Source organism: Callospermophilus lateralis, chromosome 8 (assembly GCF_048772815.1).
Source record: "Callospermophilus lateralis isolate mCalLat2 chromosome 8, mCalLat2.hap1, whole genome shotgun sequence".
In the NCBI taxonomy this organism is placed as follows: domain Eukaryota; kingdom Metazoa; phylum Chordata; class Mammalia; order Rodentia; family Sciuridae; genus Callospermophilus; species Callospermophilus lateralis.
Window position 1 is genome coordinate 102,536,492 of NC_135312.1, and position 72,089 is coordinate 102,608,580.

General features: G+C 37.5%; 1 protein-coding gene across 1 annotated transcript; it reads left to right on the forward strand.

The window, feature by feature from the left end:
• Window positions 1-38,738: 38,738 nt before the first annotated feature.
• On the forward strand, window positions 38,739-41,072 carry Gprin3 (GPRIN family member 3). Its single transcript, XM_076865144.2, has one exon. The coding sequence runs from the start codon at window positions 38,772-38,774 to the stop codon at window positions 41,070-41,072; it is 2,301 nt and encodes a 766-aa protein (XP_076721259.2). The 5' UTR covers window positions 38,739-38,771.
• The last annotated feature ends 31,017 nt before the right edge of the window (window positions 41,073-72,089 follow it).

Consider the following 72,089-nt stretch of genomic DNA (forward strand, 5'->3'; position numbering starts at 1 on the left):
TTAAAATTCACTTACCATATGACCCGGCAATTCTATTCCTGTTTAACTAGGTGAAATAAAGAATTATACTAACACAAAAATCCTATTTATAGTGGCTCTTTTCGTAATCACCAAAAATTGGGAAAAAAAATATATCCTCAACTAGAAAATAAATAGTCACATGAATTCAAGGAAGCATTGTTTTGCAAATAAGAAGACTGAACTATCAATGCACACAGTTTCAAATATACTATGCTAACTAAAGAAGCCCAACTCAAGCAGCTGTGTGCCTTTATACTTGTATGATATTCTGGAGAAAACAAACCTGAAGGTGGCAAACAGATCAACAGTAAGAGTGACGGAGGGTTTGACGACAAAGGCTTAGTCGAGAAGAATTTCTTTAGGAGGTAACCAGGCTGCAGGTGCTCCTGGATTTACGATGGGGATATCTCCTGATAGATCTATTATAACCTGAAAATATGGTTCATTTGAAATGCAATTAGTGCACTTTGCCTTACTGAGCACCAGAGCTTAGCAACACAGCACACTGTAGAGCACTGGTTGTCCATACTGGTAATGGCAAGGCTGACTGGGAGCTGTGGTTCTCTGCTGCTGCCCAACATCTCCAAGACAGTGTAATATCACATAAATCGTTAGCCTGGGAAAAAAATCAAAATCCAAAATTTGAAGTACGGTTTGTACTGAACATGTATTGCTTTAACACCAATGGCAGAGTCAAAAAATTATACATTGAGGACCATCTGTGTTCTGTATCTTGATTGTGGTGTTGGTTATGCCCTATGCATTTGTCAGAACACATAGACCTATATGACAAAAAGAGAGTAAATACAACCAAATGTTTTAATACTTTAAAAAAATATTCAGCCTAGAATTACATTCTAGAATATAGCATCCATCTGGTTCTGAGGTCAGGAAACAAGCCCTATGGAGAAGATGCTTGCCTTGTGCCCTATTTAAATGGGTGAAGGAAAGTGCCACAGGACTTTGGGTGTCAACTGACAGTTCTGTTGCCTAAAATAATGTCATGCTAACCACCTGATGCAAGTGTATGTGAATAGTGTGTGTATGGTGTGTCCTCTACTGCCTATGCAAGTGGGGCATGCCACTTATCTACTCACTCTCAGGATCACAGACTCCAAAAGAAGTTAGTTGTTCCAGTGTTACTCATTGAGGTCTTATTATATAAGAAGTGCTGCATGACACATTCTGAGGGTGAAATACTGAGCTACTTAGAGTCCCCAACAAAAAGTGGAGCTCATAACCCAGCATGAGAGATGAGAAATGTGCCTCCATAACTGTAATTCAATCAGATTATGGTAAATCCTATAATCGAGGTTCCCTCGCTGACCTATGGCTGTGGAGAGGAGGAAGTCATCACTTCCTGACAGGGGTATCAGTAAAGGATTATTTTGTGGAGACTGGCATTGATTCAGAAGTTTGTAGATTCTCTGTTCTTTGAGAAACAAATTCCTTCTGCCTCATTTACTTGCTTTCCCCCTCATACACAGCCAGTGGCTGAAAAACTGTCCATTAGAATGAGTTTAGTTTAGAATTAATGAATTAATTTAGAATTAACAAATGACAGAAAGAAACAAAGAAAGGACAAGACAGCATGTTCAAAGGCAGAGAACACATTCCAGAGGGCCATGCCCATGCTGAAGAGTATAGGCAACAGCTTCAAGTACAATTCTGGGAGTAACTCATTTTGGCTGGAGTATAAGGGGAGTACAGGAAGTAATGTTCTAAAGTTATATTGGACACAAATGGGAAAGTACCAGATTAAGCAACTTGAACTTTTTTTTCAGTAGAAGTCATCTCTGAAGGATTTTGAAATGAACAATGTGACCAAATCTGTTTTGAGAAGATATCATTTGATGTAATCCCAGCAACTCCAGAGGGTGAGGCAAGAGGATAGCAAGTTCCAGATCAGCTTGGGCAAAGTAGTAAGACACTGTCTCAAAATAAAAATAAAAATGGCTGGGGGTGTGGTTCAGTAGTACAGCACTCCTGGGTTAAATCCCCAGCACCACCCACCCACACACACACACACACACACACACACACAGAAGATGTCATTTGGCAGTGATTATTAGACAGTGACTATTAGTTGTTACGTAAGCTATGTTGGAGCAAAGCAGAGAGAATGTGTCTGAGATAACTGCACATCAAGCATGACTTGGTGATTGCAGCTGTCGGGATATTGCACTTAGAGGGCATGGGTCAAAAGAGCACTCATGAAGCCCTAACCTGGTTTCTAAACAGTCAGACAGATCACCTAGGTTTCTGGTTTGTAGAAGGTTAATGTGGAAATTTTAAGAAATGGTGTCTTTGGAAGCTTTGTATATTTGGGGGTTTCTTTAATTTGAAAAATAAAATATTTAATCATTTTTTAAGCTTTGTGTATTTTAAAAAGCTATATAAAGATAGCAGGTATTGTTATTTGAGTGTCAACTATTGGAAAGAAAGTTGCAAGTATTTCTAGCAGAGATGAGACAGGAATTGATGATTCTGTGGCTCTAGGGGTGAAAGGGGTCAAAACTGTCAAAACGACACAAAATTTGACTAGGAGAACACAGAAATAGAGATCTCAAGAAGGAAAGTTTACTTTGGCAGAATGATGTCAACTCCAGTGTTGAACATTGCATTTGGGTCACCAGCACAAGAGGCAGGTTAGATATCTGGCCCACTCTTTAGAGGATGGAGGAAGACCAGGAGGAGAGGAAAAGAAAGAGGCCTGGAATTGAAACCTTTGAGTCAACACCATCAGATAGCCTAAAAGATATATAGACAGGAATGAAGAGTTCCAAAACAAGAAAGTTCCTAATGAAACCCGTATTTAGCCATCAGAGAAGGAATGTCTGAGCTAAGTCCACAAAGGATCATGTGAAAACGGGAAGGAAATCTGCAAAGGAAAACATCAGGGAGAGGTGACCAGCGGTAAAAATAATGCCAGGAGATCAATGGAGATGAGGAATAAAATTCCATGTCCTCATCTTAAAATTGAAAAAATAATACCTTTTTGTGGGTTCGTGGAGAAAAAGTAAATGGTGGTGCTAAGTGCCATCTCTTATGTGGTAGGCTTAAAAGTAGGGGTTATTATTAGTATTGTTATTGAAAATTCATTCTCATTTTCAACATCCTTGAGGGATTTTAAAAATGTAACCCAGACCTTGGTGAGGGTTATATGTAGTGTTGCTTTTTTTTTTTTTTGGATAAATCATAGGCTAAATTTGCTGCATAATATCATCTCCTGACCTTTAAAGGGTAAAAAGCAGTTCATCCCCAGTTTTAGAAGAGCTGTATCCTGTTCTGACAAGAGCATATTGTTTTTCAGTAGCTCTCATGCAAGTGTCCATGGAAAACTAATTTCCTTCATCCAGGCTAAAGTTGAATACTATCAAGGTACAAAGGACAACAGCAACGTGTTCATCAGCCTTCCTCTGCCCTAATGTGGCACAGATGACAGCTGAATTCCAGCCCTGAAGGTGGCAGCAATGTGCATTTATGAAAACATAATTGTGAACAGGAAAAAATTAAATGGAATATTGGTTGGTGTATACACTTCCAAAATTTATTATGTATCAGTGACCAAGATAGCATAGAATAATCATCCATCTGTTTGTATCATATTGATTATTTTTTAATTTTGATCTGACAGGCTGAGCCTCTGCTTGATTCCAGCAAGAGCTAGTTTGCTTTTGCAAAAAGAAAATTTAGAAGCCACCTTTCTTCCAGTATCTCATATTTCAACTTTCTGAAATCAGTGGCCTTAAAAATGCATGTAATTAAGGAGTCACAGTGAGAAAGCAGAAAAGGCCCAGGGACATCTGCAAAACTATCCAATGCAAGAAGCCAGATACAGTGTTATTTAAGGACCTTTGTCCTTGATGATACATTATTCCATATGTTCAAGTGATTCATCAAAAATCATGGTCACTCCCAAGATAATTGATAAGCACTTTTTTTTGACATGTGTGTTGGCCTTACACTGAAACCAGTGAACATTTTCTTCTATATTTGCAAAAGTCAGTCAAAATCAAGATTATTGAATCATTCCATCAGTCTTCTTAAGCTTAGGATTCACTATGGTTTTCCCAATACTTAAGAACATTTTTGTACAGACCCTACCTTTTTTGTTCCTCTTTCATTTCACATTTTATTTCATGGAGTCATTCATTTTTCACTCACTTCAAGGTACAGGGTTTTAAAATAATTTCTAAAACTAAATCTAATTATTTAAGCTGGCATTGTTTATTCAGAATGTACTTTTGATCTTAGAACCATATTTCCTAACTCACATACACCCCACCCAGCTCTTTTTCTTCACATGCTCTGTAAATTCCAGACAACAATGGACCACAATCTATACTTTTTTGTCTTGTAACCTTTGCTTAGGCTCATCCCTCTGCTCAAAGGCTCAGCTTTGAAAACCCAACTCAAATCTTTATGCTGTGCTGAGAAATAGCACACAGTTCAATTTAATCAGTTTAGATAAATTGAACCATAGGGAGCTAATTTCTATAACACACCACCTAAATTTTTCCGTGGCTTAAGGAAATAAAATGTGTGTGTGTGTGTGTGTGTGTGTGTGTGTGTGTGTGTATCTAAGTATGTGTGCATTTATATAAATATAGGTATAAATCTTCCCTGAAATGTTAAGTTTTGGAGGGCAACAAATTTTATATATCTTCATATACATCTCTGTATAGTTCCCACAGAACTTATAATGCCCTATACATAGGAAGCCTCACCATATATTTAATGAATTCAGTTCAGTTTTCCACTGAGTTCAATATTGAACATTTGAAGATTAGTAGACTGGAATAGATTTTTTAAAAATAATTTGCTTTGTAAATATTTTATAGCTCTACTTCCAAATCATTTTAATATCAACAGTTGTTTTTAAGTGTCTTGATATCTTTATTATAATAAGAAAAAGCACATATATTCTCCATCAGTACTTGGTGAATATATAGAGAGAGGGTGGGTGGGGGAGAGAGTTTTCTACTCTGAACATCCAGAAGCTTCTGAAACTCAATACAAGGAATGAAAAAAAAACCTAGGAAGCTGATGTGTAAGGGGAGATGCATATAGGAAATGAAAATAGATATTGGAGTCGCATTCTAAAAACCATGGAGAAAAACAGAAGAATTATAGAATTTATTATGTAAGCTTGGAATATGATGATGAGGAATCTTAAAGGCAGAACATAGAAAAGCACAGGTAGAGGTGCATTTGCTGGGAGGGGATCCAAAACCAACAGAAGACTAGGAATCAAAACAATGAGCCCAGGGGGTTGGGTGGTCGTCATTGCACAGGGCTTATAATGAACACCACCTTTCTGATAGTCTCACCTGTGTGCCTTCAATAAGACCATCAACAAAAGCCACAGTGCCCATGAAATGTTGTTATATATTCGTAACTGGTGTTCCTCCTAACTTAACTGCTACTCAAGCATTGCTTTTCTTAATATTTTTTATTAAGAGTTTTAAAATTTGTATATATTATGCATACACACTTATATATACACACGTACACACATATATCCATACATAAAATTGAATGGCCTCTACAAACAGGATAATATCTAGAAGTTGGAGAAAAGGATATGTTCAGTTAAGGGAAAAAAAAAGTCAAAAGAGCTAAGAATCTGAGTAACTGATGAAGTCAAGCTAGAAAATGATTCATCTAAATGAAAACTAGAGTATTATTTCTTTTTCCCTGGAGGATAAATTAAGTAGTGGGAGCTGCAGAGTTAAACATTTAGGCAAAAGATGGATGGTCTAACAAGCTACTTGTCCATAATAATTCCTTCCCAACACCAAGTTCTCTTCTCATACAGGTGATAATTGAATAATGCCCCTTGAGAATAATTATGAAGCAAGGAGATACGCATAGGATGGATTTAGGAAAAGTAAAAAGAAGCATAGTGTGTGATGAAACAGGCATGTGAGAATTTCACAATGCAGCCTGAAGTTTCTGAATTTTAGAATTAAAATGTCAAAATATAGACCTGATATTTGGATTATTCTGGGCCTATGGAGAGGATGGGGTGAGGAAAAGAGGGGATTGGAGTGAGAAAATAGACCTAGTGATGAGTTTGTGTTAGCAAGAAGGCCCAGGTAAGTCTCCCATCCTCGGCGCTGTTAGTTCTGCTGCTACCAGGGCTACCACGTGGCGTGTGCTACTCTCTCTTCCAAGAGCTTGCCAAAATTGTATGAGAAGGATGTGCTGACCCTGTGTGGCAAGTGCTCTCAGCCTTAGGCACCAGAGTTAATTTGCCTGAGGCCACCCAGCTAGTAAGTGGCAAACAGCTGGTGAAGCCAAATCCTCTGATACTTGGAGGCACATTCTTCACTCTCTGTGTCAGCTGCTGGTCATTTCCAGCTTCCTGCCTTTGTCCATGCTTTTTCTTTTGTCTTAATGGCCTCCTTCCACCCTCCCTGCCCCTCACTTGGCTAGCTCTTCAACCTTCAGATCTGGGCTCAGGTGTCGTCCTGCTCAGCACACCTTCCCAGGAGCCTCTGGGCCAGGTCCCTGATCTCATAGTCTTCAGGTGGGAACCCTGTGAGGGCACATGTCGCAGCACCTACCACACCCTGGTACCGTTCTGCCTCATCTTGAGAGCTTGCAGCCTTTGGCCCCTCCTCCTCCTTCACATTCATGAGGCCCAGCTGACTTGACCTCTTTAATAAGAATTTCTAAATCAGTTCCTCCTTCCCTATTCTCGATACCAGTTCTCAGGCACCATCTGCAATTGCCTTGTGAAAGGTCCCTCCACCTCTAATCTACATCTGCCCCACCACACCCTCAGTGACTGCCCTTAACCTGGTACCCTCTAGTCTCGCTTTGTCCTCACTTTAGCCATGTCTCTTAACAGATGGCTGCCTTGTGACACCCAACAACTCTTTGTTCCAGCCCTACCTCACCCCCGGCCACTCCTCCCAGCAGTCCGTCTGTGCATCTGTTCATGTGTTGTTCATGTGCACCTGAAATGCCCTCTCCTCCCCTTGGCAAACTCAGCTAGCTTTGCCAGTGTTTGCATTCAGAGGCCACGGTGGCCCCTCTGCTGGACACAGCAACAGCGTGTTCTCATGACACCCTCTGCCAGCCATTGTCACAGGGCTCACTACCTTGCACGGGTCTCCCTTTGCTTCTGCCTCCCACACTAGATAGGAGCCTCCTGAAGGCAAGAGCTGGGAGATTGAGCCCACTTGTACATGCTCTGACCTGTTTAGTGCTTACACTGTTCCCGCAGCTTTTGAGTGACCAGCTTTGCAGCAGATCTCCACTGACGCCCAGGGAAGCCCTCTCTGATTGCAAATGTTGGAATGGGTCATTCTCTTGTGTTAAAATCTCTAACTCTGAAATGGCCTTCCCCCTAGCAGATGTCTGTGAAGGCAAGACCGAGACTTGGCTGTCTTCGTGATTCTTTAGGATCTACCACAGACCTGGCACATGGTAGATGTTAAACGATTTGGGACAACCCAAAAAATAATATGTTTCATGTTTAGTACTTAGGTTCTGTGTTGCTGCATAGTGAAAATTAGAAAAATAATTATTGTACAGGACTGTTTAGCTCATCCCTAAGCCCTCAATTAAACAAGGGATTTTACAAGCAAAATACTAAAGCTCTTGGCCAACTCTGTTAATAGGTGGTCTTCTTAGGCCCAAACATATGTAGATGACATTCTTAACACTTTCAGGGGAAAAAATAAAAGTCCTCGTTACCTTCTGAAGGTAATATCATTGCAATTATAAGAAATCATCAAATTAATGGATTCTGAAAAGTAAACAGCTCCAGCTTATTATAGCTATATAAGGAGAATTTCCACCAAATTGTGAGATCTGTGATGAAAATTTGGGGACTGTTCACAGGTCTTGAGATAGCAAAGTGGGGATAACTAGCTAATCCACCTCAGGCATAAAGAGTTACTGTTTTTTGTTTGTTTGGAAGTTGGTTTCCATAATGGGTATTGAACTCAGGGGCACTTGACCACTGAGACACATCCCCAGCTCTATTTTATGTTTTATTTAGAGACAGGATCTCACTGAGTTGCTTAGTGCCGCACTGTTGCTGAGGCTGACTTTGAACTTGTGATCCTCCTGCCTCAGCCTCCCAAGCCACTGGGATTATAGAAATGCACCACCGCACCAGGCACAAGAGTTAATTTTTAGGGAGTAAGTGCTTATACTTCTGACAAGGAATTCTCAGGCTACCACCTCTAAACACATTGGATTGTTCCTTTCTTAATGAGTGCTTCTGTATCTGTGGGCCTATCCCAATAAAGGAAGCACCCCCACTGATGCAAAATGAGAGATCACAGCTCCTCCATGGTCAGGTTAACACAGCACATTGTAAACATCCCTGACTTCTACTTATCTTATAATTTGCAAAGGATATTTCTATCATTTAGATACTCCTGCGATATGTGCTTTTTCTTTGAGATATCATCACATAATTCTCACCATTGCTAGTGAATAAAACTAACATCAGTAGTAGAACAGTTATTTTATATTACAGTCTGCTGTGAGATCTTATCTTTTGAGGCATGTTGACATTCACCAAACATTAACTGCACTTTTTTTTTTTTTTTTTACCCTTGCCAGTGCTGTACAAGATACTGGGGCTACCAGACAGGCAACCCTCTCTTGTGCCTGAAGTTCATATCTAACTGAAAAGCCAAAAAAAAAAAAAATGAGACAGCCTAGCAATGCATCTGAATATAGAGAAGCATGGATGCAACAAGAGAACAGAGAAAAGACCTCCAAATCAGGGACTGGGATGGTTTGGGGGTGGGAAGGCATCAAATTGATGTTTACAATGGAATAAAGAGAAAGTAGAGCATATTAGCTTCCTAGAGCTACTCTAATAAAATGCTGCAAGCTGGGTGGTTTAAAACAACAGGAATTTGTTCTGTCCCTGATCTGTAGGTTGATAAGCCCTGTTGGCAGGGCTTTTCTTTCCCAAGGCTCTGAGGGAGAGCCTGTTCCATGGTCTCTCCTGGCTTCTGTGGTTGCCAGCAGTCCTTGGCATTCTTTGGTTTATAGATACATCACTCCAGTCTCTAGGCCTTCACAGGATTTTCCCCTGGGTATCTAAAGTTCACTCTTCTTATGAGGACGCCAATCATACTGGATTTATATCTCAATATGAACCGGTCCTAATTTGATAATAGCATGCAAATCTTATTTTCAAATAAGATCATGTTCATAGGTTCTACGTAGACCTAAACATTAGGGGACAGTATTCAACCCAGTAGGGAGGACATTTAAGAAACAGAAAGCAGCATGTCTGAAGGCAGAGTCCTTGTCATATTTGCACAACTAACCATACATAGATCCTTCTCAGATGGTTGGATGGAAAGTTTGGAGGGTCCTAATAAGAGGCATAAGGCTTAAGAGGAAATAAAAGTCTCTTTGCAAAGAGACTTGTGTACCAAACTCAGGAATTCAAACTTCATCATGAAATGCGTGGGTGCCATTGAAGGATTTTAATTCTGGGAGTTACATGATCATATTTGCATTTTGAAAAACCTCTTTGGCAACAGTATAGAAAATTGAAAAAGGTACAGATTGGAAGCAGAGAGATTATTTAAGAAGTTCTTGAAATAATTCTGGCAAGAAATAAAAAGAGCCTATGTTACATCAGCACAAGGAGATTCAGGAGGTGGGTAGATAAAGGAGATATTACAAAGAAGGGATTTATAAATTGGTGGTTGGTTAGGTGTGGTGGACAGGAGGCAAGAATGGCTTCCTGGTTTCTGACTTGAGTGAGGAGATGGAGGTGACATTCACTGAGATCAATAAAAGGAAGAACATGCTTAGAGGTAAAAGTAAATGAATTTGAGCCATATTTAACTAGCGATATCAATAAGACTTCAAAATGGAGATCTACTTTTGAAGATCAATAGGGATTTCTGGCTGGACATAGATTTGAGATTTATGAACACATTAGTAATTGAGTCCCCTGGGTATAGGGATGAAGTTGGAAGAATATCTGGGAAATGCTAATATTTATGAAATAAACAGAGAAAAAAGAAAATCTAAGAAATGGCATCAGGAAGAGGACTTCAATAGAGAAAAGAAGAAAACCAGGAAAAAGAGCTACAAAGGTTAGGACACCATTTTCCTGGTATTAGAGATTTGACCAATCTGTGATCCAACTCAAATGAAAAACCGTGAGCTTTACAGAGTGGGCTTGCAGGTGACAGGTGGTGAGACAAGGAGTGACGACATCTCTTCCAAATAAAGAATCCTATTGGAGACATGTTTTTAAGGAAGGTGAGGGATTCCTCACACAACTGCCGCTGAAATTTTTGTTAATACGAAATAAAAATCTTTCATTCATGCTCCATGACAATGACATTGCTCGCTGCCCACCCTTCCCAAATCTGTTCCTTTTCTCTGCAATGCCACTGTCACCTATTGGGGAATTACTTCTTCTCCTCCGCATTCAGCCTTAGTGAAACTGTCAGTGCCTTGCCCTCCCTTCAGGGACCTCTCCTGGTCCAAGTCCTGGGCTTCCCTCCCAGGACTTTGAATCTGGAACCTTTAAATTGGAACAAGTGTTTTAGGAATGGTGTGACTAGAGTTTATCCCAGTGATAATTCCCTACTGGGTCCTGGTTTCTACCCTTTTCCAAACTTGTTTCCTTAGATTTCCCTTCAATTTTATGCCTGTTGCAGATCCTTAGACTGGCTGTAGTACCTAAGACTCTAGAATTAAATGCTGGAATTCAAATCCAGGTTTGGCCCCTTCCTAACTAAGTGACCCAACGCAAGTTACTTAACTTTCTGTGCTTTTGTTTCCTCATCTGTAAAGCAGGACTAGTAACAGTATCTACTCTATTGGGTGTTCTAGGAATTAATGAGTCCTATACTTAGAATGGTGCTGAGTCAAAGTAAGTGCTATAGGTGTTGGTTATTATTATTTCTATAAGTTGGCTAGGATCATTTGTTGCTATGTGCCCAGAAAGAATCCTAATGGACACCTCCTTTTTTCCAAATTACTAGCATTTTATCATACTAAATTTGAAAATATAGACAAAATTAATAATTTGATAGAAGTTGACTACATATGACTGTTTGGAGAGAGAAGGAAATTTAAATATGCCATTTGTAGCAAATGGGTAAAAGCTCTCATCTAAGAATCAAATAAAGGAAGATAACAAGAGATGTTAATGGCATGTTTGTACCGAATTTTGGAAAACAAAAAATATGGGAGAGTTTTTCCAATTATTTTGAAATGCAGTAGCTCCACATTGGCTGTTGACAGAAATGAGATGGATGATAGATCTTTCTGTGCAAGTACGTAACACAATGGGAAATGCTGCATCCCAGAAATCAGATTTGGAGGCTCACATCACTTATACCCCCTAGAAGTTAATTTTTCTCACCAATTCTCATTTCCTCCTTGAAAAATGCTGGCTGCTTTGTGACAGTGAGTTTCAGGATAGTTTGATACACGCCAGTGTCGCACCAATCACTAATAGGGTGGGTGCTGTGGTTTGGATGTAGTTTAAGTGTGTTTCCCAAAGATTTACACATGGGAAGGTTGGTCCCATGTGTGAGGTGGTGTTGGAAGATGGCAAAAACTTTCAGAGGAGGGACAGTGGAAAGTAGTTAGGTCATTGGAGGCAAACTCTCAGAAGTGGATAATGTAGTCTCTAGGGACCCTGGTTAGTTCTTGTGAGAGCAAGGTTGTTATAAAAAGAGCAGGCCAAACCCCGGAAACTCTCTGGCTCCCTGTCTCACCAGGTGATCTTCCTGCACCCACTCCTGCTATTGTGAGGCCATCCAGCATAAAGCCTTCACCAGATACTAGACAGATGAAGCCCTGTGATCTTGGGCTTTCAGATTCCAACACTGTGAACTTAGTAAACATATTTTCCTTTAAAAAGTACACAGTCTTGGGTATTTTGTTACAATAATGGAAAACAGACTAAGACAGTGAGTTATAAAGCTAAGGGATTGGGTAAGATCACCCAGTGATTAAAGAGGGTAGTAGAAAAGGCCAAAAGTAGACCTGAGAAGTCTGGCCTATAGAGATGAGGAGGAGAAGCTAGCCAAGATATAATGGGCAAAAAAAAAAGATAATGAATAGACTGTGGTTCATGAGGGCAAGACAAGCCTATATTTCAAAGAAAAACATGCACAACTTAAATGGAAGCAGAACATCTTGTAAATTCATCCAGATCAAGGTCACCATGATTGTTGCATTATATCAGATGGAATCTAGTGCTGAAGGCTGGGCTTTATGAGTCAAATAGTGGGTTACCGGTGATGGGTCCAGACTCTGGGTCTAGGAGGCTCACATACCCCAGAGGGTGGAAAAGGTGTGAAACTACCAAGATATGTTTGGCAGGTGTCCCATCTGTCAGTGGACAGGACAGAATGATAATCTCCTTGTTATAGACAAGTAGTCTAAGGTCAGTATTATCCACCAACTATACAAGTTTCTGAGACAGAGAGGGTGACGCCAAGCTGTAGATCTGATGGATGGAGTGAAGTTAGGCAGCCATAGATAGTGGCCTGTGAATCAGCACAGGCAGCCCAAGTGGTTCTGAAACAGAAAACATGCCGAGAAATTGGGAAAGCCTGCTTTCCCAAGAGGTCATGGTCCCTCCCTTCACATGCCCAAACCAACAGAGAAAGCCCCTTGGGATCAGCTGGCTTCCCACCCAGACACAACTCTGCCACTTTTACAGAGTTCAGCCTTCAGAGGAAGGAATGTTGGCCATGCAGGTCACCATTTGAACCTAAAACTAAAATTCTTAAATCATTTTGAGAACCTAACCATGACCCCCAATTTCTTTTTGTTGTTGTTTTTGACCCCCAATTTCATCTGAAATGTTCAGTGGACTCTTCAGAAGCCACCATACCCCCAACTTTAATGGTTCTAAGAGAAAAATTGTTTAGGCCAAAGGCTCTTCTCATGATGTATGAGAAGCCTATGTATCAGAATGAAATATTGAAAAGAAAAAGGATATTAAAAATTTGTTAAAAGGGAAACAAATCATCATACTTATATCTACCCAAACCAGCATATTTGACACATATTCTTATGAGCTTTCATTTCAGAGAACATATCTGTCACACTGCATGGGTGTGTTAATGATGAGTTCCAACCAGAGCTGCAGGAGTGCATGTCTTCCTGCTGGACTCTGGTGGGCAGAGGATTACCCACCAACATGCCCACTTACAAATGAGAGTTGGAGGAATGAGGCAGCAACTTTGAATTTCCATCATGGGTAATGGAGGAGAGGTTGGGAAACACTGGACTATGTTAATGTCTGACAAATAACACTCTCTGCCTTTCCTCCCTGTTTCTTTACAAGTTGCATTGTACTCACACTATCTTCTAATATGTTTCTTCTTGTATTCATTTGTTTTCTATTGCTATAATAAATTACCTAAGTGTAGGTACTTTAGGAAGAAAAGAAGCCTATTTGGCTCACAGTTTTGGAAGCTGTTGTATGGGGCCCTTTGCATCACATCACAGCAGATGGCATCTGGCAGGAGTATATGCCAGAGGGAGAGATCACACAGTGAGATAAGAGCCAGAGAGAGTGAGAAGGGGCCAGTGGTGCTCTTTTATTAAAAACTCTATCTCCAGAACTAACTTAATTTCTTTCAAGGGCAGCTTGCCCAGTGACTTCCCGTGAGGCCCCACCTCTTTTTCCTTCCTTCCTTCCTTCCTTCCTTCCTTCCTTCCTTCCTTCCTTCCTTCCTTCCTTCCTATCAGTACTGGGTATTAAACCCAGGGCCTCACCACTGAGCAAGCACTCTTCCACTGAAGAGTGCTCTTTTTATTTTATTTTAAAAAATGTTTTGTGATAAGGTCTCATTAAGTTGCCCAGGCTGACCTCAAATTTGCAATCCTCCTGTCTCAGCCTCCTGAATAGCTGAGATTGCAGGCATATGCCCCACTTTCTGAGGGCCTACTTCTTAAATGTCCCCCCATTTCTGAATATCAAGGACCAAGCCTCCAACCCAAGAACCACTGAAGAACAAACCACATGGAGACCATAGCACTTCTCTTTTCTCTTTCAAGGCTTGCAGGATGGGTGAGGGGTAGGTACACTGCTCATATGAAACAGCCTACCTGTGTTTTCTGTAGAGGAGTGTACGAGAGATACCTAGTTTTTCAGCAGAAACTGCTAGTCTTTCTGCAGATTCAAACAAAGGCAAGATTCAAATTCTAAGTAATAATAGAAGTAACTAGTACAACATTAATTAATAAAAGGGGTCTATAATTATTGTGGTTTCATATGTGGTGTCCCCTAAAGCTCATGTGTGAGGCAAGGCAAGAACATTCAAAGGTGAATTGATTAGATGATGAGAGTTGTGACCTGGTCAGTGGATTAATCCACAGGTATGGATTAACCGGGCAGTTACTGTAGGCAGGTATGGTATAGCTGGAGGAGGTAGATTACTGGGAGTGTGACTTTGGGGTATATGTATTGTGCCTGGTGAGTAGAGCTCTCTCTTCTTCCTGATCATTGTGTCCTTCTTTCCTTTGCCAATGCCCTTCAGCCATGATGTTCTTCCTCACCTTGGGCCCGGAGCTATGGAGTGAGACATCTATGGACTGAGAATTCTGAAAACATGAGCTAAAATAAACTTTCTTCCTTTAAGTTGTTCTTGTCGGGTCTTTCGGTCATGGTGATACAAAAATCTGACTAAAATAATAATTAAAAAAGATTATATTAAAGATGAATTAAACTATCATCAGCAAAAGCTATAATGATCTTACTAAAATAAATATTCCAAAGGAGCCCTAAAGATTAGTATGTGGACAATTTGTAGATTAAATAAGTAAATGTTATATAAGATAAAATTTTACATGATTATTGCTTGTGCATAATAGGTGCTCAATAACTTTTTTTGGAAGAATGATTGATGTAGTCAAAATTCATTATTAACGTCAAATATCCTATATTATTTGTAGCATGACAGAAGGACAAGATAGCTTTGAGTTCAGAGAAAGAGCTTACTGCTTTTTTTCTGTTCTACTAATTAAAGCAAGAATTTCCTGGAATCCAGTTCTCTTGGGGCAGGTAATGCTCACAGACTCTTTCCTTGAAATGAAGTCTCCCTGGCCTAGGTTAATTGTAGATCTTATTCATTATGAAACTGAGAAACCCACATAAAACCAAACCCCTGTTAAGATCAGTTAGGTATAATGGAGTCTTGTTCTTCCTTTTTCTTTATGAAATATATCAGCAAATATCAAACTGGCTGGTCAGTATTCCAGATTGCGTTAACAGTGATAGCATTACAGTTAGTCCTTGCTAGGGACGTCGACAAGGAGGCAAACAAAAGTCTATTTCATTAAAGGAAAGGAAAAAAAATCTCAAACCAAGGAAAGGGGTGCCCATTTACTTCCTCTGCAGCTCCTTGGAGGGCTGGTGGGAAATGGGCCATGTGGAAGCAGAGCCACATTCTGCTCCTCCTCCTCCAAGAGGAGATGCGATGATTATTTTGTTAGCCAGGCCACAGAACTGCCCAAGCAAATCTTACCCATCTGTCATGGAATTGTTTTCAAGAAGGAAGGAGAATATCCTTTCGTCTCTTCTATTTTGGTTCCTTTTTCTACTGATTCAAAGATACATAAAACCCAAGGTCAAAGAATGTGACAACTCCATCTAGCATTGAGAGGCTGCTGGCTCTAGGAAGGGTACTATCACTTTAAATTGGTTATCTTGACTAGCAAAATGTAGGCACCTCAGTAAAAATTTAAATTAGCTATCCAGCTTTCATTCTGTTACCCAAACCACAAGGCCAAACCTATCTTGTAATCTGGCCTTCTTCCCAAATAAGGACATTGTTCTTCTATTAGGGTAATGGCTCCCAGCCACACCTACAGATGTACAAATCGCACACACACACACACGCACACACACACACACCATATACACACATACACCATGTACACACATACATACATTTTGTCCAGTCCCCTTACTGGGTAATATAGAAGCCATTGGGATATGGTACTTGTCAAAGAGGATGAAGTTTCTCTGACCAACATCGATAGCTCCCATACCTGGGTTGCCTCAAGGGTCACATTTGGTGCCTATCTCTGGGCCATCCACAGCTACCCATGTATCTATGTCAGTAACTGACCATTGCCAGGGTAGAAGAGCAGCCTCCTTCTCTTTATCCACCTATCTCAGTGTGGATCTAATTAGCCATAAATCTTATCAGGAGAGTAGTAAGCATTGGGAAGACAAGGGTTTGGGAAAGAATTAATTGCTGGCATAGATAGTGTCTTTCCACCCTCCCCCAGCATGATCCTGGCAGGCAAATCTCTGTCTGGTCCCTTAAGTCCTGACTGATTTCTCCTAATCTGCTCCCTTCCCTAGCCCTGTATGTCCCTGTTGCCTCAGTCGCTGCCAACTCTCCAGCTCCCATCCAGGCAAGGGACATCATGGGAGTGGTTGGATTCAGGGAGTTCCAGACACATCTTGGCAAGTAGAGGGAGAGTGAGCTCAGAAAATGTGTTCCTGAGAGGGCTCTCTGACACAGGAAGCCAGCCACTAGGTTACCTGGGTTTGTGTTTACCAGGTAGCTTCAGTGCTTAAAGTTGGAGGTTTCATGTGTGTTTTCTTGAGATTGTTTTTATGGGGGTGTTCAGTAATACTCACATAAATATTTTTTTCCAAGGTTAAACCATTGCAGCTCTGTGTCATAACCTAGAGCATTTGGATCAGATCAAAATAGCTTTCCAAAGAAAAATTTGACCCTGAGCATAGGAAGTCCTTTTGGCAAGAGGGATGACCTGCTAACCCAGCAAAAGGCTCACTTAGACCAAATGAAATTCCATAGTAGGGTGCAAGTCCACCTCCATCTTAATTAACACACAGATTGATTCTGCAGAGGTGGAGGAATGAAACCAACTGCAGAATTTCTTTTAAAGCTTTCCAGATCATTCTGATGCACAGCTAAATTAGGATCCTCTCATCCAGGTCAACCTTCTCATTTCCCAGACAAAGGTTCTGAGGCCCCAAAGATGAAGTTCCGTGTCTTCTAAACAATGATGTTCTTCCAATTGCCCAATATAGCCTTTCTGAATTTCTTTGGAAATGCATTCAGGGACACTATGAAATTTTGAATAATTACAGGTACATGACACTTCACAATGGAGATATTCCTAATTATGCATTTTGGGGAAGATCTCCATTGTTGGAACATCATGGAGTGCACCTGAACAAGCCTAGATGGAGTAGGTCAGTCATGCAGTGAACTGAAGGTCTCAGAGGCTGTTGCCAGAGTACCATGGCATACTGATTTACGATGCACATTTTTTATGAGTACACTCTAGAATAATGAGTTAAAACTATAGTGTAGTAAACAAATAAACTAGTAACATTATCATTTATTATCAAGTTTTATGCACTGTGCTTTTATGTGCTACACCTTCCTATGAATGGCAATACAGGAGGTGTGTATACACCAGCATTCCCACGGACAAGGGAGCAATATGCTGTGATAACATGTTACGATGCTACATCACTCTGCAACAGGAATCTTTCAGCTCCATTATACTCTCAGGAGATCTCATACATCACCTTCATACAGCTGGTCTGTCCTTGACCGAAATGTCATTTTGCAGCACATTACTAACAAATAATTGCCTTTTTTGTAACAACAGTGCAAGTATCAACGTGGAAGGGCAAGTAATTTCTTAGTGCTATTATGAAACAAATTCTGACTTCATGGACCCCTGGACAGAGGCCCTTGAGAACTTTGAAGTAGACAATCAGCTTTCTGGCTGTTATCCCACATTTTAATAAGGGCAGTCACAACAAGCAAAAATAAACATGCTTTATTTTGGCAAACACAAATCAGTAAGTTTCATTTCATCCATCAAAACTGAATGTAAGTATGCTTGCTTTGCCTTGACATGAAATACTAAAAAGCACTTTTGAGTTATTTTCCCTTTGATCACCCTTCATGCATTGTACTCCACATGCTCTCAATTCTTTGTACTAAGAGGGAAATGGTACCTTCATTGGGTAGAGTCTTTATCTTGGTCAACACCTTTTCCCATTTGTCTCATCCTCTCCACCTTCACAGATGTCAGGTATCCCTCAATGTCTGCCTTTCCCTCTGTGTAATTATCATTAGTTTGGCATCTGTCCTTCTTACTTCACAGTACTCTTCTTCAGGCCAGAGTCTGTGTTTATTCATTTTGCAACTTAGGTGCCTACTTGAGTACTTAGCGCACTATTGGCATTTAGTCATGACATTGGACATTGCAAGGAGGAAGAAAATGCCATTTGGAAAGAAGGACACATATCATAACATACCAAGTCATAGATGTTGTACACACAAGTCATCTGCAGGGCACATCATACAGATTGGTTGGCTAGAATGAAATCTGTGAAAAGGAGTTTCTGTAATTATTAAGAAATTTTTTAAAGAGTGTTTATGTCCCAGCAATTTCAGAAGCAGGAATGATGAGGCTCTGTGGTCATAGATCTCTTTTACTCCACATTATTTTTCTTCCAGCTTCTTAAAACTATCTCAATCAATGTAACATTCTGACTCAATATAAACACAGTCTTCAGGAGATTTAAACTTCACTGTTTTGTATTAATTGGATTAATGCTTTAAGATTATCAATTAACTAAATTTTGGATTTGGTAACATGTTTACCATGCATATGGTATAAACCGAGTAAGACTGTCATGTAATAAATTTACCAGATCTTCCTTAACTTTAGAAAAATATGTGGTCTACCAAAAAGATATGCTTTACTCCTCTCTCTTCTTCAGCATTTCTGAAGTTCTATGTGGTAGAGTCTGAGCTGTGCTGCACACATGGGTTCCTAGCCATGTGGAGCTGTGAGGTAAGCTTACTATTTCCAACTGTGGGTCACTGTAGACATCAATTTGGTGAGCATCAGATAGCAATCTTAGATGGAATGACATTGAATAAAAATATCAGAAAATGCATATTGTTTTTATTAACATTTGATTTTGGTGAAATAGATAAGGAGTTGAATATGAATGTCTATACTGGGTTGCAACAAAATTTTACACTGAATTGGGTCAAAAAAGTTTGAAATCTATTGGTGTAACTGATTGACAAAGAAACTTTGTAATATCCTAAATATTCCATTGAAGAAAAAGTCCCATTAACAACCATCCCCAGCTCTTTTTATATATTATTTTAAATTGTTCAGGCTGTCCTTAAACTTGTGATCTTCCTGCCTCAGCCTCCTAAGTCCCTGGAATTATAGGCATGTGCCACCGCAAACAATCATTTTTTTTTTTTTTTGAAAGTTAGAAGCTTGCCATCAGAAAACTATGAAACAAATGCAGGAGAAACAAAAGTTTGAGTTGAATGCTTGATTAGTTGAGAAAATTAAAAGAAAATTTTATTTTTATAAATTCTTAACTAGTAAGTGCTGTGATAATCATAACTATCATATTGGTATGACTTACCATGCATTTCAAAAGGAGATGCTTTACAGGGTCAGTAGAAGTGTGTGTGGTGTGGTCGAGCAAGATCCCTTTCAAATCCCAACAATAGCCATTGCCAATTTTTTGACTCTACCACCTCCCTCTTTCTGCCCATTTCCTTCAGTTTTTTATTAGAAAAATAATTTTTACAGCCTTCCCACTCAGGCACAACCCAGGTTCTTACGTTTTCTATCATCCTCCTGAACCTGTTGGAGTCTGCTATATTCCATTCAGGCTACTAATACAGAATGCCAGGCTGGGTGGCTTCTGAACAACAGAAATTGATTTCTCCACTGTTTTGGATGCTGGAAGGTCCATCAGGTACTGGTAGATTCAGTGTCTGGCGAATCTGCCTGGTTCATTGCAGGTTCTCCTTTCTGCATCTTCCCATGGCAGAAGGAAATTTGAGAGCACTTGAGATCCTTTTTATAAGAACAACAATCCCATTTATGAGGGCATTGTCCTTATGACTTAATCACCCGCTAAGGCCCCACTTCCAAACACCATCACATTGGGGATTAGGGTTCAACATCTGAGTTTGGAAGGAACATAAATATTAAATCTACAGCAGAATCTAAAGCCTGATAATTCTTTCTTCAAACATTGCATCTATCCATGGCCTTCTCTTTCTACCGCCCTTATCTATGTTTGTCCGTACTATTGTTTTAACCATTTGTCCAATCCCCTTACTTCAGTCAGCTGAAGGTTCCCCATGTACTACCAACTGGTCTTTCATCTGACCATTCTTATCCTGGAAGCCTGTCAATAAGCTGATAGGCCAGGTGCAGTGATGCACACCTGTAATCCCAGTGCCTTTGGAGTCTGAGACAGGAAGATCACAGGTTCAAACCCAGCCTCAGCAATTTAGGGAGGCCCTGAAGCACTCAGGAGACCCTGTCTTTAAACAAAATACAAAAAAGGATTAGGACTCAGTGGTTGAGTGCACCCTGGGTTCAATCCCCAGTACCAAAAAACAAACAAACAAACAAACAAACCATTGATAAAGAATGAAACCAGGCTCTGAAATCAGCAGTATTGCTTATTAGTTATTTGACTTTAGGCAAGTTAATTAAGTCTTTTGAACTTTTTATCAATGAGTACTACCTCCTGGGCTTATTTTGCGGTTTAAGTGAGATGATGCTTATGAAATCTTTAGAACACCAGAGCACCTGGAGCACATTCATGCTCAATAAAATGTGTCTTCATGTCATAGCACATTGCCACCCTACAGGACGGGGTATGTGCTCTTCAGGCCACCACTGAACTGTCTAGGCATTGCACAGCCTGTCCATAATGTTACTGGGGCCCTGCTTCATAGTCTGAGCACGTATGCCTTCAGCATTGTAACCTTTTAAACGTTTAGGTCCTCTTCTTCCTCAAAGAGGATGTGTATCTGTTCTTATAGACTCCACCAGATTGCAGCATCTGCATAGGACTTTCTTTCTTTCATTCATTTGACCCCTAGCAAGAGAACTCAATAGCTTTTGTTTCTCCTTTGTGTCTCTTGAAGATGAAATTTACCAGAGGGCTGGCATAGCAAACAAAGAGCAAAATACCAAACACAATGTAATGAATACAGACAAAAGAAGAGGTTTAAAAGAATAAGAAATAGATGGGTCATTTGGATTTCTACACTCAGTGAGATACCATATTTGTCTGGCAACTTGAATAAGTTATTTGATGTTAGGTAACTTACCTATGTTTTCTTGGCCTAGAAGTGTCGGGAGACTGACTTAGTCACCAGATTTTATGTAGACTTTGAAAGTTACCAATGTTTATCCACTTTCTTCATCCCTGGGAAGCTGGATCACTATCAGATGGAAGGAAGACCTTCTATCTTTATTTCTCCCATTTCTTTTTTTTTTTTTTCATACAAAAATAAGAGTCTAGATATTTTTTAAAATACAGCAATAGAACTATTATTTGCAACAATAAGAACAAAGAATTGATTAAAATGCTATTGGAATTAATAAGTGTTCATATAAAGGATTGGATAAAACATGAAGATCCAAACAGCTTTTAATTATACAAAAGAAAATGGAAACATAGTAGATTTATAATAGCAACAAAATGCATAAATTACCTAGGACTACCTGTAATACAAAATGGACATGAATAAGCCTTTCAAAGCTCTACTAAAAGTCACAAAACCTTGAATAAATGTTCCCAGAGGATAAATTAGAGTGTTGTAAAGAAAGGCATTCTTGCCAAACTAATCAGAAAAGTCAATTAAAAAAAAAAAAAAGAACCTCAAGGGATTCATGTGGAATTTGACAACACTTCTACTGCTCATCTGAAAGAACTTTTTGTAGATGCTTTTTATTTTATTTTTTTTCAGTATTGGGGATTGAATACAGCGGTGTATATCATTGAGCTACATGCCCAGCCCTTCTTATCTTTTTTTATTTTGAGATAGGGTCTTGCTTATTTGCCCAGTCTAGTCTTGAACTTGTAATCTTCTGGCCTCAAACTCAAAGTTTCTGGGATTATAGGCATGCACCACCACACAGGCCTCTTGCCCACCCCCACCACTTTTATGTAGTGAATAAATTCAACATAGCTCTTTCTTCACTTTATATTTTTTTTATGTCACCATTTATTCTGTTTGGGTGATTTTAAAATGGTAATTAATCAACAAGTCTTGTGAAATATTTTCTCTTCAAATGAGAATTAAAGGTACTCAGGCTGAAAGAATTAATTAATGCTCAAGATTTACATGCTATTGATCAAGCAAATTAATCTGTTCTAAGCAATATTTTAAGTGAATGGGACATTTATTCCCTTATACCCTGAATATTTGATTTAAAGTTTAGCTCAATGGAAACCCTACAGCAACAGGAAAGTATTCCATTCTTTCCACAAACATCTTTGAGTACCAATTATGTGTCAAACTCTGTAACGAGATTAGATTCTCTTGTAATAATTATCTTGAAAGTTAAGTGGAAATTCTTGTTGCATTTTCTACAGGTTTCTTTTTTTTTCTTACACTCTAAGTAGACTTGAAGAACCTCATTTGTCCTCTATATGGGAATGTGGATTTAGATGTGGAGTATCTTAATCTCAGTCCTACTAAAATATCATTTAGACAAAATGGGCTCTTGCATCCTACCTGGTCTGGTGTATAATTTTTGTAATAAATTTCACAATTCAGGGATTATATCTTAGAATTGATTCATTATGAAAAGAGTAAATGCAAAATTCATAGCTTTTTGTAGAAAGTAGAGGAAAGCTTACTAGCGAGGCTCCTGGAAGGGGTGGTGGACACTAACACAGATCTAGTTCTAAAAAGGTATGCTGCAAGAGAAGATTAATGATATACTGTGGTGGTGATTTGCTATCTCTCTAATAACTGCTTCATACATTCAGCATGTTAGCCTGCTGAAAAAAATACATTAATACTAAAATGAATTATTCATCTAAATTGTAGAGAAATCCAGCCAGATCATTCCTTCAGGAAGAATGAGAAACAATAAGCATGTCGAATTGTCATCTTTGAAGTACTAGAATATTAAACATTGTTTTAAAAATCAGAAGAAAATTTACCCCCAGGAGCCAAAAACTAATCTAGAAATATCTGCAGATCTTTTCTGAGTTGATGAATAAATCTTGTCATGTCACCTTCTCTGGACCTTGATAACCATGTGTGCCTCAGAATCATAGGTGCGTCTTCCTTTTCTCCTTCCAATTGATATTCTGAAACTTTACCTTACAATCATTCAAAGGCTTTTGTAACACTTCACTGTTTTTCTTGGTTTCATAACCAATTCCTCAACAGACATATAAATATTCAACAGCTGGTTTTCTAGGGTGGGAAGAGTGCCTGGATTTATAATTTGCCAATTTCCATGGTGTAAGTGTTCCCACCATAGCCAGTTTCCAGCTACCTTCATGAAGTCACTGACAGTGGACAGGGCAAGAGTTGCACAGGGTCAGATGTGTGAGACCACTCCAGGCTTGCCAGTCCATCTTTCACCACTTATGCAGTATGTCCAGAATTTCTACATGGAAGGGAATTGCAGGACCAACCTCATTAGAAGGGGAAACAGCACAGCACAATAGTCACTGTTTTCAGTAGACTGAGCGTTTTTTCATGTGAGTCAGGCGGCGTGGAATGATAGCAGAGATAAGACTGGCCAAAACTTCCCTGTCCATGCCATTCACCCATCCTTGCCGTGGTCACTTGTGGATGTGCTCTGGTCTAACCTTGTTCCAATGCCTCAGTCATCTTGGCAATCTTTCCATCAACCTCCTGAGCACTGTGGTTGGAAATCTTGGAATCATCTCTGATTCTTTCCCCAGCCTTGCTTCCTATATGCCTGTGACACCTCTGCAGTAGTTTCCATATCTCTTTTATTTTTATATTACTACTAACAATATTGAAGGATTTCTCCTAGGCTCTTGTATGAACCTCATAAACGATCTCTCCATTGTGGGTTCCTTGTTGAGAGCCACAGCTGAAGGGGCTCCAGCAAACTTTCAGACTGCCAGCTGATGATTGGCTCACAGCGGCCCCAGCAACACCTAGCTGATTGGCTCCTCTGTGGAGATGCTCATTGAGCTGTATCCCTGCCCTTTCAGACTGCCAGCTGATGATTGGCTCACAGCAGCCCCAGCAACATCTAGCTGATTGGCTCCCCTGCGGTGATGCTCATTGGGCTGTTTCCCTGCCCTTTCAGACCACGGAGCTGCTCATTGGGGGACTTTTTTGGCTCCGCCCATGCGACCCAGCCAATCGGCCTCAAGAGCAGGAGGATTGTGGGAGGAAGAGGTTGTTGGGTGTGTGTGGCTTGTGGGAAGCCGGTGGTGGCAGTTGGGCTCTGAGGGTTTTTTCCTGAGGAGCTGTTTTGTTTATCTTGTGTGGTTCTAAAAATAAAGTTAGTTTCTTTTGACAAGTGGCTCCTGAATTGTGCCCAGCCAGACTGCGGCATTCCTCACTGCTAGTCAGACAACTTTAAATCTGCTTCCTTCAGGAACGTCCTAATTGTTTCACGGGTCTGTTAGAAACTTTTAGTAGTTTTCTACTACCTATCAGGAAAGCCCAGATCCATTAACAAAGCCATTGTGACTCTAACATGTCAGCTTTTACTTCCCTGTAGTCGCCACTTTTGTGCAACTACATCCCAGCATCATTGGGTGTACAAATAGCATCCAATTTGATAATTCAGGCACATCAGGCATCTACTAAATATTTTTAATGAATCCCCAGGCTTAAACTTCATGACAGACCCTGCCCAGAATAAGTAATATATCTCTGCCTCATGTCTACACCTTTCTCTATGTGGCTTCCTCTGAAGTCCTCACTCCTGTATAGTTGGAATATATCTTAATATATTTCCTTCTAATATCTTTACTAAATATGTTTTCTCTACATATTATGTTAGATATATATTTCTTGCAGCCTATAACATCACAACTTAAACTTTACCAAAAGGGAGTAAAAATGAATTACAAAAATGATACAAATATTCCTAAGATTTTTCTTTCAGTTTATAACTTTTGACTGTAGTATTCACTATAGATAAAAAAAAAAAAAAATCACAAGTAAAAGAGAATGACTGTGATGTCTATCTTAAACCAGAAGCCAGAAACCCACAGGGGCTTACACTGGAAAGAATGTCAAGGACCAAGAAAAAGCCATGATAAGCAACTCCTGGAAAAGGCTGTTGAACCAGGGCCATCACATGCCTCTGTATCAGGGTCACAGCAAATCTTCTAAAGCCGGCTACACACTGGGAAGCAGCGTGACTACTTTAGCTGGGCCGGTTTAACCCCAGATTTCTAATGGAGTCTCATTTTATAATTGGAACTCATGTACAGAGCTGGTTTAGACAAAGAGCTGGTGTAATATTGGAAAACCTAGAAAGTGCTTTGAGATAAAGAAAACTTAAATGCACAACTCCAGAGAACATCCTTCCCAATGTGTATGCATTCACAATGGGAAACTCAAAGATTTAACATAGATTTTAAAATAACAAACCTCTGAGCCATAGACTTGATAGTAATTTTCTTTCTTTATTCTTACTCTTATTCACATTTTTTGCTACATCTCACATAATTGAAATAAGATTGTTTCCAGGATTTTAAAATTCTAAAGAATAAAGTTTTTAAAATTATCCATAATTCCACCATATATTATTAACCCACTAATATTTTAATATATTCCCTTCTAATATACTAAATATGTTTTCTCTACATATTATGTTAGATATATATTTCTTGTAGCCTATAACATCACAACTTAAACCAATATAATTTATCAAAAAGGAGTAAAAACAAATTACAAAAATGATACAAATATTCCTAAGATTTTTCTTTCAGCTTGTAACTTTTGACTGTAGTATTCATTAACCTTTGAAACAGGGCCAGATGTTTTTTTGAGAATGGATCCACTGCTTGGAGTTTTGTTACATCTTCCCTACATAAACTCATAGGATCCTCAGTAATTTTGTACTTCACTTTGTTATGGAAAAACAAAGCAGTCCCGGTTAAAAATAAGAGTGTTAAGTATTTACAATTATTGTCTTATCTTTTATAACTGTCTCCTCACCCTGAATTCAATAGCAATAACTTTTTTTCAGGACCCACCTTTGTCAAATTTTTCTAAAGCTTTTGACTTAGTTTCAAAGAAACAAAAATAGTTTTTTGCACTCAAAGTTTCATCCTTTTAATATAATAGAGTAATAGCCAAATTATGTGGTGGCTAAAGAACTGATGTGAATAAATTTAGTGACTACAATAGCTAAACTATGGAGCCAACCTAGGTGTCCTTCAACAGATGAATGGATAAAGAAATTGTGGTATGTATACACAATGGGATATTACTCAGCCTTAAAGAAGAATGAAATTATGGCATTTGCCAGTAAATGGATGAAACTGGAGAATATCATACTAAGCGATATAAACCAATGCCAAAGAACAAAAGGCCAAATGTTTTCTCTGATATGTGAATGTAGATGCTAATTCTCAATAAGGGGAGGAGCTAGTGAAGGACAGAGATACTTTGGATTAGACAGAGTGGAGTGAAGGGAGGCATGGGAGTAGGAATGATAGTAGAAGGAATTGGACATCATTATCTTAAATGCATATGTGATTACATAGCCAATGTGATTCTACATTATGAACAACCAGAATAATGAGAAGTTATACTCCATATATGTATAATGTGTCAAAATGCATTCTACTGTCATGTATAACTAGTTAGAACAAATTTTAAAATTAGTGAATAAATACAGCATTGACAGGAGCAGAGCTGGGCAGGCCCTCCTGAGAGGGGTCTGCCAACAGCCAGAGTTCTAGGAGTGGTGGTCTCCTCAGTAAATTGGACATTGGGAATGGAAAGCTAGTCAGTAGATGGAGGTTATTTAGAAAGCTTCTACCATATAACCCTACAATGAGCTTCATTATACACATACCAGTTATTTTCTTTACTTTCTTAGACTGAATTCCTAGAGGTAGAATTGTTGGTTCAAAGGGCATAGATATCTGTGCTATTCTTCATCACTCAGTTTGTGCTCCCACAAGCAGAACTGGCAATGCCAGTCTCACCCTGCCCTTAAAGCCATTGAAATTTTTTTTTAATGTTCACTAATTAAATAAGCAAAAGTACAGTGTTTTGTGTTAGTTCACCTGAATATGTTATTATATAAGATGATAATTCTTAACTGCCTGCACATCCACTTCACCTAGGAAGCTTGTTAAAGTCTTTGTGTCTTACCATTTTAGTTACAAAGTATACTACATTGGTATAAAATAAGTCACTTAAATAGCATATTGATGTATTCTTATTTTATAATCTATTATAAAGTATTCATAAATAAATTATATTGGTTTACACCAACAAAAAACACTGGGGGTGGGGGAGGGAAATAAGGGAGAGAAGGAAAGGAGACCATGGCCACAATAACTTAGCCAATAAGAATCAGCTGAAATGTTACTGGAAATGAAATAGCACTTTAACAGCCTTGTACAAAATCATAACATATATCTATAGTGTTAGCCTATGTTCCTAGTTACTATTACTTTTATGAATTCATCACAAAGTTTTAAATGTTTAAGAGAAGAACCATTGGGAAGATATGTGTATTCCCTAAGTTAGAAAGACAAATCTTATAAAGGATATTATTTAATTTTTGGTATTTTTTAAAAAGTGAATGTATATATTACATCTTTTTCGATGCATATTAAACAAAAAGAAGTAGTATAATCAGTTCCATACAAGTCCCAAATAAGATTCACTCCATCCAGGAAAAGAATTAGAGATTTCCTATCTTCATAGAAGATAATTTTAAAGGAATAGAATTTATCATCTAAATTAGCCCGTACCCAAAAGAACACTGACATATATCAAAACCATATCTCCTTAAATTAAAATTGAGCATAGTATAAGAATAACTATTGTGGCAATATAAGTCAAATTTTGAACAATTATTTCTAAAAAATCCAGGGTATATGGCTATCTCACCTATAGATGTGCCCTGCAGGGGGTGGGGGATCTATCCTCAAATGTAATTAGTAAAAGTTAAGTGAAACTCATAGAAACTGTGGCACACTGTGAAGGCAAGCCAAAATGAAAAGGCAGCATTATCTCATTCAGCGCCTGTCTGCTGGGAGCCATACTGTGGGCTGTTCACTGATGTAGGTGCTCGGGGTACATCAATGAACAAGAATGACAAAAGTGTTGCCACTCAGAGCCCGCATTCCAGCAGGGAAAGACTGTCAATGTATAATACAAAAAGTGGGTTAATGTTTTGATGAAAAATGGTACAGAACAGAATAACAATTGAGCACAGCTGGCTTCGGAAGTGACAGAGAGTGGAGGTCAAAGGACTTGCAATTTAGCTGTAGCCTGGTCTGGAAGGACTCCTTTGGAAATGAGACTCACCTGGTTTTGAATTCCAAATTTTCCACTTACTAACTGTGTGCATTTGGTGAGCTAAATTTCTCTGAGCCTCAGTTTCCTCATCTGTACAAAGACAACAATCCTTTGAAGCTTGTCATAAGTAAATAACATACAGCATCTGACAAATGACAGAAAAGATAGTGGTCTTGAAAAAGAAATAGGTCAGATAGTGAGGACATGATATAAACTGAAAACATATATGTGCCATATTTTATGGGCAATGGGAAGCCATTAGAATTTTTACACAGAGAAGTAGCATTTGCATGTTTATTTTATAAAATTGACATTGGCCAGAAATGGGATAAGTTTTCAGAACTGACTGAATGACACTTATTATGTTAGTATAATTCAGTTAAGCCTGGGATAAACAAAACAGGTGGATTTAATAACAGGCAATTAAAATATGTTTTTCAGATTTAACATCTTGACATTTAATCAGTTCCCAAAATATGGACAGAAAAATTAAAATAAATGAAATTTTTTTCTTAATCATTTCCGCTGATGTTTTGACCCAACTTCATACAGTTTGACTTTAGGTCATCTTTGGATTTACTATCTGAGGGGTGTATAATTCAAAGACTAACTGCAGGAGCTCCCAGGAATAGGAAAGCGAGGGAGAGGGGAGAAATTAACTGATAAACAGGAGTCAGACAGTCTGGGAAAAGTAATTTAAGACCTTTATTTTGTGGCCTAGCAGACATCAGTCTAAAAACATTTCTTGGCTGTTGATTTTGTAAAATACTAACATTACCTAGCTGGGAACTTGTAGATAACCAAGCTGGAACATGGAAATTATGGTTTCCTTTAACTAGCTTCATGGTCAGGTTGACCTTCACCACAAAACCAGAGGATTGGAGAACTGGGCAGTGCAAATCCATTGTCACTAAGAGAAAAAAAATCAGGGCACATGGATGTTAAGTTTTTCCTGTGTGAAGAGAACTGACTTTTAAATTTTCATCCTTTTTGAATAGGTAATACATTCAAACTTTATAATTCAAAACATACAAAGGCATATAGAGCAAAAAAGCCTTCCACTTATAATATCCCTCGTACGTCCACTTCTCTGATGGCAGTATCATATTTATCCTTGCAGAAATATTTCCTGTATACACAGCAGAGATGCTCATTTCCCCTTTTTAATATAGACAGTAAAAACTATATTTCTTTGTATATTGAGGGTTTTTATTATTATTAGGTTTTGTTTCAGTTGTTGTTATTGTACTTAAAATGTATTTTGGAGATTATTCACAGGTATTCATTCTAAGGAAATTTCTTTCCATCTAAGTTAACTCTCCTGCCCTTCCAGATCAGTGGTTCTCAACAAGGAACTAGTTTATCCCCAGCAGACATTTGACACAATCTGGAGATATTTTTGATTGTCACAAGTGGAGGTGAGGGTGCTACTGGCATCTAGTGAGTAGAGTCAAGGGATGCTGCTGACATCCTCCAGGGGAGGACAATATCTCCTTCTTTTCCTCTCTACAAAGGACTACGGAGTTCAAAATGTCTGTAGTGGCAAGGTGAGAAACTCTATCCTAGATAAATGTCTACTTTCTATTGATCACATTAGATACATTTTACAAAGCTTAGGATTCTCTAGTCTAACTTACTTGTTAAATAAAATGAAGAATCTACTTCCGTAGTGCATTGGGGTATATTTTTGTTTGCCATTTTTCTTTTTCTTTTATGTTTCTTTTCCTCTTACAACACTTCAGTTCTATGTAATGATTTTCAGGAAGCATGAACTCCTCAAAAACATGAGTACATTGATCTTATTTATATTTGTATTCTAAATGGCTGGCACAAAAAAGGCATTTAGCTTATTAAATGAATGGATGTTAAGAGTATTTCCTAATTGTTTCAATGTGACTTAAGAGATTATTTTATTTTTAATCAAAGACCATTTTTTTTTACCCTTACTTGCATTCTCTTAATTTCAAATGTCCATTTTTCTCTAAACTTACATGGGCAATTTTCTTCTGTCCCACAGAATAGTTGTATCAGGAAATGTCAATTGAATTAGAAATATCAGTCTTTTCCCTGATTCAAATGTCTGTAAAGTGTAGCTTATTGTCACAGTATTAAGTCACTTAATTATATACAGGCTTGCTCAGTTACAGCTTCTGATTGAATTTGTCTTGACTCCTCCGTTGGATTGAAATCTCCTTAAGGGCAAAAAGCAAAACTTTTATCTACTTGTGATACCTGATTTAGTGTCTTATAGAGAGTGACAGATTTATTGATTCTCATTCTCTCTCTCTCTCTCTCTCTCTCTCTCTCTCTCTCTCACACACACACACACACACACACACACACATACATACACACTTCACTGGCCAAACCCAAAGGTTCTGACCCAGGGGGAAAAAAAAAAAAAAAACATTAATTTTCAGGAGCAGAGCACCCCAGATTCGCTCAGACACAAACAACAGAAAAGCAGCACAGGAGCAGAATAAACTGAAAGACCTGAGAGATGGATTTCATAACTTTGCTTTTTCTGAGGCTTCTGTGTTCCCCAAGAGCAGAGCAACCCCAATGGATCAGCTCCTTTTTCACATCTATTTCCATCGTCACAAACATTGCCAGCAGACACTTTGCCATCGTTCAACATGATTAAAGACCCAAGCGTGGGAACCAGAAGAGAGACTCCTCGCTGGTGCTTGACATGAGCTAAAAACAGAAATCATTAATAAGCTTTCAGCCTGCTACTGGGTTAGCAGGGGTCTCCCACTTAGGTGCTCACCTCTGCAGTTGGAAGATGCCTTTTCCAGAAGGGGAGCAGGTAGGGCAGAACCTGGATAGCTGGGGACTTGGGGGTGGGGAGACAGCCAGGGAGAAAAGCAGCAGGATCAACGAGGTCAGGGAGGAACAAGCAAGGACAAGAATATTTGTTTGTAAGTCTGAGTGGTATGTTACTGGTGCTAAATATATCCTACAGAAAATTGGGATGCAGAGCAGCTTTGATCCTATCTAACATGAGATTTTAAAATGCACATAACTTAGTTTACTTCTATTAGCTTGTTATTTAACCATCATTTAGCCCTGAGATCCTGTTACCTGCTCTTTGCAATTAAAATAAGCTTGCAATTGAAGTCCTTCGAACCTGAGATTAAGAGAGAGAGAGAGAGAGAGAGAGAGAGAGAGAGAGAGAAACATTCAGATTTGAATATCTGTTAGGCAAACCAAGTAGTTGAAAGGAGCCAGGTTGATTAGAGAAGGCAAAAAATAACAAAATTTAAATGGCTTAGCTATCTCTTCTCAAGAAGAGTTCATATATAAGGAAAAAAAAAACCTTACTTTAAGAATTTTTAATACCAACTTTATATTTATCTGTGAATTATCGCCACAAGCAGGAAAATTAAGGGATTAATTTCTCAAAGTTACTAAAATCAGAATCTTTTTTATTTTCCTGAAAAGGTTGCCAAATATATATATATATGTTTTACTTGTTCAAAACAGAAGAGGACTCATGATTGTGTTAATTTGTAAGTTAGCTGTCACTCTTCAAATGATAGTCTTCAGGCTGAGGCTTGTGAGAACACATAGTAAACTTATTTAAACATTGAACCACTGAAGATGGACTACATAAACTACCTCACATAGTTCCTGCCTTCATGGGTAAACTGTGCCAAAATAAAAATGTTTTAAAATGATAATTCATCATTTTATCTCTCATATTCTAAGCATCATGCAACTCGTTTAACATATACTACTTCACTTAAGCTCTATCATATCTCTTTGAGGAAGATAAATTCCATTCTATGACATTTTTGACATTTTTCTGATGCCTTGAAAAAAGGTATTAAAATTATCTGCAAATATGTGTATGTGTACTCACAAATGTGTGTTCCTTGAGAGAGGTTTTATAGTTTTATTCAGCTTCTCAGAAGTATCTGGAACCCTCAAAATGTCCAAATCAGGGATGGGAATATAGCTCCTTTGGTAGAGCGCTTGCCTTGCATGCACAAGGTCCTGGGTTTGATCCCCAGCACCACAAAGAAAAAAGAAAAGAAAAAAAAAGTCCGAATGAGATTAATCAGTTTGAAGAGAAGAAATTTCTCTATTCTTAATTTGTGTTTATTAGCTTGAACTGGTAACATGGTTTAAAGACTGTGCATTCTCAACAGCTGGGATAGAATTGTTCAGAGAAATGAGTTTCACAGAGAACAGTGTGGAATATAGGAAGCAACAAATAAGATCTAGCTGCTCCAAATCATAGAAAATGTCTGTTGGAATTGCATTTGACAAAAATGGATTATTTGGTATCTTCATGCTTCCTGAAGCCTTATTTTAACTTCCTGCTTTTAATCCAGTCCTACTGTATTCCAATGAGAGACCAAGCCATGTTCTTATTTTTCTGGAAATTGTTGAACAAAAGAAATCTATTGAGAGAAAAGATACATTTCTCATGACTCTCTTGTTATAGTGACGATTTTAATTGAAAGCACACCTGCCACTGTTAGTGGCACCAGGCAGAGCAGCCTCTTTCAGACCTTCAGATTTGCTTTAGCCACAAATTGAAGGAAAGAATCCATTTTTCAGCCAATGTCTTAGGAAAGTGCATTTGGCATTTAGTGCTGTTAGTGCCAGGGTATGACCTTTTTAAGGAAAGAAGGAACTGTTCCTCCCAACCTGTGTATTTCTTGGGATTGGATCACCTCTCCTTAAAGTCATGCACTGGCAGGATCTGCTGGACTGAAATGCCAATGCAGGAGGCAATACTTCCTGTTAAAGGGAGCAGAAGATAGATTGAAAAGGATGCCAGATGACCTTTTGTCTTTGTCCTTCTCTTGAGGCTTAGTAGTCTCTCACTTCTTGCCTCACTCTTTTCCAAAGGGTCTTTGCCTCAGTCACCTGAAGACTAATATCTGCTGTCTGATGGGTGGTGATGGATGTGCTTAACTGAGGCCCCTGCAATACTGCCCCAGTGTCACGTAAGAAGACATGACACCATTCCAGAGATTGCTAGAACAAGCCTGCCCTTGTTCTACCAATGCAGCAGTTCTGCAGTGGGAAAAGGTAATTGCTGCTCACCGTAGTCTCCCCTTGACCTACAGTACATCAGTATCCTGCTGGTCTGGGCCACTGAGACACTCTCCATTCCTGCCAGCACCCTTTGCAGGAAATCACAAAGGGCTGAGACTCCCTGCTGCCTGTCTTATTAGCGTAGGTGCCTGTTATGAAAACAGACTGTGTGGCATAGACTGGTGGTGTCAATTTTCAGTAAACTGGGCATTGCATAAGGTGGCCAGTTATGAATGGCTCTGTAATCTGTGTTAACACCAGCTAGGCTACCTCTGGGCTGTGAACCACCTGAAAAAAAATGCTTCCTCTTCTGTGTGTGTGTGTGTGTGTGTGTGTGTATGTATGTGTGTGTGTGTGTGTGTGTGTGTGTGTGTGTGTATATATATATATATATATATATATATATATATATATATATATATATCTTTTTTTCTTCCTCTTCTTTCTATAGTTATAGATAATAAAAAGGGCCCAAACATGAATATTCATTAGAATTCAGTTCAACAGGAATTATCAGGTATCATTTCTGTGCCTCAGTTTCCTTCCCTATAAAAGGTAGATAATGTTTACCCTGCAGTCTGTCTGTGTTGTCAGAGCAATGCTTTATATCTTTTCTCACAATTTAAGGACAGAAACACCAAAGGACTGTGCTGTTGAAAACACAGTTCCCTTTATTTAAATACAGACTCACTTTGAGATACCTGGAGATTCTTTGTGATTTTTGCCTAATTTGGGAAGGATTTGTAAGGCTACAGACAACCTTATAAGAAAATCCTATTTGTTGCTGCAGGAGACAAAGACTCTCTCCTAGACCAAACTTTAGTCAGACTCCTCTGAACCCTCCTGTGAACTCTTTTTCAACTGTGGGCTTCAGGATATTCTTGCAGAGCCCTGCTAAGCCAGCTTAGAGAGAATCCCTCATCACAGATACCTGATCAGCTGGCCTACCTTCACCAAGAAACTTGTTACACAATCCATAAAACTGCCCCTACCCTTAATGTTTCATCTTAGTAATTTTCTGTCCATGAACCCCCTCAAACTGTTCTTTGGCTATAAATACCTGCATATTCTTATCATATTTGGATTTGAGCCCATTCTTTCTCTCCCCTATTGTGATCATCTTGACATTAATTGTGAGAGATCTGATTAAAGTCTTCCTTTTTCTGTTTTAACATATATCCAAATAATTTCTTCTTTAATACAGAACAACACTCAAATATTGAGGTTTTTAAAAGAAGGTAACACTTACATAGAGCATGCTATGTGCCAAGATGCTATTTCTTCTAAATGCTAAGCCTGTTTCTCATGAAAACACATTGAGGCGGTATTATCATCATTATCTGTAATTAATAGATGGAACTGTTCCCTGGAAGGTTACTTATGCAAGCCCGCAGAGATAAAGCTGGGTAGTGGAACTAGTACTCCAACTCAGGGGAGCCTCCCCAAGTTTGTGTTCTTGAGCTCCAATTCAAACTGCCCTAGGGGACTGAATGGACATCAGACAGGGAAGTCTACTCTGTCAGTACCCTTAGAGAACAAACTCAGCTGCACATAGGACTTTCCTAATATTAATGAGCAAAGCAGGATCCTGGGACATGGGCCACTTGGAGTGTCTATGTCTATGTCTATGTCAAGAGGCCCTTCTCAGTGCCATCTAGTTGTTTCCATCTGGAGATGCAAAGTTTGAAATTTTGAAATAGAATCACACAGGGAAAAATCTGTATTTTTATGCAAGATCACTTCAGTTCAGAAGGAAAAGAAAGGGAAGGAAAAACTATCTAGGACACATACACACACACACACACACACACACACATACACACACACACATGCACACACACCCTTATGGAAGAAATTTATTCAGTCTGGAGGCTACCTGTTTGCAACCTTATTATTTTTTCTTTACAATATTTTTATTTATTTATTTATTTTTATTTATTTGTATGTCTTGCTGATGATGGAACCTAGGGCCCCATGCATGCAAGGTAAGCACTCTACCACAGGGGCTAAAACCCAGCCCCCAACCTTATTCTTTAAAGTCATTAAATTTAATTTTAATGGAGTCTAGTTGACGATAAAGCTGTGGACTCCTCACTCTGAACCACCAAATAATTGCTTTTAATTATTTGGTGTGTCTGTTCCATGGGAAAGGTAGATTTTACCTATTTGGTGTGGGAGGGAAAGGGAGAGAGAAGTAGTTTGGGAACATAGGAGAGTGTCTCCTGGACTCATACAGATGCTGCAATGATTCCATTAACAGCTATGTTTGAGACCAGTGATGACTTCTTATCTACTAATAAATCAATAGATTTCAAGTTAAGAGGTGCGAAGCAAGCAATCTGGACTTTGTTTCTTGATTCTTGAATTGATAGATCATTTAATCTCTATTAGCAAGCAAATGAAAGAAAACTCCCTTGCAAAGTTAAACTAATACACTCAGCTGTGTGTGGGAAATGGAAGTAAACACAATGACTGAGGATTTTATGAAGTCATCTTCATCAAAGTCTTTTCATTTTCAGTTGCTGAACTTTGTGCTGTTTCTATTTTACAGTCCTATTTGGCAAACAGGATTTCTGGGCTCCGGCCATGTAACATAGGAGACAGGCTGTTCCCTTGGCTTTATGAGAACTACCAACTTTTCATAGCAGGTGTCCAGTGTTCTTGGTTTAAATTGTCTAAACTTGAATTCCAGATACCCAAAACTTAAATAAATAAGGTACTACCACTTTCTTACTTCCAAAAATATTATTCCTTTTAATTGCAGTTTCATTAATATTTTATGTCATGGCTAAATATTTCCTGTTAGTTTGGAAGTTTAATAGTGCTTTTAATAATGACCATTTTAGAGGAAAACAGGATCAATTAACAACTTTTTATGCACAAAACCCTGCACTGTATCCTGTGGAGTAAACAGAAAAGAATCAATAAGCATCCCCCTGCCTTCCTGGGGCTTTTTAATATTTGTAGAGAAATGGGACACTTAAATAGATAAGAATGGTACAAAGCCAGAACATGAAAATCACAAGATGAAGAACAAGCTGACCGACTTGTAGGAGTTTTTGAAAAATAAAATCTATGATTTGAAGCCTTTACAGAACTTCAGAAAAGAAATGGGGTTCAAGTGGGACCTTGAAGAATCAGTGGGCTTTTTAGGATAAGGAAAGCCAACAGTAGGAGGAAACGTATGATCAACACAGATGCAAAAGAGAGAGAAAGGGAAAGTGGCTTAGGTTACAGTAAATGAATAGAAAACTAGAGAAAGGAGAAGCGGAATAGAAACCTAGAAGAGTAGTTTGAATGGGCAGAAAGCAGTCAAGACCAACAATGGAAAAAATATTTAGTCCATTAATATGAATAATGATGTTACAAGATAAACTAGTTTCCAGAAGAAAATGTTTGATTTCTGGTTAGATTTCATACAATAGAAGATCAGTCAAATAGCATTGAATCAAAAATAAAATTTCATACTTTCAAAATCTGAGCCAAACAAGATAGGACTTTGCCTTCTTTTGATACTTCGAAGCCCAAATTAAGATTGTTTAACGTATCATCAAACACATGCAAAGAAGTAGGAACTTTGAATGCTGGAGTTGGAAAAGCCCTTAGAAAGCTGATAATCCATTTTGCCAATGAGTTAATTTGGGACCCAGAGAGATTAAGTGATTAGCCTGAGGTAACATAGCCTTTTAGTGATAGAGATAATATTAAACTAATTTCTGATCCGTGGCTTTATCCATATGCCTTAATATCTAGTTATCCTTTCTAAAAATGTTTACACATAAATGTACATATAATTTTACATAACCATATACCCCAGGTTATATCAGATAGGTTTTAAAAAATTCATCACTTTCACACTTTGAGGACCTCCTTCATCCCTCCCTATTCCTAACTCATCCCTCTCCCTTCATTTAATAAATAAGTGATATGTTGCCAGAGCAACTTAGAGAGGCCGTAAACATCTTAGAAAGACTCAGTTTAAAATTTTTTTTAAATGGCTGGGGATATTGCTTAGTGGCTAAGTGCCCCTTGGCTCAATCCCCAGTACCAAAAATAAATAAATAAACAAACAAACCTACTTATCCCTATTTCTTTATAGACTGGTGTTTTTATTTCTTTTGATAGAGATTGTATCACAGGATCAAAGACATGTGCATTTTTAGTTTTAAAAACTAACCTGCTTCCTTTAAAAAAGCTATAGCAATACACTTAAAATTTGCACTTAAAATTAGTAAAAATACTTGCTTTCCCTACGTCTCCCCAGGTCTCACTGTATTATAAGCCAATTTTTGGTTTGGGTTTTTTTATTTTTAAGTTTTCCAAGTTCAGTTGGCATAAAAGAAAATCTCATTAATTTATCTGCATTTATTTGATCAAAAATGAATTAGATCATCCTTTTATAAGCTTGTTGGTTATTTGGATTTCTTATCTTCTCAGTTGTGTTTTCATATTCCTTACCCAACTTTTTCCAACAGATTATTTGGTCTCCTTTTAATTTTTAAAACCTTTTGCTATATTATATAATCTAACAAATTCTCAAATCTATCATATCTTTTATCATGCAAAAGTTTTGAATTTTAGTCACCTATGTTTATATTTTATCTTATTGTTTCTGCCTTGTCTAAAAAGAACCAACTGTCCTATCCCTATATTGATGGTTTCTAGATTTTCTTACAAATTTTAATTTATTTATTTTAAACTCTGATCCATTTATATACAATTTATTTTTAAATTGGTATAAGATATTCTTTTTTTCTTCCAGATGAATAAGCAGTTTATCAGCACCTTCTATTAAGTAGTGCCTCCTTTTGCCACTAAATCAAAATATATGCTTTTTGGCATATATTAAATTCAAATTTACATTTTGATCTATTTCTTGATATTCTATCTCAGATATAAAGTTTGGGCTTATTTCAGTACTTGCTGATATAATTATAGTAGCTTTACAGAATTTTCTGATCTCTGGCAAATTAGATTATACAAATGATTTTAAAGTAGTTATCAGATGTAAGTACTTACACTAAAAACCCATTTTCTAGACAGCGTTTGAATACAAGTAGAAGCTGAAGTACCAAAATAATATTTGTATAGTTAAAACATTTTTTTTCAAAATCTTTCTTTCCAAGGTCTATTTTCACAGCCACAGATCTAAGAAGAAAAGGCCAATGTGCTTATGTGATCTTATAAAAATGGCAATTGTGTACACTTTTAGTACTTAAATGATGTGCTGTATTAACAGTACTGTTTCCTTGATCCCCAGGCTGATTCTTCAGAGGAATCATCTCTGACTGTGTCTTCACTCTGAACTCCCACTGCTTCCAGCAAGAACACCACTCAAGGGAGAGCTCTGGCGTGTTTTTGGAAAGAAATTCCATGGGGACTGTACCTGACCCTCTGAGATCCACTAAGACTTCCCTGATTGCAGCTTCTTTAAAAGAGGAGGCTCAAGGAGAGCTGCAGGCTTCCTTATCTCAGTGCCGACCAGCTCAACCGGGAAAGAATGCCAATGGACTGGCAGGTGCCCCTGCAGAACCAAGCCTCAGCCCCAGCACTGCTGCTGAGGCGGTGATGCAAGCTTGTGAGCATGAGATCACCCAGCCAGACATGTCTTCTCCTGGTGTCTTCAATGAGGTGGAGAAAGCATCTCCCACACACAATTCTCCTGGAGATCCCCAATTGCTGGAAAGCAGAGAGCCCACAGCACCAGCCCCAAGCCCTACGGCAGCAAAGGATCTTGTACACAGACCATTTACAATGCCAGCCAATCAGCATACCCACCAGGCCATCCCAGGTGATCGGCCCAATGCCAGCGCCTCATCGGAACCTGAAGATTCCTTGGTGAAATCTCAGAGAACCTTGAATGGAGCCCAAAACGAGAAGTCAAATTGTCCTGCAGGGGGCACCTGTGGCAGCAGCAAAGATCAGGCATCTTGTGATTTTCCTTCTCAAGAAACAATTCAGGGAATGGTACAGAGCACAGCAGCCGAGGTGTTCAGTCATTCTTCCCCTCCTGCAGGTGGGCCTGAAGGGGACAGGCAGCAAGCCATCTGCCACTCCACAACGAGGTCCTGTGAGCCTCCAGCAAGAGAAGATGGATGTTCAGAGAACAAACAACCATCTGCCACTGCCTCAGACACCCAAGGTACAACATCTGGGACACCTCAGCTATCCCATCTCACTAGAGAAGTTTCATCACGTACACTAGATCCAGAGAAGGCACTGCGGCCAACACAACAGGTGTCGAGGTTCAAAGAAGCCAGTACAATGACCAACCAAGCTGAAAGTGAGATCAAGGAGGCCCCCAGCAAGGTTCATCAAGATGCTGAGGTGCAGGCGGTGGCCAGCGTGGAAAGCAGATCCGTCTCCACTAGCCCCAGCATCCTCACTGCTTTCTTAAAGGAAACCCCTGCTCTTGAGTGCTTGGAACATCAAGAGCAGCTGCGTGTCATTTGCCAGGGAAGTGGCAGTGGCAGCCATGTGTTGGAGCTCTCTAACAGCATACAAGCCCCCCAGGAGGCAGGGCAGGGCTGTGGCATTATGGCTCAGGTGCACATCCAGACAGCTGCACCTGTCTCTACAGCTTTCCAAGGGGAACTTAAAGGAGTAAGCCTACCAGAGCAGATCCTGAAGACCTCACCCATCAGCAGGGCCTGCAGTCAGGCCCAGGATACTTGTAAAGAAGGTGGGAGACCAGCAGGAGAGACTCCACTGAGGGAAGAGTCAACCTCTAGACAGCTTTCAGATGCTAATTCTAGCTCCCTGAAAGCTAGCCCCATTGACCAGATTTCTAGCAGTGCAGGTAGTCAGTCTGGAATAAACCAGGAACTGGGGACATCTGAAGCCAAGACATCTGATCACAAGACTGATCCAGACTACAAACTATCGGACTCCTGCAGCCCTGAGAGCAAAGAGGACCAGTCCAGGAGTTTGGACGCCACGAGTAAAGGAGGTCCAAAGGAGACAAAGTACAAGTCTCCTCAGATAGTAAAAGAAAAGGAGCCTACGGGCACCGATGCTCTAGATGCCAAAACCCTACTGCTCGATCCCAAAGCTCAAGAAAATGGAGGCTCGGGATCAGCTGCCAATCCCATACCCTCCCCAAACAGAAAGAACCAGGAGGGCATCTTAGAGGAAAACAGACAGACCAAGACAGTCACCAGCCTGAGCCTACCCCCGGACGCCATGGGTGACTCCAGCCCAGGTTCTGGCAAGAGGACCCCTTCTCGCTCGGTCAAAGCCAGCCCTCGCCGGGCCAGCCGGGTCAGCGAGTTCCTCAAGGAGTTAAATGTGACAGCAGCTGCTGCTCAGGTGGGGCTCACACCAGGAGAGAAGAAAAAGCAGCTAAGCACAGACGCCAAACTCCAGCTGAAGCAGTCCAAGCGGGTCAAGGACGTCGTGTGGGACGAGCAGGGCATGACCTGGGAAGTGTACGGGGCTTCCCTGGACCCGGAGTCCCTGGGGATCGCCATCCAGAACCACTTACAAAGACAAATTCGGGAACATGAGAAATTAACCAAAACGCAAAGCGACCAGACCCGGAGATCCATTTCCTCAGACACTTCCTCCAATAAGAAGCTGAAAGGGAGGCAGCACAGCGTATTCCAGTCCATGCTGCAGAACTTCCGTCGCCCCAACTGCTGTGTTCGCCCTGCCCCTTCTTCTGTGTTAGATTGAAAGGGGACACGTATGGGGGGGGCAGGGGGATCTGCGTATGCGCATATGGTATCATATGTGTCTGTCTGTGTCAAAGCGTAAGTTGTTTTCTGAGAAACCAAGAAGAAAAAGCAAGTATTAACTATAGGAAATTGCTATTGAAAATCGTGGGATCCTTTGAGGGTTCATAAATAAAGATGCCATTTCAATGTGAAAGAAAGAACAAGAGAAGCAAGCTTCACTGCAGATTTGCAACCCTGATTAAGTGGAAATCATATTCACTGTTTGTTGTTTTTGTTTTTTGTTTTTTTTTTTTGAACTATGACATTGCTTATAGAAATAACAATACCATTATACATGTATCATTTTGTATTACTGCCTCAATGTGTATCACTTGATGGTATTTGCATTAAAATCTCTACTTTATATTAAAAATAGCATAAACACTATTAGCAAAAACGTTATGATTTCTAGTCCTATTGAAATAAGAATGCTGTTACCACACAAAATTTAAGTAGGTAATAAGAACCATAATGTAAAAATTTGAAACAAATTTTACATACGTAAAATACCAAATATGAATTAGTATTTGTAAGCATCTGCAGATAGCCCTTTTCATACACTTTGTATAGCTTTTAGAAAATATAAGTTATGTGAGGATAATTAGCTAAGGCTTTAGATATGAATACTGTCCAACTACATCCAACATGGACTTACATATACACATGTTCCTGCACAGAAGGCAGGGTGCATATCTGTGAGGCTAACCAAATTGGATTCATATTTTCTTACCCTAAAGGAGGCATATGGGACTGGATTCTTGAGAAGAGTCATCACATGAGAGATAATAGTAAATTTTATGTGATACAGAAGTTCTCCAGTCATATTCTACTGAATTATAAGGTTCTGGTAAGGAATTATAAATAGCAGATTACCAAAATCTGTTTTATCTGTGTTGATAAAAGGAAGAGCCTTTAAGTAACAAAAACTACATGTTTCATCTGTATTCATGTAAACAGCATAAAATTTTTGGCTTTCTTTGGATTTGGTTCAGTAGTTTCTAACAGCAAATGTGGTCAACACCAAAGGGAACAGAAGTTCTCTTACATGTAGACAAATATCACCTGTTTAGGTCTATAATCTGGAGTAAAAAAAAAAAAAAATAGGTAATTTTTTTATACTTTTTTTTTTCATCTTTCATACATTTGATTCATGTGAGTTATGCTTTTCCATTTTTACCCCAAATACAAATTTGCATATCTCAACCTTCAAAGCCAACAAAAAAAGAGGTCAATGTAAGCATGGTTTGAGTTTGGAGTAGGATATTCCTTGAGAACACTGGCATCTATCTGAGCTCAGCACTCACTCCTCTCTAGAAGAGGAGAGTATCCCTGAAACATAGGGGCATCCTCCAAGACACTGGCCAGGGGCCACCAGCAGCTGCTTTCTTTGACGAATGGAAAGAAGAATGCATTAGTCAAGGCCCTAGGAACCCTTCCCTTCCTGGATTCATCAAAGGGCCTCCATCTTGCCCTTAGAAAATTTGACTGCTAGATGTTGGAGTGGTACTGGTTGCCTTCTCTAAACTCATTCCCCAGATGAGCCCAAAAAAAGAATATCTGACCACGCAATTTTCTTCAAATACCATTGGTACAGTCAATTCCCATTATCTGTTTTAGCTTATTTCAATTTAATTCTACTTTGCAGGTTCTAAACATGAGGGGGGACAAATCATACCTAAACTCTACCCTGTGTGCAACCTACACTGGGAACTAACTAAATTACTAAAAAGCTTTGATTTCTTTCAAAGCAATTTAGCTGTATATGCAGACTGCATAAGAAGACCACAGTGACAGCCTTCTTGGAGCCTGAGAATGGCAATTACAGTTGTTATGCTTGGAACTTATAATGAATTTTTTAATAAGGCACATTTTTTAGTTTCTTCCTAATTGGCCTCTTTTAAGAACACTATCTAAAGTAGAAATTATCAAATTACCAATCATATTACATTTAATGATTAGAGATTAAGTCTAAAATTCTCTCTTCTGGACTTAAGCACCTATTTGTCTCAGATAACTTGGCCACAACTATTCTGTCTCCTCTTTCACACTGGCCATTTCTATCACATGATGGCACACACACTGTGTATACACAGAGTACACCCTGTACACATAGGAGCAGCTGTCAATAGCACCTACTCCAGATAGGTGGGCCCCAGGTAATCCTCTGCTGTGAAGTGGCTAGAACAGGCTGTTCCTGTATTATCATAGGAGAGAAGAAAAATTCAACATCCGGCAATAATATTTACTTTCATGAGATTAGAGTAACCACACGATTTATAAATAGTGAGATGAAGCAGAGATCTAAGAGAAAAACCTTGGTATTTGTCACACATTGTTAATCAGAACCACTCAATTTGGTATTGTAGTTGTGCCTCTCAAACTAAAACTTTAAGCAAAAATGTTTGATGTAGTAAGTTTGGTTTTCTTTGGTGCTATAACTAAATTCTTGATTTCTCAACACTCTAGAAATGGTCATAATATAGTACAAAACCTTGTTTGTTTTGTTCTTATCAAATTTTATAGAACTAGCAGCTTTTAGAAACAATAACAGAAATGTGTCATCAAATAGATATATGAGATGGGAGGCTATTTAAGATAGTGTTTTTACATTTTAGTACCTGCCCTAAGCTACTCTCAAAATAAAACCATGTTTGAGATTCTTCCTTACATCAGTCTGTGACACAGAATTGGGTATTTAGTATGTCGTTTGGGATGTCTTGGATTCATTCAACAAAGGAAGTTGCAATATAATATAATCCTGATGGACTTTAAACTTGCTCAATCATTCCTTGCTTTACCTGCATGATACCCACTGAGTTAAAAGTTGTTTGTGTTTGTCCTTAATTTCTTTTAATGTGATTTGTCCATTTTAATACACTCTACTTTTAGATCTTTAGAGAGGAAATATTTTATTCAATTAAGAAATAGAAAATACTCCTTAAGCCAGTAATAAAAGAAGTGAGTTAGAACTTAGTGTCTGGCAGGTCATTCAACATTTAAAGTGTAAAGATGTTATACCACTTACCAAATGAACACTAGAATTTTTATTTAAGTATTAATTTTTCTAGGTTTATGATCATAAGAAAAATAGCATTGCTTCACTGCCACATGTTTATCTTGAACGCCTTTCTAATCATGTCTTTTTGAATTACTAGCTTTTGATGCCACAGACTAGCTACTTTATATACAATAAAATCCTGATTAACCTTTCTGTTTTGAATTAGTAGCATAAGTTGAATATTTTTAAGTAAAGGTTAACCAGAAATCTTTTTTGTTTGTGTCCAAAAAGTGTTGGTAAAATGGATTAGTATGTTTTCTACCTTATAAATTCCACTATATTGAATATAATTTGACCTTTGATAATTTTTTAGTCTTGAGAATCATCTGATACTCATTATTCGGGGTACCAATATTCTCCATGTTATAAGTTAAACATAAAAATTGAAATAAATTGGACTGAGTACTATATGTAACGTAAACCCTACAGGTTAGATTTTGAAACCAAATCTTTAATAGGAGCTTGCAACCTTAAGGGAAAAAGCAAAAGAGGAAAATGTCATTTGGTTGTATCCCAAAGTATTGAGATTTTACTATTCCTAGCTTATACTAATATTGTTCCTTTCATTTTAGGGAATTTCTGCCATGCTGGGAATAGTTGTATATATATAACACCAAGAATAGAATACAATGTGACTTTAAAATTTGTTTACAGAGGATATATACAATGTGCTGTTAATGTAACTTGTCTGGCCTTTGTTATATTCACTCTATTACTGTTTTGTTGCCAAAATGTGAGGAATTATTGTCTTTTTTTCCTCCTACATATTGTGCAAGTATTAAAGATATTGTCCACCTCTGGTACCACGAAATTCACCATATTCCTTGTTAACTTTTTCAGAACCAGTATAAAGAAAAATAATATATTAGGATAGGTTTGCATATATATGTGTGTGTGCTTATGTGTGTGTTTATTGAAAATTGGGCACCTGTAGACTTGTGTAGACCTCGTACCTGCCTGATTGACTAATTCTCCACAATGCTGCCATGGAGATGAGGCTGTGTACTCTCTCCTCCTTTGTCCTGAGTGGTGTTTGAGAAACGAAGCTTGTGAGTTTCCTTCTGTGATAACACAGTGAGCTCAGCAGCATCTGAGATGAGTGAGCGGATCACCTTGTCCAGCCCTTGTTTTGTCTACCCAGTGAATCAGAAGTCTCCACATCCACTCCCACTTTTGCTTTTCACATTCATCTGAGCATTTTGTTTTCTCTGAGCAGTGTTTCTCAATGTCATATGTAGCCCTTTGGGTTGATTCTCTCCAAATGTAGGTTAGCTGCTGCCACCTGGCAAATAACAGGCAATTTACTGAATCTCCTGTCCATCCTGTAACTGTATCCTCCTTAATGAAATTCTGCAACTGGCTGAGTAATTACAAATGTCATCTGTGCAGACACATGGGCTTAAGAATAACAACACAATTTTGAATACTTTTGTAAAAGGGAAAAAAATAGTCTTATAAATACTGAAACAAATTTCCATGAACTTTATCCTGATCTAGGGGGAAAAAAAAAAAAAAGTTTTCTCCTTGGCTACAGAAATCAAATAAGCAATGACCAAGGATATAAATAAGGATTAACTGAGTTGGAGAAATTCTGTCTCACAAGTAATCAGTGACATCTGCCAGAGGTCATCACAGCTACTTTTAACTGTGAATACTCACCAGCTAAACTACTCACTTGCCACAACCAAATAACCTCTCTCAAAGTAAATCCAATACACCTGTATATATGTGTTGATCGAAACAACAAAAGAGTCCTGAAACATTAATTTTGGGATACTGGGAAAATTAAGGTGATAATAATATAAAAGACATTCAAATAACCATGGGATTTGGTGAAATGACTCTGGGGGCCAGAATGGTGCAACAAGATGTTATTTACATTTTTTTAAACAGATATCTCAGATACTAATCATGAGAATAAAGACTGTTGAATATGAAATTAAAGCCAAGCAATAATGTGCCAAAAAGAGGCAGTTATACCAGCAAGTGCATCTGTTGCAGGCACACTGTTATATAACTATGGTTTGCTCAACAAAGACTTGATTATAACCCAGAGGATAAAAGAAATGAAGGCATAATTTCTGCTTTCTTGTTGAGTAAACTTGTTTAGGAATTCCATAAAGAGGTGCAGCACTAGTGAGCATGAGACACAGGCAATATTTCTGTTTTCATGCTAGCCAAGAGAGAAGAGGAGCCACTAAAAGGTTTGCCATCTTAAAACTCAAGACAACTCCATCCAGAAACTTCTGTCAAGTGAAGGGGATAAACTTATGGTAATTCCTCTTCCTGCACCCTAGCACGTTCAAAAGCAATTTTGTCAACTCTGCCCAGAGTATCGTCCCTCTTAGCTATGAAAAATGGGTTCCTGGATGTAAAGTTACTAAAACATGAGTACCTGTATCCAAAGGGGCCACAAATAATGCCTTACAGAAAATGATGCTCCAGATGGTTATCTCTAAATACCAATTCTTCAAGTGTCTTTCTGGGTTGAAGTTCAAAAGATTAATTGGCTGCAAAAAAGCAGGAATTAAAATCACATATTTTACACTTTGGAAAAAGATACTGGTAATCAACCAATAAGGTGATAATTATAAGAGATACCCTACTGATTTAAGTATGTTAGGGAAAATTAAATGGGATAAAAATACTAACTTCTTTCTTGATTTTTTATATGTGGAGATGTCATCAATTTATTTCTGGGAAGAAAATTATAGCTTACTTTTTGACATTATTGCTAGTATTGCTCTTTGTTACTTTAAAAATTAAATCATCTCTTCTTTAGGAAAAAAAAAACTTTTTGCAGTTAAATTCTTTCGGATTTCTATCACTGCTTTTAATAACATGTAAAGGCTATGTGTAGAGCAAACTACAGAAAATGAGTAGAAGGGGTTTACCCATATTAATCAGTATCCTTAATGATTTTAGTTTAGATTCCTTAGCATTTATTTTCGACCACATCTTATGAGCAAATTGTTTTCTATCATGTCTTAAAATGATGCTGGTAAATCTGGAGATTTCAGTATTATGATCTTACTCCTCAATCCCAGGAAGAGAGGAGAGACTGTTTATTACTTTAAGGGCATCTAGAGATACCTTTTTATCGAGGTTGAGAGAGGTCAGTATGACCTGACAACTCAAGAAAAATATCTCTTAGCAATTACTAAATTTCTAAATGTATTTATCTCTGCTGTACTAATGTGTGAACAATATGTTGTGCATAATGGCGTTGCTGCTGTGATATGTCAGTGCATTCCATAAGTGTATACAGTCTGTAAGTGATTGGCTTGCTATTTTTATGTGTAGAAAAAAAATAAATAACATGCCATATCCCATTTAAAGGCTGACTCTTGTTGTCAGGTAGGCATATCTACGAAAGTGAATAAAGGCCACACAAGCATGCATCCGTGTTCAATAATGGAATTCGTCCTTTCATTTTCCAAGGTCAGAAAGGGCTATTTTGTTTTGCTTCTTTTTCATCTCTGAGAGTAGAGAACATAATTATCACAAAGGCTGAATACCGTAATCAGTACACTGGCATGTTACTAAATGTGCCAGAGCTAATTACCCATGCTGTTTGTCACAGGTAAGGTCAGTTCTTTGACCACTGGGAAGATTTACATTCCTCACACATCCTCTCTGTGCTAAGTGTGTGACTAGGATGTACATACTATGGGTGTGATTGTGTACATACCTTGTATGAATTATCTAAACCCTCAGAACAGTTGCAGGAAAGCAGAAAGAAGAAACAGTTGTTCAAAAGCCTCAAAAGGGCTAATCAATAGGTATTTTCACTTTCTACACATAAAAATATATACATGGCATAACTGTAAATAGCTTATCCACATTTGTATATGCATACACAAATGCATTATACTCAAACTGGTATATTTGAATAAATCACAAAACAACTAATTGAAAGCTACAACACTCCTTTTCTGTTTTACAATAATTAATATTGACCCCAATGCTGCCCTTTAAGTGGTGTTTCTCTCTGGCAGCAGATTTCATGTTTAGGAAAGGTCAGCCCTCTGGGTTATAAAAATCAAGTTGGCATCTTACTGAACCTGGTACCTGAGCAGTTTCCAAATATTAATGCTGTCTTTGAATACCTCATTTTATATCCAGAGGTGACAAACACGAGGCAAAACCACTTGTGTTTGGGAGACTCCATTTGGACATATATCAATGTGTTTGTTTGCGCAGGCTAATAAAAGCCCTACATTTTTTCAGAGTTATATCCCTAGATTTCAAAAGCATGTATAATCACTCAAAATGGAAGACAGTTTCAGGCATTATTCTCTTGGAATCAGCTAAATAAATTTTACCAACACCAAAGAGAAGTCAAAGACTTCTGTGGTGTCAGTAGAATAATAAACTATGAGTAATTGGGAGTTCCTTAAGAAGGACTCAAAAACTAAATTACTTTTGTTGAAAATCAGAGATTCCGTGTTTGGTGAAAGTGATGAGAGGTTAGTATTGGTGGACATACAAGTTGATGGGGTATGGGGCACTTATAATGCCTCATATCCCATTAGTGGGCAAGTGTTAACACTGGACAAGATTTTTTCAACTTATCACAATTCTAATTTGTGAATTTATATTGTTCAAATTTCTCTCATTTCTTAACAAAATGGTCTGTTAGGGATCCAAAAGGTCTGATTTGGTTCCTAAAGCCTAATAGCATTTGACCCCGATTCCTTAACACAAAACTGGTTCCTGAAGACATGAATGGAAACACCACAATCACCCCCTTGATAAAGAATTTCATTTGGAAAAGTACAAATATAACCACCTCTCAGTAAGAGTTAAGAATAACATTTAAATACATATTCATGTTTTAGAGAATCATGCGCCATCTTTTTAACCTAGATAAAAAGAAAAGCTTAACCAAGTATAAACACTACATGTACAGCTATAGCTGGCAATGTTTTTTAACTAATACAAATGTACTTGTTTATAGGAGCAATATACCTAAAATCTTGATGTTTGTCAATATTTGTTGTTGAGTAAAAGAAAAATTTATGTAATTTTGGAAAATGTATTAATTTAAATGACACCCAAAAAATTATAACTGTTAATATGAGAATCGTTTGTATGTAAATACTCAGCTGAGAAAGACCAAAACATTAACATTCAATCACTAAAGATATAAAAATATTCAAAATAGAAAGTCTATTTATAAATGTACCAAATATTAGAATCTAAAGTTATGTCTTGACATAATATCTATGTACACGGTTGATAAAATGGTTTATTTAAGCAAGTTCCCATACCCCAGATATTGACCAATAAAATTTAATTTCCTAGAAAAAAAAGAATGTTATGATTTATACAGGAAAAAAATAAAGAAATGGATTAAATGTACTCCCACCTTCATTTCAAATTTGATTTTGAATAGATGTTAAAATACTAAAATTCAACTGATGACTTAGTTTCACCCTCAAAAAATTTAGAATATGATTTTTTTTTGCATTTTACTTTCCATAATAAATATTATATAGAATAAAATTCACTGGTTTTTGTTGATATTGTTACTGCTGTTGTTGAAATTGTCCTTTTAGCCCTGTATATTTACAGTCAGTTGATTTTCCATGGGACACATTTCTGCTAGGAATCTGCAGGGGAACTAAAAGTATTTACGATAAAGGAACTCTTTACCTTTAATTAAAATATAATTCCTTAGAATAAACAATGTCTCCAGGTCATCAGAAGCAGCAGTTTTTCCTGTATTTGATGGCAAAGCTGTGTGTGTGTGTGTGTGTGTGTGTGTGTGTGTGTGTGTATTTTCTGTTGTTCTTGTTTGGTGAAAGTGATGAGAGGTTAGTATTGGTGGACATATATGTAGATGGGATATGGGCACTTTTGGAATGCCACATGTCCAGGCTCAGCTACCTCTTACCCTGAGACATTGAGCTATCTTCTATGCAGTTCCAGCCTCTCTGGCTATCCCTGAGCAAGTAAATGGAATCTTGCCTTCTAGATTCTTAGATTCTAAAAACTCCAGCCATATCCTCCACTCTGGCTTGACCATTAATAAAACTAATGCCATAATTTGACCCCTTTTTTGTCTCCTTCATCTATCATCAATTCACCAAAGAATTATAGAGGAGAGATACAAGATCTATGAAAAATGAGGAGAGATACAAGATCTCAAAAAATGATTTATTTTCCACAGATTTTAAACCTACAAGAATCATACACTCCCTCCAACTGATGTGTATGTATAAATTCATACCATTTCTATCTTAAATAACATCCCAAGACTGCCATTATCTAATTCTTGCATACTTAGACATTCATTCTTGGCAAAATTAAACCTCATGCAGTTCCAAAGATATAAATGCCATTCATGGAGAAGCTAATCAGGCAATAGTCCCCAGGGCAGCTGAGAAACTATCTTATGCCTGTAGCTGTTCTTATTGTAACAGCAGTTGGTGGTCTCATTAGGTGCCATTTCTAGCCAACTGTTCCCACTCAGCCACATCTTCAGTGTTGAGTAGAACATAGAAAACCAGCCTTTTTAGCATGATCTGGTTTCACTGGACTGATTGTGAACTCAAAAATACCTAATTTCTTATGAAGTGTGTTCTGCTATTTGTAAACCTTGTAGGATCACTTTCAGTCTATCACACTGTCTTCTTCCATGTGGGCTGCTAAAACAAACATAAACTGACTGGCTTATAAACAACATAAATTTACTTCTCATGGAAGCTTGGAAGTCCAACAGATCAAAGCAGATTTGGTGTCTGGTGAGGATCTACTTTCCAATTCACAGATGGTGTTGCCTTACTGTATCTTCACGTGGTGGAAAGGGACGGATCTATTTCAGGTTTCTCTTGTAAGGGCTTAAATGCCATTCCTGGGATCTGTTCCCATAGCCTAATTACCTGAGTTAGGATTTCAACATGAATTTGGGGTGATCGTAAACATTCAGACCATACATATCCTTAATGAACTCCTGAGTGCCAACACTATTTAATTTTTCTCAACACCATTCTAAATTATCAGTGAGCAAATTTATAGAGTTCTAAAATGTTTAGAACCCAATAACTGTCTTAATAATATTCTGCAGCCAATTTTCTAAATATATCATGAAGGATGAACATAGTTGAAATTCAGATTGTCAGGATGGAAGCTAAAGTACTTGCAGAGATTTCTGGTGGGAGTACTGGCATCACCGGAATGATGTTTTCCTACACCTTTATTTAGTCCCACTTGACACCTTTCAATCAAACTGCACAAAAAACTTGGCCTGCCATTTTAAAAAAATTTAAAAATATAAAAAAGCATAATATCATTGCCAACAATATTATAGGCATTTAAAACCAAGATAAGACTTCATAAAGTGCTAGAAAGTATTTGCTTATTATTTATGTTCATTTAGAACCACATGAAAAAAAATTAAAGCTATGTGTCAAGAATTCTGCTAGGAATTTACACGTAAGTCTCAACCTTGGATGATACTGGGAATAAATGTGCACTGGTTTTCAGTCCATTTTTTAAAATGTCAGATACTTGAGACATACAAATTAGATGAGATATAGCAGTCCATATTCAGGCTTGATATCAAAAAAACCTGGGTTCAAATCTCAGCTTTGAGTCAATGCAGCTGAATTAATTGGCTGAATCATTCAGTATTTTTGAGACTGGTGCATTCATCTGCAAATTGATGGTAATAATACTGACTTTACAAAATTGAAGGAATTAAATTATATAGGCAAAAAAGTTGTCACTTTCTTCCCCTATCCTTTGATTTTTGCTTTCTTCTTTGTTTAAGTTTTATCAATCTATTGTCAAAGCATGGAATTTTGCCATTTTCTTCTATCTAATAAATTTTTCATAAATCTTGATAAATACTAGGAATAATTTTAAACACAACTATGAGACACATCCAATTTGACTTTAGAAGTATTTCCTTTTATATTTAAAGCATGAAGAAAACACATCCAAGTATTTATAGTTGTCAGAGCTATAAGAATTAGGAAAAGATTTTGATTAATTTTTGTCACATCAAATACTATTTTTAAATATAAACTCAAATACCAACAAAAAATATTATCAATTCAAATAATGAAGGAAAAGGGGAAATAAAATGTAAATTTAACTATATTAAAATTTAGAACTTAGATATGAGAGAAGAGCCTATATGCAAATTAAGAAAGTAGAAAATATAACTGACAAAATATTGGAATCTAGAAAATAGGAAGAACACCTACAAATCAGTTTAAAATGATGAGCAATACAATAGTGATTAGTTAATGTCAATCTGGATAAGCAAGCAACATAAAGGTATGAAAATACACTAACAAATCTCTAGTTCCTGCAGTTTAATGTTACTAGAAAAGAGCTTTCAGATTCATAGGAGTTGAACTAGAAGGCTATGTTTAAGAGTTAAGCGAGAGCACATGTTGGGCTGAGGGTCAGACCCTGGGAAACAGATCTGGGATCCCTGCAGGGGGAAAGAAGATGTGAGGTCCATTTGGAACAGTAGACCAGCTGTATTCCAGGCAGCAGCAGTCCCTGGCCTCAAAAGTCTTTCCATAAGCCTTTTTATATGCAAGTCAAAAAAGCAACAGTGCCAACAAGTTATGTAAGGGAGTGCATGCTCACAAGCAGATATTTATGACCTTGAGTACTTATGCTGAATCAGGGTGTTTGTGACCTCAGCCACATACCAAAAACATAACCTGATGGAAGTCTCAGCCAGGAAACCCAACTATAGTCATATTGGGCCTTCCTTACAACATTTCACCTTTATTAGGAGATAGGCAAATTGGAGATGGGAACATGCAAGAGGCAGGCTACTAGTGATTACAGCTGTAGAAATTGGAGATCTGCAAATTAGTGATGCCTGAGTCCGGGTAAGAGGCTATAGGAAGAGGATTTTTCTGAAGAATCCATGGAAATCCTAGGAGAGCAAGTTAGATGGAAATACCTGCCACATTCAGAGAGTACACCAATAAGGAAAATGTTAATTTTCCAGTCCCTCTTGTTTTCTCTACCTCCCGGGTCTTCAACCAAATTATTTGGCAGAAACAGGTCTTCTAGGAGAGAAAAGAGTCAAAATCACTACCTTTTTCCATATAGGGCTATTGTATTTGTCAGCTTTACATTAGTATAATGGCATACCTTAACACAGGCTCCTTATGAAGAAGAATTTTTTCCTTCACATTTTGGAGGTTCAAGGGCAAGGTGCTGGCATTTGCCAGTGCTCATGCATCACAGCACGGTGGACAGCAGTTGTGGAAACACATGCAGGAACAAGCAGGTGATTACATCTCAAACTAGAACAGAGAGGGAAAGAGAATGAGCAGGGCCAGGCTTTGCCATTTTGTAACAATCCTGTCATGAGAATTACATGAGAGCTACCTCACACCCCCTTTCACCTACAGACCTCCAAGTAGGCCCCACTTCCCAGGATTTCCACCATCTCCCAACAGCACTACCCTTCACACCATCCCTTCAATTACAGTGGATCTTTGGGCAGGAAAAAAATATATAGGTGGGGACTGAGGATATAGCTCAGTTGGTAAAGTGCTTGCCTCCCATGAACAAGACCCTGGGTTCAATCCCCAGCATCACAAGAAGAAAAAAAAAAACTATATATTAAAACCATAACAGCTGGTAAGGGGAGAACCCACATGATTACTGTGTGATACTGGGCATTTTGGCTCTAAGTTGAGAGTACAATAGCAACTTCAAATGACTTATGGCTAAATCAAGCAGTGGGTCTCTAAAACTTAAACAGATGCTGTCACTAAGGTTATCTTTGGCATGATTGAATACAGTAACCTATTTAACCAATGAATCCATCTACATTTGCAGCTCCTGCTAGTCTAGGAACTGTAAATTACCATGGTTTTAGAGGTCAGCAAGAACTTCACACTCTTCACAGGTTGTGGAGAGAAGGTCATTGTGCTTTATTGGGGCCCGCTGCAGTCTTCAGATTCCCAAGAAATCTCCTAAGATTCCCCGCAACTCATGTGCGTAAGTTCTTCAATTTATTCAATCACCGCTAAGTATAAAGTAGGTCCCAAATCAGTTTGCCATAACACAGGAAGATTATCTGGGCCTTGCATAATCACATGAGCTTTTTAAAAGAGTTTTCTTTGACTGGTCTCAGAAGAAAAAGTCACAAGAGAGACAGATTCCAGTTTCTAATTGTTCTGTAAGAAAGCAAGAACCCATGTCATTTCCCTGCCAAGATTACACTACAGGAATTTCAGAGACTTTCTAGGACCTGGGAACAGTCCACAGCTGATGGCTAGAAAGAAAACAGGAACCCAGTTATACAACTGCAAGGAAATAAGTTCTATAGCAACCAGATAGTTGGGAAGAGGACCCTCAAGTTCAGATGAGAACTGCAGGCCTGAGGGACACCTTGGGTTTCAGTCAGACGAAACCCGGAGCAGTCTGTAATACCAATTACTCCTAAAAAATAACCGATTTATTTTTCATTCAAACATATTTCTTCTAAATACTGCACATAGAGCAGAAAGGAAAAAAACAGATTAAGGTATCAAAATATTCATTCATACTCTATGCAAATCTCACATTCACGTTAACAACAATTTATTTAATGCTAAGAATGCAAAAAAAATAAGAAATGCTCAATGAAACTATATAAAATAATTTGCATTTACTTAAGGGGAAGAAAAAAAGATCTGTGTTGTCCGAAGCCATTGTTTTACATTCAATCTGAAGCACTGTTGCACAAATTCACTAATAGTTACTGATTGGCTGTTGTAGCAAATGAGATTATAGCAAATGAGATTGCTTTCTCCCTCACTAGTGTTTAATAATTAATTATTAAGCTAAATATTTATGAGCTTTATAAATGCAACTCATAAAATAAATGAACAAGCCATGAGCATATTTTAAAATAATTAATAAAAATATTGGAAGGTATAAATTTTTAATTATATCACCAGCCTTTTGTATGAAAGAACTGAGGCCTGATATAACTTTCTTTTTCTCTTGAAGATGAAATGCTGTATAGGATACAAATCCTAGTAACTTGACCAAATGCATAGACCAAGATATTAATACAATTAGGAATTTATAAGTGATAAAATCATTTCATTTTTTTCCATAGCTTTATTAAGGCAAAATTGAAGTATAATAAAATGTACATATTTACAGTTTGATCAGTTGTAACATGTATGTGATCAATGCAATCAATATAAAAACATTTACATTACTTTTTTATTTGAAATTATGCAGACTGTTTCCTGCATAATTTATGCAGGAAACAGTCTGCATAATTTATTACGTTAGAAATAAATCATCATAAGATATATAGAACCCCACCCCCACATATCACCTATTTAAAAATTAAATGTCACACTTGTATATATCTCAGAGGTCAAGGAAGAAAGAATAATAAAAGCAAATAAAAAGTGTTTTAACTAAGTGATAATAAAAGCTTACAATATCAGAATCTCTAGAATGAAATAGTACTCAGATGAACATTTATAACTTGAAGTACTTGTACCAGAAAGAAGGCAGAATAACAATCAAACTGTTTTCAAATTGTGTAGTAGGAAGGAAAAAATAAGAGTAGCAGAAATATATGAAATAGAGAAGAAATAATACAGATAAAATTTGATTTAAAAAGTCTAATCAAGAAAAAGGCAAGAACAAAAAAATTAGTATCAATGGAAAGCAAGCTATCAAAATAACCCTACAAATTGCTAACAATATATGAAAGTAATATTACAATTGCATGCCAACATATGTGATAGCTTGCATAACATGGTCTCTATTAGAGAAGGATCCATGTGCTACTGAGAAGAAAGTGTAATTAGCCATTATGGGATGAAATATTCTACATATGTCTGCTAAGTCTAAATTATCAATTGTATTTTTTCCTTCTATAGCTTCTTTATTTGGTTTTTGTTTGGAGAATCTATCCAGTGATGACAAACACATGTTAAAGTTGCCCAGTATTACTGTGCTGTGGTCTGTTTGATTCTTGAAACTGGGAAGGGTTTGTTTGATGTACGTAGATGCTCCATTGTTTAGGGAATAAATATTTATGATTGTTATGTCTTATTGATGTATAATTCCCTTAAGTCATATGAAATGGCTTTCTTTGTCCCTTATGATTAACTTTGGCTTAAAGTCCACTTTACCTGATATGAGGATAGAAACCCCTGCTTGTTTATGTGATTCATGTGAGTGGCATGTTTTATCCCAACCTTTCACTTTGAGTCTGTGGATGTCTTTGCCTATGAGGTGAGTCTCTTGGAGACAGCATATTGTTGGGTCTTGTTTTTTAATCCAGTCTTCCAGTCTGTTTCTTTTGGTTGATGAGTTTAGACCATTAATGTTCAAGGTTATTATTGAGATATGATTTGTATTCCCAGTTATTTGGGTTTATTTCCAAATTTTAATTTGAATTAGGTGACTTTCACTTTTTGTTTTTTTCATTTCCTCTTCATGAAATATTTTTTTAAGAATATTCTGTAGGACAGTCTTTCTATTCTTTTAACTTTTGTATATCATGAAAGGTTTTCATTTCAATTTCAAATCTGAAGCTTAATTTTGCTGGATATAGGATTCTTGGTTGTCATTCATTTTCTTTCAGAGCTTGGTATATGTTATTCCAGGACCTCCTAGCTTTGAGAGTCTGGGTTGAGAAATCAGCTGAGATCTGAATTGTTTTTCCCCTGTAAAATAATCTGATATTTTTCTCTTGAAGCCTTTAAAGTTCTCTCCTGATTCTGTATGTAGGCATCTTCATTATAATGTGCCTTGGTGTGGGTTTTTTGTGATTTTGTGCACTTGGGATTATATAAGCCTCTTGAATTTAATTTTCCATATCATTCTTTAGGTTTGGAAAATTTTCTAACATTATTTCATTGAAAACTTGTGCATTCCTTTGGTTTGCATCTTTGCACCTTCATCTATCCCAATAAATCTTAAATTTAGTCTTTTCATGTTATCCGATAGTTCTTGGAAGTTCTGTTTATGATTTCTTAACATCATCTTTCCATGGTCAACTCTATTTTCAAGATTGTGTATTTTGTCTTCATTGCATGATGTTCTGTCTTCCGAGTAGTCTAGTTAGTCTGTTGTGATGCTTTCTATTGAATTTTTAATGTACTTTAATGTTTCTTTAATTTCAAGGATTTCTGTTTGTTTTTTTCAGAATCTATGCTTCTTTATTGAAGTGACCTTTAGCTATGTGTATTTGCTCTCTTACATCATCCTTTACTTTATGTATCAGTTCAACTATGTACGTTCCAAACTCCTTCTCTGACATTTCTTCCACTATGGTGTCAATGGATCCTGTTATTGGGGTATCTTTGTTTGTTTGGGGCAATTTGTTCTCTTGCTTTTTTTTTACTTTATTTTTTAACATATGTTCTCACATATGCAATTGCTCTACCACTAAACCACACCCCAGCCCCTGTTTCCTTGCTTTTTCATGTTGTTTGTGTGTCTACCCATCTAACAGTATGGATCTGAGGCAGTAGAGTTTCTACCCTGTGGACTTACAGTGTCCCTGAAGGTTTCCAGTACTTCACTGTATGGGGGGAGACAAATAATAACAACAACCAATGCAAACAATTTACAGCATTAAATGAAGTAGTTCCTACTATGACATCTATAATGTTAATTATCACAATAAACAGAAATAATATGATCAGCTATTGCCTGCAATAAAAACAGCAAGTTTGCAAAGGGTTTGTAATTTCAAATGGTGGACAGGGAAAGAACAGAAGTGATATAGGATGTCAGATTATGAGAGAAGAGGAGAGAAGAAGTAAAAAAATAAAGGAAGAGTGAAAGAGAGAACAATAGAGACTGGCTGTTAACAGAAGAAAAGAGAGATCAAGGGAAACAGGAGAAATATACATATATTTAAAAATTACATATATATTTAAAAATACATATATATTTAAATTTTTTTTTAATTTAAAATAAAAATAAAAGAATACAAAGTAAAACTAAAATATACTAATCAAACATCCTAGTTCACAAAAAACTAACCCATGAAAAATAACCCTTTTCAAAAATGTTAGAAATGAGGGGAAAGAAACAAATATGAATATGTATAAATGTCCATGTACCATTAAGGTCACAATTAAATAGAGAAAACGAATTTAAAAAAAAAAAAAAGATCTTGATGAAAAGTTACAGAATTCTTTCTGTTGGATTCAAAAGATTCCCAGCTTCTCTTCTCAGCAGTTTTAGGTGGGGTCATCTGTAGTGTGATGCTCCACCCTCTGGATTCCTGGAGTGAGAGAGGTAATCCCATAGGTGGAATTCCTGGAGGCAGGGTTTGGGTTTAGACGGGCTCCAAGCTCTTTGCTGATGCCAATTAGTCTGGAGATTTTAAAATCAGCTCACCACCAGTGCCAAATGTTTACTGGTCCATGCTGGAAGATTGTACCCCAGGGATCTACCCTGGGTTCCATTCATTTGGTGGGGGACCCAATTCTTAGACCCCTACTTCACCTTTGGAGCCCATATTTCCTGGTCTTGAGTTTAGTCTCCAAAAAATCTCTCCCAACCCCACGCTTCCTAGTTCCCAGCCAGGTAAATCTCTCCCAGCCAGTCCTGCAACGAGTCGGATTGGAGAGGAAAGAGAGCTGGGTGGGCTTCCGCTACCAGTTGCCCCCTGTGTAAACCACTCTTCACATTTGATTTTCTCCTGGTCACTTCAGCACAGTCTATTTCTTACATTGTGTGTTTCCTGGGCCTGTATTTCAGGCCAAACTCAGGTTTGCCAAGAATCAATCCCCTCAGCTGCTGGCCCCCACTCAGCAGCTACAAAATTGGTTCCTTTTTTTGACCTCCACACACTGCCTGGAGAAATGGTGGCTTCTTTCTCTACACACAGGTATTGTGGAATGCATCTTTCAGGTTTGCCAGGCAATGTGCTTGGTCTCTAAATGTTTCACACCCAGACATGCCTTGAGCTTCCCCCAAATTTGGGTTCCTTTAATTCCCTTATCCCTCCACTATGCTCTCAGAGGGACCACTCTGGCTGGTACTTTTAGCCCGGCTGCGGCAGTGGCTGTGCCACACAGGATTTCTTCCTTGTTTTATTATGTCCAACCTCCTGGATCCCCAGTCTGCTTTGAATATCCAGTTTTAAATTCCAGTAAAGGGGGGCTGGGGTTGTAACTCATGATAGAATGCTTGCCTGGCACATGGGAGACACTGGGTTTGAGCCTCAGCAGCACCTAAAAATAAATAAATAAAACTATTGTGTCCATATAACAACAACAAAAAAAAAAGTTTTAAATTCCAATAAAGCCCCCCCTGCTTTGTTGTTGTTGTTGTTGACCCACTTTGCTGAGAAGCTGCCTTTCTGCTTTCTTGGTTTTACCCTGTGAAGCAGCCAGGAAAGTAACCTCTATTCCACCCTCTTGAAAACCTGCAATCATTTCATTTTGAGAAGGGTATTTTTGTTTATTTTAAAAGGAGGTATAATGTGAAAAAAACAAAAGACGTCAACTGAAGGTGAAGAGATGAAGAGGAAGGCTCGAATGTGATAAAGCACTTCAAAATTATTTTTATATCAAAACATCCCATCATGCACCTGAAATAGATACAAGTTTTATTTGTTACCTGAACCTTTATAAAGCTAAGGGGAGAGATTTTAATTTAAAAGCAATTTTTAAAAAAGGAAAGAAAGTTACAAACAAAATTTTTCCTTTCAGGAAAAATATTAGAAATACTAATGAAATAAGCACTGACACAGATGACTTGGAAGGTAAATTTTCAATTTTTAAAAAGCAGAAATAGATCCTATTTCCTCCTGAGAAATTTCCCAAGCATAATAACAAGTTCTGCATGTATTTAGGGGAATTTTCTATACTAGGTCAAATGCAATTTGAATCTGAACTCTGGAACACAAATAGATTCAAGCAAAGTGACATCAGAAGAACTAGTTTCCATTCATTAGACATACATTATGCATCTTCTCCAAACAATGTAGCATTTGCAGTTGTTAGTAATCGAAGACCCACAGCCTTACCCTCCAGAGACTTTTGGATATATAAACTGCTCAATACAGCAATAGGAGAAGGGTCATAATAGAGATACTGTCCATTGGTATAAGAGCCCAGAAGATAAAGTCCTGCCCCTGCCTAAACAGTTCAATCATGAAAATAAAGGATAGAAAGAGGAAAACAGTACACAGAATGCCTAAGAGTATAGTTGCACTCCTGTTTATTTATAGCCTGTGTATTTATAGTCTTGTGTATTTATATACTCATGTATATTTATAGTCTCTTGTGTTATAACATCACTAATTGTCACTAGATATATAGTACCACCATTGTAACTAACATACTTTTTAAAAAATCCTATAATTGCTAAACTCTGATAACTGGAGAATATCATGAAAAGTCATTGTATGAAGGAACACAGGAAAAAAGTGTACATTATATAAAATGTATATAAAACAAAACGATTTGGGGCTGGGGTTATGGCTCAGTGGTAAAGCGCTCGCCTTGCATGTGCAAGGCCCTGGGTTCGATCCTCAGCACACATAAAAATAAATAAAAGTTACTGTGTACAGCTACAAAAAATAAATATTTTAAAAACGATTTAATACAAGGTGGTATGATAATATATGGTGTGAAGAGATGAACAACCATTATCCAGAACTCCTAAATCATGTTTAGAATCAGTAATTGAGGAAGGAAGGTATATCTAATCCAAAATAATTTTTTTAAGAAGGCTTCCCCACCTCCCATTCTTTCCTTTCACTTTTACTTACTGTGTTTGGGTTCTCTGGAATATAAGCGTAACAAAGAGTGTCAGATGTACAGGGGGGGAAATGTTCTACGCTTATTAAAACAAAAACAAATCACACAGAATTCTTGAGTGGAAAAGTCAACACAAAATTGGCATGAATTAAATTATGCTCAGCGTGGGATTTTCTCACACGCTTCACCCTGAGGGGCTCAACCCTAGTAATTAAAGTGCAGGTGGGCAGGGGAGCATGTCCTCAGACAGCGCTCAGGAGTTTGTCAGGAGATGAGGCAAAAGCAAATTGAACTCCTATAAGAGGACATAGGGGTCTTGTTAGCAGGCCTGATCAGGGAACAGGCTCCTCATGGTCCACGTCTTGCCTCGATGTTGATGAACAATGAACCAACAAGAGTGGATAAGAAAGTTCACCACTATTCAGAAACTCTCCAGTGTGTCCATGCAAGTTCTTGAGAGACAACACAGATATTTTCTAACCTTGGCCTTTGTGGTCAAATGTTGTCCAGTTCTGTTACAAGCTGCTTATCTTGGGTTTAGCCCATGTATTAATCATGGTTACAAAAATACAAGGTTACTGTAGTTTGTGTTTTCTTTTTCAGTCACTATTCCACTCTTGGATATTGGGAGAGTCTTCAAAATATCTCTTGGTTTAATTTTATAAAGCCAGACAGCAGCAAGCCTTTGCAATCTATAATCTCCATTAGTTATGGTAGTCACAAACTCTGTCCAGATTCAAGGGGAGGGAATATCAACTCCACTCAAAGAAGTGTTGATCACTTTGAAAAAGCTTGTGAGACTAAGCAACTATATAGGTGCTGCATGCTTAGAAGCTATAATCTATCCTCTGTGATACACATCCTCCAAAACAAGAAAGGCCAGTCTTTCAAATATAATGGCCTTTCTCTCCTGCCTCAAGGGCAGGCAAAATACTTTTATTCATTCTTTTACAAAAGTAGATAAATATTTTCTTTAAAAATTAAAATGGCATATCTATAATGGTTAATTTGAATTGTCAACTTGATTGAATTAACAGATGCTGATGATTAAGAGGCTTCTGGGTGTGACAATGAGGGTGTGTCTAGTAATGATTGGCAGATGAGATAGCAAACTGAAGTGAAGAGCCTCTCTAATTGTGGGCATCACTGTCCAATAAAATGGTGGCTTAAATGGAATAAAAGTTGGAAGAAAAGGAAGCAACAGTAGGTGCAAGCTCATTTCTTCTTGATTCTTGATTGCTGTTATGATCACCTGAGGATATCAGATTCTCCATTCTTCACTCTTCTAAAGCGGTGTGGATTCTGCCAAGTGATTCTCCAGGGAGTTTCCAGAAGCCTTCAGTATCAAGATAGCAACATTGATCCCTCTTGTTCTGAGGCTTCAGTCTCTTGGACTGCACAGTTCCTCCACCTCGCCAGCCTGCAGACGGCCATTGTGAACTATCCAGCTTCTGGTCACATAAGCCAATCTAATAAATCTCCTTTATTTTTTTTTTAATTTTTTAATAATGAATAGAGAAAAGCAAAAGCATTTCCACTAAGATCTACAATAAGATCCCACTTTCACTACTTTTATTTGACGTAGTTCTATAAACCCTAGCCAAAGCAATCAGGCAAGAGAAAGAAAGGGCATCCAGAGTGAAAAGAGGAAGTCAAATTTTCACTATTGGCAAATTACAATCTTATATATACAAAACCTCCCAAAAAAACACCAAAAAATCCATTAGAAGAAACTATTTCAGCAAAGTTTCAGGATTAACACAATCAACATACAAAAATCAATGGCACTATTATATGCCAATAGCAAAGTATCTGAAATAGAAGTCAAGAAAACAATTCTAACAATGAATCAAAATGTATTCTGCTGTCATATAGACCCAATTAAAATTAATTAATTAATTAATTTAAAAAGAAAACAATCCTATTTACAGGAGACATGAAAAATAATAATAACAAAATTCCTAGGAATAAACTTAACCAAAGAGGTGAAGATTCTCTACAATGAAAATTATAAAAAATTAATGAAAGAAATTAAAGAACACACACACAAAAAAAACATGGAAAGACATCTGTGTTCATGGATTAGAAGAATCAATATTGTTAGAATGCCTATACTAACCAAAACAGTTTACAGACTCAATGCAATACTTGTCAAAATACCAAGGACATTCTTCACAGAACTAGAGAAACAATTCATATGTTTATCTAAAACAACTGAGTCTGAGAGAACTCATCAACGTTTAGAGCAGGGAAGGAAAATACCCAGGTGGGTATACTCTTCGTCTGTGTCCCGCATGGAAAAAAGATAGCTACTTTTCCGCCAAAGTCCTCTTTGGAATTTGAAAAGAGGTTTGAGGAAGATTTCTTTGCAAAAACAGGGGAACTACCTTACCCCAAGCCTTGGAATCAGTCAACCTTGACCTAGTTGTGAACCCCAAGGAATAAAACCACCTGAAAAAAGAACAAACTGTGATTGCCCTCCTCTGGAAAGACCTAGATTACCTGCCTCTCTGACACACCTCGGTAGCACTCAGAGTCCTGTTCCCCTCCTGCCAACTAAGACCCTCATTTTCTCTAAACTAGTTGCCACAGCCTGGCTCTGCCTACTCCAGCTTGTCACCTTTCTGGGTTTTTATCCTGGGTCTTTATTGTGACTCCCTAAGTAGAGGTAAGTTTTGGATCTTTGCTTTCCTCACTAATTAGCCAAGGTGCCTGAGACATCTCTCCCTCTCTTTCTTTCTCAACCAGTTCTATCCCTCAGAAAAGTATTCATTGTTAGAACCTAGATGGGCAACTAGTGATTGTACAATATTGTTGACTGCTGCACAATCACTAAGTGCTTTATGCATTTGCTGAGTAAAACAGCAAACAGCTATGCGCTACTGATGTTCACAATGAATAAAAGGAATGAAGTGAAAAATAGAAAAACACATCACAAAAAAAGAATGACATCATCACTCCAAACCTCCTTTAATCACATCTGAAGAGAAAGAGATGAACTACATCACTATTTTTTATTTAAAGCACTCAAATTCATAGAGATTTTAGAATGTAACAAAAAGATTCTGTGACCCATGAGGGACCTACACAAAAATGACTAAGCATATACTAGCTGAAGTAGCATATTTCTAAAGAATTTAATTATATTTATTAACAAAATATATAATTATAATTAATTTCATCTTATACTAATCACTTAGAAAAATAAATTATTTATATAATTTAAAAATCTTGGGTTCTAAAACTCTCTGTGGATTGAATGACTTTATTGCTGAGTAATATTCCATTGTGTATATATGTCACTTTTTTTTAATACATCCATCTATTGAAGGGCATCCAGATTGGTTCCACAGTTTACCTATCATGAATTGTGCTGCTATAAACATTGATGTGGCTGTGTCGCTATAGTATGCTGATTTCAAGTCCTTTCAAGACTGTGGAGAGGGATAGCTGCATCATATGGTGGTTCCTTTCCCAATTTTCCAAGAAATCACCATACGTTTTCCATATTGGCTGCACCAATATGCAGTCCTACCAGCAGTGTATGAGTATACCTTTTTCCCCACATCATTGCCAACACTTATGTTGTTTGTCTTCATAATAGTTGACATTCTGACTGGAGTGAGATAAAATCTTAGAGTGGTTTGATTTGCATTTCTCCAGTTGCTAATGATGATGTACATTTTTTCATATATGTATTGATTGATTGTATATCATCTTCTGAGAAGAGTCTGTTCCGGTCTTTGGCTCATTTATTGATTGGGTTATTTTATCTATTTACTTATTTACTTACTTACTTATTTATTTACTTATTGGAGTTTAACTTTTTGAGTTCTTTTTATACCCTAGAGATTAATGCTCTATCTGATGTGTAAGGAGTAAAAATTTGCTCCCAGGATGAAAGTTCTCTATTAATTTCACAGAATGTTTCTTTTGCTGAGAAGAAACTTTTTAGTTTGAGTCCATCCCATTTATTAATTCTTGATTTTAATTCTTGCGCCAAATGAGTCTTATTAAGGAAGTTGGGGTCTAATCCCACATGATGGAGATTAAGGCCTACTTTTTCTTCTATTAGACGCAGGGTCTCTGGTTTTATTCCTAAATCCTTAATCCATTTTGAGTTGAGTTTTGTGCATGGTGAGAGATAGGGGTTTGATTTCATTTTGTTGCATATGGATTTCCAGTTTACTCAGAACCATTTGTTTAACAGGCTATCTTTTTTCCAATGCATGTTCTTGGCACCTTTGTCTAATATACGATAATTGCAGTTTTGTGGGTTAGTCTCTGTGTCCTCTATTCTGTACCATTGGTCTATCTGTTTTGCAATCTGTTTTGGTGCCAATACCATACTTTTTTTGTTACTATTGATCTGTAGTATAGTTTAAAGACGAATGTAGTGAAGCCACCTTCTTCACTCTTCTTGATAAAGATTTCTTTAGCTATTCTGGGTCTCTTATTTTTCCGAATGAATTTCATGATTGCTTTTTCTATTTCTATGAGGAATATCATTGGGATTTTGATTGGAATTGCTTTAAATCTGTATATTGCTTTTGGAAGTATGGTCATTTTGATAATATTAATTCTGCTTATCCAAGAACAATGTAGATCTTTCCATCTTCTAAGGTCTCCTTGACTTCTTTCTTTAGGATTCTGTAATTTTCATTATATAGATCTTTCACCTCTTTCATTAAGTTGATTCCCAAGGTTTTTATTCTTATTTTTTGAGGCTATTGTAAATGGGGTAGTTTTCCTTGTTTCCATTTCTGAGGATTTACCACTGATATACAGAAATGCCTTTGATTTATGGGTGTTGATTTTATATCTTGCTATTTGGCTGAATTCATTTATTAGTTCTAGAAGTTTTCTGGTGGAATTTTTAGGGTATTTAGCTATAGAATCATATCATCAGCAAATAGTGTCAATTTGAGTTCTTCTTTTCCTATGTATATCCCTTTAATTTCTTTCGTCTAATTGCTCTGGCCAGTGTTTCAAGAACTATGTTAAATAGAAGTGGTGAAAGAGGGCATCCCTGACTTGTTCCAGTTTTTAAAGGGAATGTCTTCAATTTTTCTCCATTTAGAATGATGTTGGCCTGGGGCTTAGCATAAATAGCCTTTATGATGTTGAGATATGTTCCTGTTATACCTAGATTTCTAGTGTTTTGAATATAAAGGGGTACTGTATTTTGTCAAATGGTTTTTCTGCATCTATTGTGATGATCATATGATTCTTATCTTTAAGTCTATTGATGTAATGAATTACATTTATTGATTTCTGTATGTTGAACCCCAACCTTGCATCCCTGGGATGAATCCCACTTGATTGTGGTACATGATCTTTTTGATATGTGTTTGTAATTCGATTTGCCAGAATTATATTGAAAATTTTTGCATCTATGTTAATTAGAGATATTGGTCTGAAGTTTTCTTTTTTTGAAGTGTCTTTGCCTGGTTTTGGAATCAGAGTGATACTGGCCTCACAGAATGAGTTTGGAAATGCTGCCTCTTTTTCTATTTCCTGAAATAAATTGGAGAGTATTGGTATTAGTTCTTATTTAAAGGTCTTGTAGAACTCGGCTGTGTAACCATCTGGTCCTGGGCTTTTCTTCGTTGGTAGACTTTTGATGGCATCTGCTATTTCGTCACTTGAAATTGATCTGTTTAAATTCTGTATATCACCCTGACTCAATTTGGGCAAATTATATGACTCTAGAAATTTTCAATGCCTTCTATATTTTCTATTTTATTGGAGTACAGGTTTTCAAAATAATTTCTAGTTATCTTCTGCATTTCTGTAGTGTCTATCATGATATTTCCTTTTTCATCACGTATGTTAGTGATTTGAGTTTTCTCTCTCCTTCTCTTCATCAGCATGGCTAAGGGTCTGTCAATTTTATTTTTTTCAAAGAACCAACATTTTGTTCTGTCAATTTTTTCAATTGTTTCTTTTGTTTCAATTTCATTGATTTCAACTCTAATTTAATTATTTCTTGTCTTCTGCTGTTTGGGGTGTTAAATTGTTCTTCTTTTTCTAAGGCTTTGAAATGTAATGTTAAGTCCTTTATTTGTTGACTTTTTCTTCTTTTAAGGAATGAACTCCATACAATGAACTTTCCTCTTAGAACTGCTTTCATAGTATCCCAGAGATTTCAATATGTTGAATCTGTGTTCTCATTCACCTCTAAAAGTTTTTAAATTTCTTCTTGCTGTTTTCTGTAACCCATTGTTCATTCAGTAGCATATTATTTAGTCTCCAGGTGTTGGAGTGGATTTTATTTCTTATTTTATCATTAATTTCTAATTTCTAATTGTGATCTGATAAAATGCTGGGTAGTATCTCTACTTTTTTATATTTGCTAAGAGTTGCTTTGTGGCATACTATATGGTCTATTTGAGAAGGATCCATGTGCTGCCGAGAAGAAAGTGTATTCTCTTGTTGAATGATGAAATATTCTCTATATGTCAGTTAAGTCAAAGTTATTGATTGTATTATTGAGATCTATAGTTTCTTTGTTCAGCTTTTGTTTGGAAGATCTATCTAGAGATGAAAGAGGTGTGTTAATGTCACTCAAAATTATTGTTTGTGGTCTATTTGACTCTTGAACTTGAGAAGAGTTTGATGAACATAGATACTTCTTGTTTGGAGCATATATATTTATAATTGTTAAGTCTTGTTGGTGTATGGTTCCCTTGAGAAATATGTAGTGTCCTTCTTTATCCTTTTTGATTGACTTTATTTTGAAGTCTACTTTATTTGATATGAGGATGGAAACCCCTGCTTGCTTCTGCAGTCCAGGTAAGTGGTATGATTTTTCCCAACCCTTCACCTTCAGTCTGTGGATGTCTTTTTTTATAAGATGAGTCTCTTGGAGGCAGCACATTGTAGGGTCTTTTTTTGATCCAATCTGCTAGTCTATGTCTTTTGATTGGTGAGTTTTGGGCATTAACACTCAGGGTTATTATTGAGACATTATTTGTGTTCCAAGCCATTTTGTTTATTTTTGGTATTTAACATGACTTGTTTTGTCCTCTGATTAGATTTTCCTTTAGTGTAATACTTCCCTCTGCTGATTTTCATCATTGTTTTTCATTTCCTCTTCTTGGAATATTTTTCTGAGGATGTTCTGTACTGTAGGCTTTCTAGTTGTAAATTCTTTTAATTTTTGTTTATAATGGAAGGTTTTTATTTCATCCTCAAATCTAAAGCTTAGTTTTGCTGGATATAAGATTCTTGGTTGGCATCCATTTTCTTTCAGAGATTGGTATATGTTGTTCCATGATCTCCTGGCTTTGAGGGTCTGGGTTGAAAAATCTGCTGAGATACGAATTGGTCTCCCCCTATATGTGACCTGATTCCTCTCTCTTGCGGCTTTTAAGATTCTATCCTTACTCTATATGCTAGGCATTTTCATTATAATGTGACTTGGTATAGATCTGTTGTAATTATGTACATTTGTGTCCTGTAAGCCTGTTGTATTTGGTCTTCCAATTCATTCTTCATGCTTGGGAAATTTTCTGATATTATCTCTTTGAAGTGATTGTGCATTCCTTTGGTTTGAAAGTCTATGCCTTCCTCTATCCCAATAACTCTTAGCTTTGGTCTTTTGATGCTGTCCCATAATTCTTGGATGTTCTGTTCATGGTTTCTTACTGTCTTTACTGTGTGATCAACTTTATTTTCCAGATTGTATACTTTGTCTTCCTTATCTGACGTTCTTTCTTCCAAGTGATCTAATCTCGTGGTTATGCTTTCTATTGAGTTTCTTATTTGATTTATTGTATCCTTTATTCCAAGGATTTCTGACTGTTTTTTTTTTCAGAGTCTCTATCTCTCTTGAAGGAATCTTTTGCTACCTATATTTGCTCTCTTATCTTATGGTTGGAGTGATCGATTTTGGCCTATAATTGCTCATTTAGGTCATTCTTTAATTCACAGATCATTTTAATCATGAACCTTCTGAACTCCTTCTCTGATATTTCATCAAAGTTGCTGTTCATGGGTTCTGTTATTATAGTGTCCTGGTTTGTTTGGGGCATTTTCCTCCCTTGTTTTTTCATGTTGTCTATGTGTCTTCCTTTCTTGGTGTGGATCTGAGATATTACAGTTTCTTCCCTATACTCTTGTAGTACCCTTGCAGATTGTCTGTACCTCACCTGGATGTTGGGCTTCCAGACCCTGCTGGTGTCCCTCAATGTATGCTACTGCATCTAAAGGTGATGGTGTCAATAGCCGAGGTAAATTGAGATTAAAAAAATAGATATGGGGCCCCAAGATGGAAGCACTGTCTTACAGAGATGGGGCTGCAAGAGTGGGCCTCACATTCCCTTTGGGATGCCTGCTCTGAGATGCAGCTGCTTCTAGGCCCTGTCTACTGTCAAAAAGTTAGGGGCTGCTGCATGGGGAAGACTATGGCAATGACTGCAGTGTCCCAAGATGGAAGTGGGTTAGGCTTAGGCTAGGGCAGGGACTCAGACCTACCCTGGACTTGGGTCCTATGCAAGTCGGTGTGGACAGATCTGGGCCAGGCCGAGGCTCCTGCAGTAGTCTGCTGGTCGGAAGAGGCAGTCCTGTGCTGGAGGCTGGACTCCAGTAGGTGCCTGCCAGTGGAGGGGTAGACCCAGACCTACTGTGAGCCTGGATCCTGCGCAGGCTGGTGTGGGTGGTCTCACAATCTTTATTCTCTAAACTGTTTTTATTTCCATATGTCACCAAAGAGCAATTTAAGAGATTAACAATGATAAATCTTTTTATATATTATAGAAAGATAATAATATCTATAATTTATTTAACACTTTAGAGATATCATCTTAATTTTTGCCATACTGTGATAAATGCATTCCTATTCCTGTTTAGAGGATAAAAATAGTAATTTATCCTTAGTCAACAAAATGATAGAACAAGGCTTCAAATCCAATAAACTATCTTCAAGTTCACTTTCCCATATTTCTTCTCAGAGAACCAGAAAGAAAACAAAAAAAGCCCTCTGCTACCAAAATGAATGTCAAAAGTCCATCTGCTAAAAATTTATTAATTTGTCCCCAAGGAAATCCCTCAGGCTCTTAATCAGAGTCTATTCAGTCTAATCCTATCATAATTCCAGATTATCTGTTTTCTGACTCTGTCAGATAAGAAGCAGCATTTTAAAGCAGTGAGAGGAATAAGAGATGCAATTAACCTTTTCAGAATAAGAGACACAAATGCCACAGAAATTATTATAACAAACTGAAAAAGAAAGAAAGAAACCAAGCAGCACAAGGCTACTTAGAAGCAAATAGCTGCATAATCTAACATCAGATTAGCCAATAATTGATGTTCACAAATACTAGGGACATCTTTTGACAACCTTATACCTTCTAACAATAACTCCATTAAATCTTCCAAATGACAAGAATCAGAAGTTATGTGTTCTCATTTGTATTCTTTTTTTTATTTTTTAAAGATAAATTTCTGCCTGTAAATACCATTGTTGGTAAACAATTGGTTTTGCCAATTGAATCTAGAAGGTTCAAGATTCTGTTGTTGAAGACTTTATATGGTATAAAAACACTTTTTTTGAAGCTCAAAAGAAGCAAAAGAAAATAATGTATTATTTAGGAATACATGATAAATCAATTTTTAAATGCAAGGGAATAATGACATCTCAATTTGAGATAGTCTTTTCCTCCAGGAGGTGACAGGGAGATGGAGTCAGCAAATAACCCAATGTGAAAATGGGAATCAACATTAACCAAAGAATTCCAATAGACTATACCAATAAACCAAAAGGTCATGTGAAGAGATACTCAATATTATTATTTATCAGGGAAGTACAAATCAAAACTCTAATGAGATACCATTTTTATCCACTAAGACGGGTATGATTTTTTTAAAGGGAAACAATAACAAGCATTGCCAAAGATGTGGATAAACTAGAAGCTCATATACTGCTGATGACAATGTAAGATGAAGATGGTACAGCCAGTTTGAAAAACAGTTTTTTAATTTCTTTAAAAAGTTAAACATAGACTTACCATATGACCTAGCAATTCCGTTCTTAAATGTCTACCCAACAAAGAGGTGGAAAAAAGTATGTCCACCAAAACAAAAATGCAAACAAACAATCATTGGAGCATTATTCACCATGGCCTCAAACTAGAAGTAACTGTCCATCAACGAGTGAATAGATAAACAAAATGTGGTGCAACCATAGAATGGATTAATAGTGATTCAGCAAGGACCAAGAATGAAGTACTGAAATGTACTACAACTTGAATAAACCTCAAATACATGCTCAGAAATGTTTGAGGAGGTAGATAGGATTTGAACATTACATAGTACATACAAATATCAATATCACAAGATCCCATAAATATGTACGATTTTTTATGGGTCAATTTTTTTAAAAAAAATTAAAAACATTATTCTCAGTAAATGAAACATGACACAAAAGAACACTTGTATGATTCTACTATGAGAAATGTCCTAGAAAAAAAGACAAAAAGAAGATTAGTGGTAGCCTAGACCTGGAGGTGAGACTACAGAGTGATTGTAAATAGACACAATACTTATTTTTTAAAGTGGTGAAAATGTTCTACAATTGAATCATGGTGGTGATTATACAACTCTTTAAGTGTTCTGATATTCATAGAATCGTACACTTTTAAAGTGAGTGCATTTTATGGGATGTAAATTATATCTCAATAAAACTAGGTTTTTAAAGCATAACCGATTTCAACTTTTTCCTCTAACATTTTAATCACCCACCCACACTACTCAAAGTCCTCATGAAGTGTTTCTTAATTGAAGCAACACATGACTATGCTGTTCATCTCCTTCTAGTTTGCATAACTGTCAGGTGGAAAGGAGAAGCTTAATTACCCACAAATTACACTCATTATCATCCCTACCAATTTAAACAACTACAGTGTGGTTATGAGTAATGTCACTAAAAATGTGCTGGTTTGCAGTTCCATCGACAAAGGAAATAGTGACAATTCATGACCTTTGCATTGCTGGACATGATAGTTTGGCCACATCTACCTTGCAACCCTATGTCTGCATTGGATTATATTAGAATATGTGCATGCCTTTAATTTTAAATTCAAAAAAAGGGAGCTGACAGTAACTTTTTTGTTTTTGTTTTTTTGCTACCAGGGATTGAACTCAGGGGCACACAACCACTGAGCCACATCCCCAGCCCTATTTTGTA

Bases quoted from the DNA above. Each gene is read 5' to 3' on its own strand.
- Gprin3 (XM_076865144.2), top strand. From the start codon at position 38,772: ATGGGGACTGTACCTGACCCTCTGAGATCCACTAAGACTTCCCTGATT.